The sequence below is a fragment of the Homalodisca vitripennis genome, chromosome 3 (assembly GCF_021130785.1).
Source record: "Homalodisca vitripennis isolate AUS2020 chromosome 3, UT_GWSS_2.1, whole genome shotgun sequence".
In the NCBI taxonomy this organism is placed as follows: Eukaryota; Metazoa; Arthropoda; class Insecta; order Hemiptera; family Cicadellidae; genus Homalodisca; species Homalodisca vitripennis.
Window position 1 is genome coordinate 167013098 of NC_060209.1, and position 72089 is coordinate 167085186.

Consider the following 72089-nt stretch of genomic DNA (forward strand, 5'->3'; position numbering starts at 1 on the left):
CCTTGAATTTTTTTATAGGACTTCATTACTATTCGGTAAAGTTGCATGCCACTCAGTGGGATTTGACTGAGCGTTGCCAAAAATGTTTTACATTGGAATTATATATACCATGTGACATTCATGGGACATTTTAACACGCGATATAGTGAAGCAATGTAGTATAACTATCCGACGATTCGCAAGATATTTTGAGAAAGATTTATTGTATGGACTTTAAAATTTACATAAAACTTCATTCCTAAATAGATTAGAATGAGTTCGAGAGTGCATGACCATGCATTTGGCTGATCATCATTGAAGTCTACAACTCAGAGGGCTGACACAGTTTCTGTTATCAGAACGAGATTAAAAAATTTCTTTTCTGTATGACTGTTTGTCTATCCGCAGCTATTTTCAAGAATAAATGAGTTATATACATCAAATTTTGGAAGGGCTCTAAAGGAGGTTTGTTAAATTGATACGTGGTGGGCGTACTGAAAGTAAAATAACAATTTAGATAAAGCTATTTAAAATTTAAGTGCTCTTTGATACATACAGATTTAGTCTGGTTAATTAAGTTTCCTAAAAGCGATTAGTTCATGTATATATTAAGTTTTCAGTTTTTGTAATGTGTATAGCACATTAAATTCACTTCGTATTGGATAGGAGGTATTTAGATACTTTGACTTTCAACGAAATTAAAAGCTCGTCGTTAAATTTTAACACAACGAAGCCACATCTGTTGTTCTCGCGGGAGTTGTTAATAACACTAACAAGTGAGGCTCCGATCACAGCGGCCCTAATTGGATCCACGCTGTAAGTACATCATTATGTGGTGTGTTTTACAAAGCTATATGACTAATTTATCAGCCTTGCGTAATAATTTGAATCAAAACTATATTCACTATATTCCATGTAGGCCTATAATGCGCTTACTATACAACTGTTTGTATACAGTACCCATTAAAACTAATTCAGAACAGGTAAGTAGCAGTAAAAGCTCCATTTCTCCCCATTCTGATGAGGTGGCACATTGTTAAATCAGTAGTAAAGGTTTTCAGTACAATGTTTTTAATTTTTAATGAATAATATGCCACAGCTCTTTAAAATAGAATTTTACAAGAACATTTGTGAGCCATTTTATAATCAGACCCAAAGACAACGTGTTGAATTTAATGATATTAACTATTTAAAGTAATTAAATTTCATCAAAGATAACTAGAGGAATGATGTTTTTTTTTATAAAAATATTTCCTGTAGAAAAAAATTATTTTCTTAAAACCTATACACAATTTATTTTTAAAGTGTATTATTTTCTTTTAATAAATCAATAAAACACGTCCGTCAATCCCTGAAGTAATTCTTAATAAATATATATAAATGGTTAAAATATTTTACTAATTTTTCGTCGTGTGTTTGTACTTATGATTGCAGTTAGATTGGGTAATAAAACCCTTTTTACCTTGAATGGCTGAGAAGACTATGAAGATAATTTGTTAAGAAGAATCTAATTAATATTAACAATACATTTAGATTTTACACTCCTTAATGATCTTATCTTTTTTGTTATCAAATCTGGTAGTCTATTATAGTACCTCAAAGACGCTGCCTTACGGTATTGATGTAAATGACTAACTAGTTGTTTAATTGTCCAGTGTAAAAATATAATTAATTGTCTATGTCATACATTTATTCCTATTCGAAAAAACGTACATTATATCATAAATTGTATTCTTATTCATTATACAGATTTTTAGACTAAATACAAAATTTAGTCTTGGTTTATGTGTATGAATGTAAATAAGTTAAATTAAGAATTGTCTAAACGTAACAAACTAATTAAAACTTTAATCAGACGTCAGTTTGTTATATATTGAAAAATGCATAACAAGTCTTGTTGTTTTAAAAAGCGTACTGATATTTTTGACGAAAACGGTTCAGTATTTCACCCGATAAACAAGTAAACACGCCTCGCCGCTCCGCGAGTGACAGCCTGAGTTGATACAGCAAGTTGACTTGGTGCGAGTTACACCGAACCTTTTATCCCGTTTGTTTACGCGACCTGACTGTACAACTGCGACATCAACCTAGTGAGACTTGTTTGTGGTAAACCCGTTTTCTGTGCTTGATATGCTTAACTTCTATGGTTAACATAATAACTAGTATTTTATCGTATTTTCTGTACCAGCGAAAATGTACCAGGTTTCATTACGTTTGGTGTAAACTTAATAGAGACACATTTTATTTTTAAACTATTTGGTTTACCCGCGGTGTTTCTTGTCCCAATATTGCATACTATTGTAAAAAGTTGTTTGCTTACCCCACCTTCTTCACGATGTGTTTGACGATAGGATCTCATTAATGTTACATAAGATATTGATTATTCTTCATAATTAAATATTTAATACACGTCTGGATTTTACAATTTGTTATAAAACACGGCAATCACAGCGAAATAACCGCCCGCCTCACTCGGTCTTCATACCTGTTACACGAATTAAAATACGGTAGTGTATTTGAAACTGTATGTTAATTTTTATTTACACGATAAAAATTAATTTCTAATAGGTGTAATAACGAACCTTAGTTCAAACTGAGATTCAAACTGACCATGTTTACGTGAATTAAGATATTAGATGGTTTGGCCAATGAGTAAACCTTTGACTTTTATAGGTAAAGGATATTTTTGTTTCATTCCATAATTTCTTCTGTGAATATATTTATTACAAATATTAAATTTATAATGACCGCCAATTAGAACAGTTAGAAACTATTGTTAACTAAGTATAAAACTATTAAAGTTTACAAATTGTAATCAGCGATAGCCTAATTAATTGAGGACTGGCTATTAAAGACAACTAATGTTTATTAGTAATGCAGATACTCGTAGAACAGACAAGTGTTGTTCTATCATCATACTGCTATGAGAATGTGGAATAGTATTCCAGATACACAGATCAACCTTGGATTCAGGGAAACGTGCCGAACCATCGACACCACTGACAATAATAAAAAGAGATACAGTAGACTCCCTCTCGTTCGGCCACCTCAGGACCGGACCCCCGGCCGAACTAAAGAATGGCCGAACTATCCGAAGTTAGCAAAAATAAGACCGTTTTAACTTCTAAAACGTACTTTCGATCGTCATACAGTCTGTAAATATTTGTGAAACATGTGCAAATAGTATTTTAAGAGTTTTATGTAGCAAATAAACTAAACTTGGCCTAGGGTAAGTGCTAACTTAATAACTTACCACTGGCAGTTGGAGTGTAAACACGTACTGTATTCGAAACTCAAAGTTTCTATTTATCACACACAAAATAACGAAAATAAAACCTCACAAAACTAAAGATTTACAAACACAATTTGACAGTATGTACATGTTATAAAAGTAAAATTTTCTACTGTATAAAAGGGTTTAAAAGAAATCAGTAATTTTTCGTTGCACTTTTTCTTCAATAGCCTTCTTCCTTGCATATCCATGCCACTTCCTCAAAAACATGACGTCGACTGTTGTAGAAGTCGTCTGTTGCTCAATATAGGTTGTAGCCAGTTGCAGGGCTGCCACCCCCCTCTGCGTGACTCATTTGACCCTCGTCGTCTACCTCACCGTCAACATCGTCTTCTTCTTCTACGTCTTGGGTATCTTGACGCTGTAAAACCGACTGAGCTATTTCTTCATCATTCAAAACTTCATTATCGAGCTCCTTTTCAGCGGTCAACCACTCCAAAACATCTTGTTCCACGATGTCTTCAGTGTGAGGCAGTCGCATTAAGTCACTTAGGATTTCTACCCGTTCCTCTGTTTCATGTTCAAGGTCGGTACACCAAGATATTTCCGTCCTTTTCAAAGGCTTTTTCAATGTCTGGCCAGACTTTTCTCCATGACTTTGTTATTGTCAAGGCTGTTACTTCATCATAGGCATTAGCCACCATGAAAATGACGTCCTTCCCACGTTGATTGTTTTTAACACTTGGATTAGGTCTGTTTGTTCATCGTTTTCTAGCTTGAATAGAACTTCTGAAAGGAGCTTTCTCCGGTATTTCCTTTTAACACATTCAATGACACCCTGATCCATTGGCTGTTGGAGACTTGTCACATTGGGGGGGCAGAAAATACAGTTTTATTCCAGTCTCACCCTCACATGTCCAGTTCATCCGGGTGGGTAGGCACATTGTCGAGAAGAAGAAGTGCGCTTACAGGAAGTTTCAAACTCAACAAATGACTTTTTACTTTAGGCACGAACTCACAAATAAACCACTCTTTGAATAAATGAGAATCCATCCAAGCCGATTTTCCGTGACCGGTAGTACACTGGTAGCTTTGAAATGTCCAAGTTTTTAAATGCCCTGGGTTTTTGCTGACTTACCGATGACAAACAGAGGTAGTTTGTGGGTGCCTGAAGCATTGGAACAAAGAGCCACTGTGATTCTTTCCTTGCTTACTTTAAAAGCCAGGAGCAGACTTTTCTTTCGCCGTAGCCAATGTTTTTCGAGGTAAAAGTTTGAAGTTTAACCCAGTTTCATCCATATTGTATACTTTGTTCTGGCTTAAGTTATTGTCGGCAATAACTTTTTCTAGTTTTTTTGTAAACTCACTTGCGGCTGCCGGGTCTGCTGATAGCTTTTCACCGTACAACTCCAAGAAAATGAACGCCGTGCCTATGTTTCCAGCGTGAAAGCCAACCATCGCTTGCCACAAATGTTCCTTTCTCTTGAAGTTTATTGTGTAGGATAACAGCTTTTTTCTTGTAAAATGGGGCCACTCATTGGCGTTCCTCTTTCTACGTTCTTCCAAAAACCACAACCAAAGAGCATCATCAACTAACTCATTGTTAGGTATCTTTAAAGTGCAACGAGATGCAAGAACTTTATCTGTTTCAATCTGGGTACAAAACGTCCTCAATTGATTTTTCTGTTTCGACGCCAATCGTTTACCGTGCTTTTACCTACTCCAAGTTCCCTACAAATATTTTTGAACCGATTCACCTTTGTCTAAACGCTCTAGTGCTTTCAACCGTTGTTCTATTGTCACAAAAGTACGCTTACGTTTAACACTCATCACGAAAATAAATCCAAAACAGCAGCACACACGCAACAATACACTACACACACAAACGTTCACTCAAGGAAAGAATACAACTCTACATGTACTATACATCTCAACTCGATTAAATACAGAAGACAACTGACCTATTTAAACAAAGGAATGAGCGAATGAGCTAGATAAACTTGTCACGACCTGTCGCTAGTCGCGGCGTCGGCGAACACAGCAGATGCGCACGTGAGTCATACTCAGGTGGCCGGCCAAACCATCCGGCGGCCGAACCAAACGAAGCCGAACGAGAGGGAGCTCTACTGTAATAGGTGAATACCACCCCAAGCTCAGGGGGTTGGGTCAGTTTCTTTGATCCGACCGTCTCCGCCCTTCCATACATGAGCGGTGGGTAACCTTTCTCTACTTCTTCAGTAGCTACTGAAGAAGTGTTCCATTTGAAGTGCTACACTTGAATGTTCTGGAAGCGCCAGTAGCCTTATGAGGAGCAGTAGCGACGCATCGATTTAAGTGAAGTTTCAGAAATGAACTTGTGAAGTGACAGAACTTGTGGTAATACCAGTGTTCGTGACAAATGGATTTGTGTTACTAATTATTGACTGTGTCAGTGATAAATAGACTTGTGTGTATCTAGATGGAATAATTTAGTAAATATTGGCTTGTGAAGGAATCAGTTATATACAGTTAGTGAGTTTTGTAAACAAGTAATTTATTTAAAGCCAACCTAGTTTTAAGTAGATAATATATTTAGGTTTACTTGTAAGATTAATGAATATTTAGTGAATTCAATATTTGCCGAGTGTTTAGTTCAAGCACACCCGCAATAATATACATATTACTGAATGTGATACAATAAATTTCACTTGAATACGACCCACTGTGATAATGATCACTAAAGACGCGTTGGTGTCAAAGCGTTGAACGATATTTGGATGTTAGAACTGAAGTAATAACTAATTACTTAGTGAAAATTTAACTTAAATATTAACCAACGCATGGCAGTAAAGTATAACTAACTCAAGCCTAACGTATGAAAGTTGTTATGAACACTTTTTCACCCCGCAACCGTCCTTCATTTGCGATAAATGTAATTATATAATGTTAAATCTTAAACTGATAGAATCACAACATTTGTATCATCAATATTTATGAAAATATATAAATAATATTATTTATCCATACATTTTTTATCAATAATATTTTGTGCGCATCTGTTCATCTTTCATAGCACTTAAGTAAACCATACAGATAACATAGCTATGGTTGATTCAATTTTAGTACAGACTTAAGTCTTATTTCACCTTCAACTTAATGCAGCGTCCGAAATCTGGCACTGTTACAAACTTGACTCACAGAATCTGGAGTCAATGTACAGTCCAAATAACGTTTTCCTTTATATCGGGGAACGAGCCACCTGTTGTGGCGATTACCTTGATTATATATAGCTCCATAAGACAAATTTTAGATATAAAACACTTTCACGCCCTTATTTTTGGTCTTAGAGTTATGGAAGGTGAATGATTTTAAATATTATATCCACACACACAATTTTATTATTATTATTACACATTTAAGCTCTTTTGAGGTGTTTATATTTTTATTTACTATTCAAAAACCGACCTCAGACTTTTTGTTATAATATTCAATAAATGATTAAAAAGTTTAAATTTTATGATAAATAGCTAAAAATGTTACTTTCATACGCATTGATTACATCTTAAAAATATGACTTATTATAATTCTACGACGAAAAATAAATTTCGTATTGTTCTTGTGGGATAAAACTGAAGGTTGTTTCACTACAACTGGCTCTTTATAATGATTATATCTTTAACCAGAGGAATTATATAATAATAACTACAGGTTTTAATTGACACTTCAATAAAGTTATAATGGCACCAACTCAAAAGAAGATTTCATTTAATCGGACGTTATAAATTCAAAAATACCGTTACATTTCTGGCACTCGTACAGGGATCAACATTCCTGTTGATATTGACGACTCAAGTCTTGAGATGGTTAATATACAATGAAACAGTTGTTTTGGAACGGTCCAAAGTTAGATTAAAAGATAAGGAAAGGAATAAAAGTCGAGTTATTTCAACATATGTGGTGGCTATATCGACCGTGATTAGAAAACAAAACGGACCCGACAAGAAAGAGCGCATATACATGAGCATGCATCAAGCTTATAAACTATATGTGTGAATACGCGATTTTTCAAAATTAGAGAAAGCAAATGAAAGCATCCAAAGAGAAAAAGGCCTGCTTACTCGGAAAGCAGAACTTCTGTCCACTACCTGGCCCATCACAGGCTCCAGTAGAAGAAACAGCCTATTTAAGTACTAGTACCAGCCCCTATCGGAGCCCTTATAATATGCATCCTCAGACACAAAAGCGTGAGAGAAAATTAAAGATCTTATTACACGCCATGGGATGCTTCCAGTGATTGCTTAAAAAAACTTGAACCGTATTGAACTAAAACTGTTATTTAACTAAAATCTTTCGTATTTTTTTGTCACAAGTTTTGCAACAGGCTTTGCTTCGGTTGCATTCGAAATTTAATGTCTGTATCTCATTTCATTAGGGTGCATGTATCATTACAGGTTTGTCATGTGGTTAAATTTTACTCAACTGCTCTTAGTTAAAAAATTTATTTATTCTGCAAGTAGCTGTCATATGAATAATATAAAAATTATCGCTAACGCTCAGCCAAATCCTATGGGGTGGCACGCACCATAAACTAAACCCAATGTCGATTATACACAAATGAGGCAGATAGACAGACAGAAATGAAATTTCCCCTCAAATCGACTCATAGGTTTTGATAACGGTTAGGCCTAAAGTTTAAATTGTTTATTAACAAGTACTTAACCATTTAAAGCCGAGTAAGGCATGAAGTATTGTATTCTTTAAAATTCTATAAATAAGTGTAATGATGCAATATCTTTTGCCTTTATAGAGAGTTACAATCTGAGTAATGGCACCACAACAGTATACTTTCACAGTTATTTGTTGATTCCCACACAACGAGATGCCATTTGGAGAGAGTCCAAACCATATATGTTACTGCCATTAAACGTTGGACATTAAACATATTTGCAGTTGAGTGGATTTGCTTTTTTCTCTGTCACAAAATTATTACACGTACAATGCGGTAAGTTATTGGTTGAGCGTTGGTGAAGCCTACCACTCAAGGGGCTGGAAAATTTCGGTAGCTACAGTGTTGACATTTTGCACGCAGTCTCAGTGAAGCCTGTTACGCCAAATGTGTTGTTGCGTAACATTCTAGTAAAAGTTACGACTAAAACATTTGAGACTCCGCATCTCCACAATAGAATTGAAATATCTCTTGAAAATGGAATATATATAACGTTAAATTATAATTTTATGGGGATTGAATGTGTAATGCATATATACCTGATATTTGAGTCGACCAATTCCAAAACTCACTAACTCCACTTTCCTAAATTTTACAGTGATGAGCAAAAAACTATAGTGGTTAAAGTATAACACTCAAAGTAAATTATTTTATTGTTATGAATAATAAATCCTACTACTAATTGGTTAAACAGTAAGAAATTAAATGTATTTCTTTTGTTGAACTAGAAAACAACTGTTAAATATTGGAGTTAGAGAGTTTTGGAAATGGAGATTTGGTATTAGACAGTTTTGTTGCAGTACGGTTTTGATTTAGGTAGTTTTGTTGCAACATTGTGTTTTAGGCAACAAGGTTGGGTAAATATTATAAAACTTGTAATAATGAAAAAATATGTATTTAAATTAAACAATTTTGTATGCAATTAAACTTAAATACATTTTGTTGTTTTAAATTCATTTTTTACAAATGCAAAGTTGCCCTCTAAGATTAAAACTTCATCCTCCATTGGATCTTCATGTTCATTAGGATCATCTTGATTAAGTTCCTGGTTTTCCCCATCATTGGTAGTAAATAGATCAGCGTAGTACCTAAGAAACTCCAGTTGATCCCATTGTTCCCCATAATGTTTTCGTAGTAGTGTTTTTACATCCTTAACTTTTGCAGGATTAACCTGAACAGAATTTGGTTTCATCTGGGGGTTTATGTTTCTCAGACTACAGCCTTTCTTGGCTATTCCTCTGGACGCTCCTATATCGTTTTTTTAGGCTACCTCACCCCTTACTAATCCATTTCCTTTTTTGCCTCTTGTTTAATATGAATCGTTTACAAGTGGGAAAACTTAAAGTGCCATTGACCTGGCTTCTTTACTGTTGATCTGCATACTTCCATCCAGTTTTCAACATCAAAGTCCAAAACCTAATCTATTGACCGTTCCACTTTCTCTAAAAATGTCAAAGTATGTGTTTGGATGGGTGATGCTTTCAACTTTTCTGACTTTTCTCTCTATTACCCCAAAAACTCTATCGGGTGGGATGTAAAGAATGTCCTGGAACCGGATAGTGAATTACAATTGTCTTAATGTGCTGAGGTGCTTTAGTCAATAACCAGTTTAGTAAAGCTGTAATAAGAATGGTATTTTTATTTTGTCCTCCAGCACCATCTGCAAACAATCTAATTGTATGTACATTTTCTGGATAGACTGTTTCTGATAATCGATGGCGAACACAAGAAGCTATTTCGCTTGAACCTTTCGCACCTTCCATTTCAGTCCAAGCATAAATGAAAGTGTTTTCAACTGTCTGCTTTGACAGAGAAGAACCGAGACACATTGTAAAATTATATACATAAAAAACTGTCGTAAGAAATAAGCAGCTTGATCAGTCAACTTAGGAAAAATTAGATTTTTTTGGCAGTCGAATGAAAACGTGATTGTCCCAGCCTCTTCAGATTGCAATAGCTCAAAAAACATCTTACCTCTTTTTTTGTGAACTTGTAATTCTATTTTCAGTTTCCCCTTTTCTTCAAAATCTACCACAGATAGAATCTTCTCTTTCAGCTTAAGACATTGAGAAACACTGGTCTGTTGCTGGTGAACCCAAACCCTACATTATAATTCTCTACAAAATATTTTCCTAAAGTACTCATACTTGACTTTAAACTCATTTTCAGTAGTGTTGTTGTACGATTTTCCACAGACTAGAGATACTTAAATGACTTGCTAGGTACTGCCGTCTGGATTTTCCCTCGGCAATAATGTGACTCTACAGGTTGTAGAGCCTCAATAAAGGTTTTTTACTTTGGATAGTTTTTTCCTCAGACTTTTTAGAACGATGTCTCCACCTCGAAGTTCTTTTGGCGATTCGCCAGTTTGAAACACAAGACGGCACAATCTTTGTACTCTAAATTTTGAAATATTTAAAATATCTAAAAAAGCCTTTTGGCAAACTTTTACCAATTCACTTCCTCCTTCATTGCGGTATGATGGTATGAAATATTCAATAGCCATACCTCTTTCAGAGAATGAGGACCTGAAGCCGATGTCTTTTTGGAACTTTTCCTTTGGCGTACCTCAGTATAAATTGATCTTGGTCAATTTTATTGCAAGATTTGTAGAACCCCTGATGAAAACGTCTTATGTCCTGCATATTAAGACGGGAACAGTCATAACAGTGCTTGGATCCGTTAGCTCTTTCACGATGTCCACAAGTTGGAATATTTGGGAATCCTTGAGCGGAGTGTCTGAAACAAATCATATTCCGTAAGCTAATTAAATAACCAGTATTTAAAACAGAAATAAAATACAAGCCGATATCATAAAAACAATCAATGCCTGTGAAAATGTTAGTGTACAGTTAAAGGGTTTTAGGTTATGTCATCATTGGATAAACATACAAATTTAATTATGTTGTCCTGTAATAAATATAGTTTAGCTACCTCTTCTTTTTGTCCTTGGTTTTTCTTCCAGTTAATCTACTCTTCTTTTTCTCTTTCTCGTGGAATTGTCCAGGCATTGGTACAACATTACCGCTTTGTAATAAGGTTACCTCCTGGATCAGCCATATTGTACAAAACAGAAATAACTAATGAAGTAAACAAACAATTTCCCAAGATGCACTGCTGTACAGTGTAGCCAATATATAAACACAAAATAATAACTATTTTGAAGGAACTGCCCACTTTCTGTTTGAAGAATATGTTGCCAATGACTATCATATGATTTAGGAATTAGTCAGTTTTGTTGCAGTACTGCCTTGAAGTGTGCTAGTTGAAGCCTGGAGTTTAGAGAGTTTTGAAACAGTAATGGAGGAAGATGAATTAGCGAGTTTTATTTCAGTAAAGGGATTGGATTTAGAGAGGTTTGTTGCAGTTGCAGTTTTTTACATTGATATTTCCATAAGAATTAGAGAGTTTTGGAACAAGATCTTTTGCTACCTTATAAAACTCCCCAAATACTGCCAAATACTATAAAAACCTCAATTTCAAAAATTTTGGAGTTAGTGAGTTTTGGAATTGGTCGACTCATTTGCACAAGATAGGAATGCAGAAAAGCATTAATATTAAACGCGCTTATATTTATTTATTTAACTTCCAACGGTCAAAAGACCAATTTAAAACGTGTTACAGTTTTACAAAGTTTCTCAGGATGACTAATACTTATACACACAAAGGGCCAAGCCAAACATGCAACGGAACTTAAAACTTAAAAAAAACTTAAGGTATGAGAAGGGACAAGCCAAACATGCAACTGGACTTTAAAACTAATTGGTGCTTAAGCCCTAGCTTAAGCACCAAGCCAAACATGCAGGGAACAATACAGCTAACACTATGCAACAATAACAATAAATAAAGCTATATAATTTACAATAAATATACCTATACTAGTAAAGGTAAATAAAATCTACATAATTGTAATAAATATTAACAGTATTAGAGTAACAAAATAGAATCTATAGAATTCATAATAAATTTTAACAATGAAAACAAATAAATAAAAAATAATAAATAGCAATAATTTATAATAAATATTGAGGATAATGAGGTAAATAGAATTAGGAAAAAACTAATGAACATGCACCATATGTTATACTAATAACTACAGATTTGATTGCCGAATACAGATTCAATGCAGTGCCTTCCAGTCCAACAACTTCTTTTTGAAGGCCTCCTCACTTCAAAAACCTTCCTTCTTATATTGAAACTGAAGAGTAAGAAAGCCTGTCGTAAGACATAAAGCACTCTCTCCATATTGACAAATAGCGTCTTACTGTTCTAAATTACATAGGAAATCGCTCTTTCCAATATCATACTTTTATATGTTCACTTATATGCTCACTAGTAATTTTCAGATTTTATGATAATGTTTAGAGATCTTTCAACTAGTCTAGTTGGACATGTAAAACACTTCTTTCGACTTAGTTGGAAGAAAAGTAGACGTGTGGTATTTTCTGTAAATATCAAATTAGAGATGTATTAATAGCATAATTAATTTGTACGACAACTTATGTTATGAAGACTATTTATGGGTTAGCATGTTATCGTAACAGTGTCACATATTTATAGACCTCTTCATCTTGAAACCTTACAAGACAAATACTAAGATCATATATATTTTTTCAATAAACGTGAGCTGGACTTAGTCGCATTTATCTAGAAATTTTGTTTGCAGAAATATTCACATAATCGCTATAATTGCACGGTCTGTACGACCGTTATCTTAAAATATTATACGATATCTAAAACTGTGTAAATAAAAACATTTTTGTACACGATTCTGATTCTTTTGTACCAATTCTAAAAAAAACACTGTGCTCAAGCAATTTATTGTGCTAAGCTTGTGTTTGTGAAGTTATTATTGATTTATCAACTTTATGTTGTTTTTGAGATTATTATTTATAAAATAATTTATATAGGTTTAATGTAGATTTTAATACATTGAAGTAAGAAGTAAATTATTTTAACAGGAAACATAAACAATATATATATATATATATATATATATATATATATATATATATATATAAGTAAGTACATCTTTTTTAATAGAACATTCTGATGTTAATAAAACATATTTTAAAGAGTCAATAGAATAAAAAAGAGTACCCAGACAGGAAAATCGAAAAAATTATATAACGACGACAAATGTCCGAAATTTGATTATTTTTTAAAACCATTCATCGTCAATAACAAAATTTAAATGAAGAAGTGTAAGTTTCATTTCAAGGTTAAAATTATAGCGTCATAAAAGTGAGAACTCAGTTTTAAGAATCATCAATAAACTTTGAATAATAAATCATGGATTTTAAGAACCTTGTCATCCATAATATTTGACAGGAATCTTACTGGTTTTATACTTTTTAACAGTTTTAGGCTTCAAAAATCTTAACTGGAAAAATGTGATCTTGATAAAGCTACAATGTTCTTTGATACAATGATGGTGTGCTACAAAAAATGTACGAGAAGAGTATTTCGGTAAGTTTAGCCCGAATCCTGACGTGAGTCTCAAAGTTCAAGATTGCAGAAGAGTTTATGAATCTGGAAAGGCAATGTAAGACAGCGAAAATAGTCGAAAAAGAAAAAGAAAATGTTAAAAGAAGAATCTTATGTTAAGCATTACAATTTGTGTTTAAAGTTACACCTTTCGCTTGAGAATATACAGTATAACTAAATCAGGATATTCGCACATTGTGTGAAAAGAAACACTCATGTAGAATTCCAAACTCGTACCCAAAACTCTTCTATTGATATTGCTTGGAAAGGAGAACAAACAAACAGAAGCTGAGTTATCTACCGACCAGTAGGAGAGTTGTCACTTACATCCGAACAAAAATAAATGGTATACTCGTATATTTAAATGTATGAATGTTTACTCAAAGATCAACGCTATCTATATATCTATATATATATATATATATATATATATATATATATATATATATATATATAGTAGAATATATAGCAAAATATGTTGTGTTGCTATAAGTAGTATTTTAATTTTTAAATCAATAATATTAGTTTATTTTAAAGTATTATTTTATTGTTTGCTTCACTCAACATTAAAAATATACTCATTAATCTTAAAATCCTTTCAGAAATATAATGTTTTGTACGGTATTGAGTTATTGAATTATAGAGATGGAAGGAAGAGCTTATCTTAGAATTTCTCAGGTATGCATAGTCGTTTCTGAGTAATTCGAATCAATGTGGAATTAAATTATTACGTGTAATCAGGTAAGCATAGCTGCGCCAGTTCTACTCATGAAACTATTTAAATTTGAATTTGAGATTTACTTATATGTTTTAAGCGATCTACGGTCTCAAACACTAAGAAATAGTTTTAAATTCTACTTGAATATTCAAGTAAATGTATATTACAAGATTAGTTATTAATATTTTGTGGTTAGGTATCTTAATAATCCCTAAGCAAGGATTATTTGCAGTGTTTTATGTCACTAAAAGGAAGTTATAAACCACAATGCCATTTTAATATAAAATCTAAATTTTTAGTTTACCCACAGCCACTAGGGCATAATATTGTATTCTTTTAATAACTTAATTAATTATTATATGTTTTATAACTTTAAACCATATTCAAAATTTTTGAAAATATTAATTTTAACAATTGTATACTGTTGCAATATCCCTTGTGGCTAATTTATAGATAACTATACAATTCTAAATTTTGTATAGTTGTACGTGTCTTAGCCGTTCTTCTTAAAATTTTTAAGGCAAATAATATAAATCTACTGATGTTATATTATTATAAATATTTCATTATGGTACACAATCCAATCCATCACTAGCATGTCAATTGCTAGAGATAATAGAATATAGTTTTTTAAAGGTTCTTATATGATTGATTGAGGTGTGTGTATATATTTCTTATATATATATATATATATATATATATATATATATATATATATTATAAGAAATAATAAAAAAATTAATAATAATAATAATGATTTATTCCAGCATTTTTTTACATATAAAAAAAGAACAAAAACTCTTTCTACGGAATAAGAACTGGCCACGTTTACAAGTATTGCGGCCAGATTGCCAAAAAAGAATAACAACAAAAAAGCTAGAGTCCAGATTTTCAATTGAATGACACAGAGCCGCTCACTGTGACGTCTGTTCTTTGTATCACACTACAAATACATTAAATTATACAGCCACCATTACACTGTTATATTTAATAAAGCGATACAATTAATAATTTAAAAAAAAATATCAAAACTATTTTAGCAATAATAAAGTTTTAAATTTTATTTTTCTAAATTACAATAATTAAAAATAATTACAAATTACTCAAAGAAAAACAACCATATTTTTACCTTAAAGCTAAAAGTTCTTAGTCCTACCGATTCTTTTATTGACAAGGGTAGCTTATTTTTCGTCGTAGGGCCACTATGACGAAATGAACATTTAAACGACGATTTATATACTTTTGGAGTTCTAAATATTCTACGATTCATATTACGCGTTAAGTATAAAAGATCAGTAGTTCCAGTATTGCCGCTTCTCTGGTAAAATAATCTAAGAACTTTATAGATATAAGTATGCTGAATGGGCAAAATGTTTAACTCTATAAACAAAGGAAAAGAACTGTCACGGATTTTTTTCCTTAATATAATTCGTAAAAAGTGATTTTGAACGACACGCAATTTTTGAATTAGATATTTATATGCACCACCCCAACAAACCACCCCATATTGTAGTCTGGAGTCAACTAAGGCAAAATACAACGTTCTTAATAAATGTGTAGAGCAGAAATTTCTTAGAAAGTAAAATTTTCTTACCGAAGATTTAAGTGTTTTATGCAAAGAATTTATATGTTTTTCCCAGTTAAGTTTTTCATCTAAAACTATCCCAAGATATTTGAATTCCTTCTCTTTATTAATGGTCTCACAATTACAGTTAATCTCACAAGAACGATTGATACGATACTTTAAACTAGAAAAAAAAATTGAAACCTTTAAAATCAAAATTTACATATTTTGTCTTGCTAACATTTATTTGCATTGAATTTAATTCACACCAATTTCTTAATTTATGCAGATCGTCATTTAGAATTTCAGAAAGTGTTTCAATATTTCTATGGCAGTAAAAAAGTGCAATGTCATCAGCAAAAGCATTTGGTTTTCCATTGAGGTTTAACTCCAGCAAATCGTTAATAAAAACCAAAAAAAGAGTCGCTGATATGACAGAACCCTGAGGAACACCTAGCTTAACCGGTAACGCTGAGCTGAGACATTCACCCACACGAACACGCTGCTCACGACCAAAAAGAAAACTACGAAACCATTTAAGCGCAATCCCTCTCACACCTGCGGCCTCCAACTTGCGAAGCAAAGTCTCGTGGTTTACTAGGTCAAATAATTAATCAAGTTAATAAGAACTTAAAAAAATTCCATGAAAATAAAAATATAACTATTTGGGTGATAGAATATAATTAATTAAGTATATAGTTAAAAGTAATAACAGATTTTCTAGAGATAATTGTTATTAGACTGTTGTGCCCCATTTCATGTGAAATAAAACTAATGGTTCACTGGCACTGTTGAAATTGCGCTTTACAAAAAAATCAACCTTTAGTAAGATTTGAAAAAAACTTGGTTTTTAGGTAGTACGTAGTTTAGTGTTGGCTGATTATAGTCACAAAATTGTAGCTGAAGGATAAATTAAGTTATTCGGATAAGGAAACAACAAAGCTCGTTGGCTCAATATTAACAATTAAATTTAAAAGTATTAGTATAAATAATCTAACTTTTGCGTAAGTGGATAGCAGATAAACTGCTCTAATGAGCCAGATACTTGTAAGTATTGATTACTTTTTCTTTCAGATGGAGTAATGGTTAATAGAGAAGAGAGGATTGAAAACTGTTCCACTGTAAGAAAATATAAAACTTATCTTATTCGATGGTTAAAAAGAGTTACAGTAGTTAAAAGTGTGTTTTCAGAGACAGAAACATTTAATGACTGGCAAGTGCTGTCAGTTTGTTACAATTCAGAAAGGAAACAGGAGGATATTTCTCGGAAACGACGTTCTCATTACGATCTGGTTTTAGTTCTAGTGAGTTTGTACACGTGGACGTCAAATGAACAACCAACTTCATGATATTGTTCACTTGCTCAACCTTCATTGGAATTAGCTCTTTCGTGCTTAAACTCAAAAGAAGGTAAGTAAAGTTGTTCGTTCATACTTTCGCTTGGAATCTCAGGTCGTTTGAATAAATCCTCTTAATAACACTCAATGTATACAAATTATTTTCAGAGAGCTGAAACATCTTTCTTGAAAATGTTCAGTTTACAAATGACTTTTTATAAACATCACTTCCGTCTAGTTTCGTTCTGAAGAAACTCACACAGTATGGACACCGAAGCTAAAATACGTTTGTCTAACGAGCTCCGGGAATTTAGGGGAAATATTTGAACTAAATAAAACACATTTTTAATGTGTTATATTTAGTGACAGCTAAAACTATTAAAATTATTTTAATTAAGTAAATTTAAAATTAGTGGCAAGAATCAAAACGATATTATTTATCTCCCCACTTCCTTGCTGTCATATCTGAAAGAGTGGAGGGTTTTCATGCAAGCGAGTTTCCGTTTTCTGAGAGGGTTTACTTTTTAAGTCCCTGGAATATAACAAGGTCTGTATGCTTTGAGACGAAAAGGTCCAAAGGAGTCATATCTGAGCGCCATGACGCCATCTTTTATCGAGTGTCCATCGCACACGCAAACTGAGTTTGTAGGGAGTTACTCCATCTTGCTGCAGTATAATAAGCGGCCGCCAAGACATTATTATCGAATCATCGATTTTTATGAGTAATGAATCCTCGGTATAACTACTGAACCCAAATTAAGTTATAGGCATTTCAAATTACAGAATAGTAGGCTTGTTTTTATTTCTTAAAAAGAAATAATTTAATGATGAATGAAAAACTATCTAGGAAATATAAATTTGTTTGTAAAGTATAGCAAATAAAACAGTACAACATTTATGTACTTTTTTGCTATTTCGAAGGATAAACGTGTCCGACACCTTATGCCATAAATAAAACATGTGCATCACTATTGTATTTGCGGTCAGTAGAGGTGGGCGGTGTATAATTTATTGTGTCAATATCAGAATAATTAAGTGGTAACCCATTACTGTGATAAAGTATACCAGCAACACCCTGTTATTTCAGTAACAGCCTGGCTAAATGATTTGGAGTCTTATAGCATGTATCTAGTATTACGTTACTCAGTAATCTGTAACAGCCGAGACGATTTTGTGCAAACAGCGAGTTATAAAATAGTCCACATTATTTTGATAATAGATTTTTGACAAATAACAATATTTACCATTTCTAGCAGCTATTACTCAAATACCATACACATGATTTTATTTTGTTTAAATTAATTTGCATTATTTCCTCTAAAGGTGCTTAGAATTTCTGATAAAGCAGATTATTGGGACGTGGGAAGAGCACAAGACGTTCAGAGAGAAGTTGAATGTAAAGTGGAGAGAGAGACGATTGTGCTTGTTCACTGAAGGCTTGATCATATTCTCAAGCGCACCGCAAAGTGGCTCTTTAGATTAAGAGTAAATAGGAAACTGGTGGTATTTATATTTCATTCTGGAAGATTCAATACAATCAAATAAAACACAATACTCTTATAATTAAATGTCAACAAAACAGTGATTTTGAAAAAGATTGTGATTATTTACTGACGATTTAATTATATAAATTCGAGTTTCAGAATTGGGATTGTTAAATGTCATATTATTTCAAATAATCTTTAGTTATTATTTCTTTTTAACTAGATCATAAGCTCAGAAATATATTGTTTAAATAAAAATATATTTAGATTAGTAAATACAATAAACATTACACTAAATGTATCAAAAGATAAGATACACTTTGGGAATAACATTTGATTTGATATGACAATCAGATCATTAATAACAATATCGTTATTTCAGTATGTGAAGCGTGGTCCTCCATGTCCCAAGTATTGTTACAGTATAATGGATAATGTGAGCGCGCAATTTCATACTTATATGACAAGTCTTTGTGTTTAAACGTGAATCTAATTTGTTTCAAAATACTTTTGTGAAGTTTTATGAAGTTTATAGCTCATTTAGTTTTCAAGATGGCCTGAATACAGTCAGACTGGCCGGAAATCCCTAGCAGAAGAAAAAATTTATCAGTCTATAGAGTAATAGCCTTCAGTAACCCTCAGCCAAATCCTATGGTTAGAAATGCGCCATTATTGAACTCACGTTATATTTAAAGTATATAGAGTAATCGCTTTTGGGATATGCAGCAGATAGTTCCGCTTCATAAACGCTCAATAAATCTCATAGAAGGACATACCCATCATCATACACGATTTTTCTTATGTAGAAATGAGGATACAGGCAATTTTCAAGTTCATCGCTCAATTATTCCAAAAGAAATGAGCAGGCAGTTAGGGAAAGTGAAATAACTCGTTGCCATCAAGGAAAGATATATGACTTTATTTCTTAATCATAATGTACAAAAGGTCGAATGTAGAGTCATAAGGCCCTGTATTATAATAAAACCTAATCCAATAATACTTTTTAAGTCAAGAAAAGCTACTACATTTGAAAAAAGGTATAAAGGTTTCTTTACAAATTTAATACGAATAACCCATTCAAACTTACATTCATTAGCACTCTATCCGTCCCCTAAGACCTACCACATCCATAGTTAACTTAACTTAACTAATCCATAGTTGACATATTTTACAGAAATTGAGTCTCATGTTTGAACTTGTAACTGACTTGAAATGGATAATGAAGGGAGTTCCATGCTCGGCAAACAGTAACGACAAATGATTTGTAAGTTCAGGTCCGGTGGTGAGAAATATGAAGCATTGATGAGGCAAAGATCAATTTGAATTTTTCAGCCAGATATATGAGCTCTCCAGAGTGAATACTAGACTATACCGATTTCAGAATTTTAATAATCTTATATCGTACATTTTAGAATAGAATTTCAAATATACATATGCGTAATATGATTCTCACGTCTTAGATCAAATAAAAAACATTAAAAAGTAATATGGCATCGCTTCAATTTGAAAGCCAGATCCACAGTCATATCACTGATTACAGAGTGAAAATATGAAAAATGAGAAAAATCTGTATTTTTATCATTAAAAGTTTCACACGTTCTGGCAAGAAGTTCTGCATCCTCTTGAGTGAGCGTACTGAAGCAAACACCTTATTACATATTCCCAGAAGAGTAGACCACGCCATCCAAAATGTGAGTTCATAGTTAGGCAAAAACTGTTCACTTTTTCGCAGTATTACACGTTGTTTACAGTAATTTTGGGCACATTGTTTGTGTTTATAAAGTTCTGCAGTCATGAGTGAGAGATGATAGTCGTTTGCGTTTTGTTTTAGTTAAGCTTCAGTTCGTGTTTCTTAACCATGTCAAAGTTTATGTTGCTTATTGTTGTGTGTATATCACGGCATAATGCAGCCTTTACTCATAGCTTAGCTATTGCGGAATGGTTTATTCAATGCGAATGTTGAGTTCAGTTCCAATTCACATTCATCTTACCGCAGCATCTGATATCCCAGGTTTAACTTCTGAAATCTGATTAATTATTTTCTCAAGTGATCCAAAAAACAAATTCGGTGACGAAGAAGGTCAAAACGAATTCTTTACGTTGATATCTTGTCTTCGCATAGAGCTTTAGCTTGAGACATAGTAAAATATGTATTTCTCATAGCTACCTAACTTTTGACTTCGGCCCAAATTAACTCAATGAGATTGAGGTTTGGGTGGTAGGGCAGAAGTCGTAAGATGTCATGACCCTCTAGTTGAACAGTTTTCGTCCAAGGCGTACCTTGAACATGCCTTGGTTTATATAGCTACACAAGTTTGTAGAGTTCAGGTAAAAGCATATCGTCGCAGAATGGTATTCCGTTTTTTGAAAACCACACCTTAATATCTTGCTTCCTAATTCTTGAAGTATGAGCTTTATCAATTTGTATGTTATGTAGGGTGCGTTATCGACTACCAGTACTGAATTTGGTTCCAAATTTGGTAACACTCTTTCCTTTATCCACTTCATAAATATGTCCCCATTAACGTTGTCGTGGTAGTCTCCACTATGGTTGCTTGCTGTATGTGACAGCGCTCGGTTTCATATGCTGCGCTAAGAGGAGGTTGAACTGGAGCAGAAAATTTGTTGGACACTTTAAAAATCTATTTAAGGGAATCATTTTCCAAGATCCTTCAATAATACTCCTTCAAGAGCTCTGTATGTTGCAAGAGTAAAGAATACTTCCTATTTCATATACATTGGTATCCTGTCCTACTCATAATGTAAAGTGATTTGTAAAATATAAAAGTCAATGTGAATGATGCAAGAATGCACAAAAAGTACAATCAACAGTCCTAGTGATAAACATAAAATAACATTTATACTATGATCCAATTTATATGTAATAATTTATATCCAGAATTTGTTAACTTAATTGTGCGATAAAATAAAGGAAACAAATGTTTACGGTATCGTTCATGTTTCTAAGAAGTTAATTAAAGCTATAGTACAATTACAATATACAGAGCCATAAAAATTTATGTACAGAAAGAATTTCTCATTTCAATAAAACTTAACAATACCATTGGGAGAATTGTTGTTTACTTCATTTTGCTTCTTGGGTTTTTATTGAAACTCTTGCCCACTTAAAGTACAATAGCATTATTTTTATTATTGGAAGAAATTTTAATTAGAGGATAACTTGTACGTTTAATTAATGCCTAACAAAAACTTGCCTGCCACTCTTTAAATACTAATATTTCTTTACCTATCTTGAAATGTACTTTAGTTTGTGAATCCAAAATTATATTGCGATGAATTTAATTTAGGTTTTATTATTTACCATTACTCTAAATGAGAGGTTGCAAAGTGGTATTGTGTATTAAATCATATAAACTGCAATCTGGGATTTTTTTCACTTTGAGTACGTTGTCTAAAACTGCGTATCAGTAAACATGTTTGCTTGTTCCAGTATATAAAAATAAATTCGATACAGTAAAATTTAGATAATCTAAATTATACAGTGTATCCCTTAACTCCCTACGAATCGTGAATCTACGCACTGGCTATAAAATAATTGTAAATGTGATGTAAACATGTAAATGTGCTTCAAACTTGACTGCTGGAGCAGTATGTGACATGTGACAGCAGGTCTGACAACGAGGTTGTCACCTCGACGGTATCCGTACCTCACACGTGAGTTACCACTATTTAAATCACTACTGTGTTTCTTTTTAATAATCTTTTTAACTACATGAACAATAATGAAAAATTGTGATGATATTGTACTAATGAACTCATTGTTAAACATCATACTTCATTTTTATTAAAATTGAAATTGAAACAGAATAAGAAATACATACTCAGTGAGGATTCCTTTTTTCTCAATCAGGCAATTAAATAGTGAGAACAAATACTTTCAATAAAAGTAAAAACCTTAGTAAGATAACTCAGAGAAATATTTTCGTGTCCGTATTCACCAATGGAATTTGGGTTGTATCCAAATGTTTGGGTTTCCAGCAAAATGTCAAGTCAATACTTGACATTTTGCTGGAAACCTCAGCGAAGCATATTACACGGCACCTGATGTGCGGTATATTCATTATAAGAAAATAATGAAAGAATAGAAATAACAATGAATTAATTAATACGAAGAAAGATTAACATAATATAAGAAATATTATAAATAAAATATTCTTATTTGCAGTAGTAAAGCTTTTAAACTGGCGTTTCTCAGGTGCTTTGTACATCGACAATTGTCATGCTTGTAAATGATTTACAAAAATTTAAACATACTTGCAAGCTTAGCATTTTCGTCGAAATGAAATTTGATTATTTCTTTGTTTAAAATTGCGATAAAAACTATATGAAATATATAGTGCCATTTTACGTTAAACTCCATATGATTAAGTATTGATTAATACCACGTAGTTTTCTTTCACAAAATAAACCCTGAGTCATTTTGGTTTGAAATATCATAATTTTTTTAGTATCTAGCCGCTTAATGTGGCAATATCAATGCCATATAGTATGTTGGGTGGGCGATGGGCATGGGCACAGAGACCATGGCACAAATATCAAAGGTTTTTAATATGACCACAATAGTTTGTGTGACACGGACACAACGTCTCGTATTACATGTCATGTGTGCGATGAGCATAAATCAGTGACCGGGACACAAATATCCAGGTATTTAATGTGACCACACGCAATGTGGTGTCTCATATTACAAAATGCAATATATCTCATGTTTACGATGAGCCTAGAATCAGAGACAGTGGCAGAAATATCAATGTTCTTAATATGACCACAATAGTTCTGTGATACAAGGACACATCGCATCGTATTAGTACATATCATGTTTACGATGAGCCTAGAATCAGAGACAGTGGCAGAAATATCAATGTTCTTAATATGACCACAATAGTTCTGTGATACAAGGACACATCGCATCGTATTAGTACATATCATGTTTACGATGAGCCTGAATCAGTGACCGGGATACTAATATACAGGAAGTTAATGTGACCACACAAAATGTAATGTCTCATATTACAAAATGCAATATATCTCATGTTTACGATGAGCCTAGAATCAGAGACAGTGGCAGAAATATCAATGTTCTTAATATGACCACAATAGTTCTGTGATACAAGGACACATCGCATCGTATTAGTACATATCATGTTTACGATGAGCCTGAATCAGTGACCGGGATACTAATATACAGGAAGTTAATGTGACCACACAAAATGTGATGTCTCATATTACAAAATGCAATATATCTCATGTTTACGATGGGTGTAGCATCAGTGACCATGACAAAGTTATCGAAGTACTTTATCTAGAAACAATATTTATATTGAAAGTTTGTGACAACACAACCTAGACTGTTCCGCTGAGCGCCATATTGTCACAATACCCGCTGTTAACAATATATTGAATCCCTAGCTACTTTCAAATTTTTTTATCGAGTAAATATATTGTACGTCAAAGGATACTTATAAATAAGTATATCGTATTTGTTGATTTGAGATTGGTAAGTTTCAAGGGTAATCTTAAATAATTAAATAATACCCTCAGTTATTATATTTACTTTCTTATCAAAATGTATGTTTGGTTACATCAGGTTTATTATTTTAATAATAATAGATTACATATGTTAAAAAGGTATTCTTCTTTTAAATGATTTCTATCCTAATTTTAAATTTCTATGTAATTTTAAAACCCACTAAATTAATACGTACAACACAATTACATACTACTTAGTTGTTTTACATAATAAATTTACTTGTAACAGTTAATAATCTTCAATATTAAATATATTTTATTTGTAAATAGTACAGTACAAATCTTTAAAACACTAATTTCATCTTTATCCCTGGCAATAGACGTTTATTTAAAAGATAATTGTAGTATACGACCTTATGAGAAATAAATTAATAATAGCTCAGACTATTATTCATATTTATTAAATCTTCTACAAGCCTAGTACTTGAAGTGAGAAGAAAAACTGATATGTACATATGTTTTTATACACACATTTATCAGTTATGCAAAGTAGGTACGTCATAGGAAAGCCCTTTTCAAATGATTAATAAACTATGACTAAGTAACTATGACTCTTTATTTGGTCATTGGAAACCATTATAGATTATTAAATATAAACACTTTATTTTCATAAAGCATTATCTTGGTTATGGTTTCAAACCATTAAAAAACCCATTCCTAACTACAATACAATGTGGACTGCGCCATACATGGTATCTGCAAAACATCAAGTTAGAACTCGAATAAATGTTACCTCGGATATATGTAATGCTCGGATTATAATTAGATAGAGTAAGGTGAATTATGCTTAGTAAGGTCTGTAAGTGGATGGTTGAAGTGAACGGAGTTTGCTCAGTGCTAAGGGTTTCTACATATTATATTTTAAACGTAGTACGAAAACGATATACGAAGCTCCTGCTTCGATTGAGAAAGGCTTGATTGATCAACGTTAATCTCCCATTTTCTCCATTTTAACCAAAGAGAATTTTGGGGTTTTAAATATACTTTACAACCGATGTGTTTCGACTCGTTTTAAAACACAAAACAAAAAATAGTTCAGTGATCCACTATTTAGAGTTTCCTCAACCTTTTCCAAGCTTGTTCTATCATATTCTATTTTCATTCATTGGTCACGAATAAATTCTAAAAATGGATAAGCAGTATCATTTATATTGGTTAATTTATATGATTTAAACATCTTCATTTAAACTATATACAGTTGTGCTATAAAAGAGCCTATTTGAGCCTTCCCTATTGGATATCACGCCCTGTGTAGTTAGTTGATGGAAAACAAAAGAGTCTAAATGTTCTGTGTAAATTCACGCCACACCGACTTGTCTCGAGCTGTCACTGGTGGCGTGTTCACTCGTTTGTTGAATGAAATACTGGATCGTTTCACTGTGACGTTTAGTGTAAGCCCTTTTCCTGTGTTTTGATGTAGAGCAACATGATTCGTAAATAAATATCAAGCAGCGATTTATAGTAAAAAGATTTATTCCTTTTTTACGTTAAAGACAAAACGATAAAATCCCATTGCCTTATAAAAACTTGGATGATTCTTATATCTTTTTCTTATATAAAGAAAGGCTTTACCAAAATAATAAAATTATTACCAAATTTGGGAGGATGGCCAGTAAGCATAGGCTTCTACTATAAATAATATGATGATAGTATAAGATGTTAAATGATTTATTTATTGATAATTAATTATACAACTTTATTTATTCTTCAAAAAGATTCCGAATGACTGTGCTCTGTTTATTTAAAACATTGCTTATTCTATAATTTCCCTTTGCCATCGTGGTTATCTATAAGACCAAGGCAAAACTGTTCAGATTAACATTGAGTGACATAAATCATCAGTAAACTTGATGTGGCTATATAAATAAATGAAATTTCAGAGATATCTTGCGGATAATCCCTTATTGTCTATACAGAAAGAAAAAAACCGTTTCCTGGCACTTGAGTAGTAAGCTTCTTTAACGCTCAACCAATGATAGTAAAATGAATGACTATACATTAAAATATTAGAAGCTTTTATATTTTAAATTTTATTATAAAATATTTAGATTTACTTATCTGAAATCAAGCGTCCTCCAACAAAAGCAAATGACGTACTAAGTACTAAATATGAAGTAATTAGTTAGTAGTTAACATATTTCGTAGGTTATCAAACAACATTATACACAATTATAACTTATCTAAAAGTTTCAAACTTGTCTCATAAAACTAACATCATGAAAACTTTAAATTCAATTGACGGTGTTAAGAATTTTTTCAAGTATTTTCGAATGCACCTATTCAAAATTTGAAGATTGGATTAAACGTTTTTTGGAATAGCGTGAATTATATTAATAGTATAAAAATATTTATTGTTATCTTGTAGAAGTGCAAATAATTACAACAAAGTTGGAATACGAGAGGTATTATACTATACAGTATTTTTGTTTTAATCGTAGACATGTGCAATGAGCTTTTAGCACTGGATGAATGCTCAAAAAGATGAATTGTCGAACAAAACGTATTGTGTCACAGATGCCAAACTGCCATGGAAACATTTATCATAACATAAGTGATTGCAAACAGATAAATCATCTAACTGAAGAGTAGACGGGAATGGATTATCGCATCAGCATAAAGAGAGCAAGAATCTACAAATTTATCTTCAGTTTCAAGATTTAAAGTTTTCTTTATGTGAAGTATTAAAATACGAAATTGTTATAATTTATATCACATTGATTCACATTCAATTCATCATTTGTGTTTCAGAGTTTGCACAATTAAGTTACAAATACAGCAAAACAAAACAAATTATAAGCAAATGCAAACACAATATAAAATAAACACAAACAGAGTGTGGGTTTCATTGTATTTCTATTAATGTAATACTTGACTACTTACTTAATATTGTATTTTTATGAGTTTATGAAACTGAATCTATGGTGAAAACAAAAAGAAACTTACACAATATAGTCAAAGTGGTATAGTGCGTTTTCTTTGAGTTAATTATTACTTTTAACACATTTCCATGTTGTGTGGTGAAAACGCATTTAATCAATAATTAATACAGATCTTATTAAAAAACTTCAATACATTATATGAAGTAATTATTATTAACGTGTAAAAAAACAACTACATTCAACAAAAATTAAAACAAATTGATATTTACAAGGTGTACATTTGAGACATTATGATTCCTTTAAGTTGTTTTAAATTAAAACCTATTAGTTTGTAAGCAACAAATTAGGAACTGTTTAGATTATTCTTTCCAAACATGGACCGGAAACGAAGTTGTTAGCTCGAGCAACGACAGCTGATCATCATATAAGGAAACAATATTTAACTCCAGTAAACACGTGTTCCCAATGTGCTTTGGTTAAAGCTATTAATATGTCATGAAAGGAAGAGTTAGTATATTTAATTTAATAATATATTCACAAAAGCTTTTTAAATAGTTAGAAATAAAAAAAAAAATTCTAGAGTGCAAATTTTACAAAATTCAAACTTCCATACACTGTATAATTGTAAAAATTACAGTTCATGAATTGGTTTTTTATATACCAGGTAAATAGGAAAGGATTTACTGTGTCAGTTATTTGGTCTTTACAATGATGCATTTACAACATCGAGTCTATTAAGGCTGCCTTGTTGGGATCTTTGCTTGTTAGTTTTATTAAAAACTCTGACAACTCCTGCTAGAACAATAACAGTTATTAGTATCCTTATAATTAAACGTAGTTTAAAAATACTTTAAACATATTTGTTAAATTATAATACCTTAAATATATAATTAAGAGGGAAATACATCTTATTTATAGATTTGTACAGATTTATTTCTAACAAGGATTGAATTTGGTACTTATTCACTTTTATTTGCTCTATTGATAAAATTATGGATTCAAAGTGTGGCCTTTTGTAAAAAAATACTAGTATATGCGACCGTTAAGGGCAGCATTGGTCAACAAGAAAACATGAGAGAAAGAAATGGTTTAGAAACAAAAACGATAAAGACGAGGCTTAGTGAATTCAATCTATTACAGTAGTTGGTTTCTCTTTCGTTACAGGCAACTATTTATATATAGCTTAGTATTTTGAATTTATACTACGAAGAGTACTTTAGTTACAAAACTCATAATTAGAACTTAATTTCACAATTAAGTTGTCCTCAATAAATAGTAATTATTGAACTACGCGTTTCAGTTCAACACTTGAGTTTTACCTCTGCCAGTAAACGTCCTTGATCCTGGTGTCATTGAGCGTATCAAATTTAGTCCTGTAGTAATCCTTCATTAATCAATCGCGGATTTTCTATGCGAATCTAATGATTTGTTACTGTTAGCATTGGCCCAGAGCATTATTTTATTGATTTAGCAAAAAAAATAAGAAATGACTTGCTATATGTTCGCAAAGATATAATAATTTTCCCTAAAACACATATTTTACTCTAATTATTGCATGATTATTATAATTCTTCAATCTTGTACATTATTATTATTATTAGGCTATCCATCAACGTACTGTTCTATACTAAAAGCGATTTTAATCAGTAAAAGTAAATGATTTTATATCACAAACGCATATAACATATAAATAACATAATATCACAAAGAAAATACAATGTAATAGTAAGTTTTTTAAACGCCAAACTAACAAAATTTGTATTAAATTTGATCGATTACATTAACAGTGATGTAGAACAAGGCTGCAATACTTTTTCACATTATAGCATAAAAGTAAACCGTAAAATAAGTACATGGTAACACAAATGGAAACCAAAGCACTAAAATTATATGACAGCGTAAAACCTGCATACTCATCCATTAAATGCCTCGCCCTTTAGCGTATCGACAAATAAATATTTACAACCCCTAAATTATTTCTATGCCGGTATTTCTGTTTTAAGTTCACCTGGTACAAAAATCATATGTGATATTACTTCATTGAATTATCAAAATTGATCAAATGCTTTGTAATTGTTATTGTATTTCAACCACCCTTTTATATTTAGTATTTCGTTTTACATTTAAATCTGTGGATGGGATACGTGAAACTAATGCAGTTTGTAGAAACGAGTTAAAATAACGATAATAACCTCGGGATTATAATAAAAAATAAACCTAATTAAGGAAACCAGAATAATTACATATATAGTGGAATGTGCAAATTAAAACGCAACGAATGTCAAAATCACAGAATCCTTCACCGTTCAATCCTTTAAAATTATATTTAATGTAAATTTATCTTTGAATATAACAAAAAATCAAAATATGCTGATAATTTAAATAAGACCTGGCTATAAAAAAGAAGAATATTAAATTTGATTCGATTTTTAATTACTATTACCTTAACCTGCATACATCTTGATGAATTCTCCGAGTTCGAAATCTAGAACGTATAAAGAATAAAAACGGAAAAGTGTTGTATGTAGTTAATATTTCTTAACTTAAATGTTATATTGCACAAGTTACGCCCTTTGTATACTAATGCAAATAACATTGAATACTTCGTATAAGCAGATAATATAGAAATGACAATATATAAAACTCATCCAATATTGAACTTAACAATATTATATTTTTACATGTAATATATTAACTGCACGGAGAAATGGTTTTAAACTGTCATAATACAAATAATTTTTAATAATAAATATCTTTAAAAAACTGTAGTCTGTACTGTACGCATACTTACTGTATGTTCTAAAAGAATAAAATCCATCGTCATTAATGGCCTTCTTTTATAAACATGTTTAGTGTATTATGTTTGGGGTATTTATATAAAAACAGTCATCAAGTTTAAGTAACTTTGTAAGATAAAAAATTATCTCCTTCGGACTATCATTATACCAGTTTTGCTGGTCACTTTTTGAAAAAGTATATAACACATACTTAGCAGTCTATTCATTGTTTGTTAAAAACCCTTTGGAATACACCAATGAAAGTGTTTTTCCACAAAATAACTCAGCTTAGTTTTGTCAAGATTTATGATTATAATAAATTTAAATTATAACAGTTTAAATTAAACATAGTTGTATTAATAATACAATAATTTGTTGTAGGTACAGGGCAAATAATGAACAGAAAGCAAGAAACACCTTTTTCACATATAAAAATAAATATCGATTAATATCTTTTTTACAAATATGGGAAGTTGTAAATTAAAAAATACGCAGGTTTTTAACTATTCTCAATACACACAGAGAAAGAACATCGATAGTAATGGTGTGTGAGGCTTGTACCCTTTGAACATATTTGTTTTATTGAGAAGCATTGACCGGTAATTCTTAATTGCATGGGATTGAAGATTTTACGAAAATATCTACACTGGGTTTGAATTGCTTAATGCACAATTAATGGAAAAGCTTTTTGAGTGGTGCTATTCATTTGTCGGGTTTACAAACCATTTTTTAAATACGACAATGTGGGTTTTATATGTTCAATAACAAAAGTTTTGAGAATTTCCTATACAAATTTAAGGCCTTATTAACACATTGATAAAATAAATTCCAGGTATCTCAGACTAGTGTATATTGTATAGATAGTAATTTTTCTTTTAAGAGTAAACTTTAAAATATTTGTCGCCAATTTTGGTAACTCTACTGAATTTGAGAAAACCAGGAGAGAATTCAGCTATAAATTTGAGGTTATTTTTGAGTAGTGTGCATTTTTTACTGTACGATTAAAACTGGTGCAATTCTTAGTAGGCTGTCCCTATATTTTTATTGTTACTTGTTAAATCAAATAAGTTTGTACTCTAGGATTTAGCTGTAATCATTATACCTTTCGGTATGCAATTTGTCCGTTCATTTTGGATGGCAGATACTGAAGTGTAAGTAATTAATTTGTTTAGTAACTAAAAAATGTAAGTCTTCAAAATTGAAACGTGTACATCTAAAAGAATACTGGCTGTGCTAAGTATTCAAATTAAAGTTTAGTTCTAGTTTACAGCTCATTTTCATGGTGAAGCGAGCATCAATCATTGCAGATGAAAGTGAACTAAATCATGGGCCCAAATATATAAAAGCTTATCACTTGAAACATCATTTTACCACAACGGTCAAAACGCGTTTCCACTCCATGGCAAACATTTACACTGCCAAGCGTTAAATGGCAGTAACGTAAATGGTTTGGACGCTTTCCAAATGAAATCTCGTTGTGTCACAATCAACAAATAGTTGTGAAAATAAGCCGTTGTAGTGACATAACAGCAATTGTAACTGTTTACAAAACGTAAAAGTGTTATGCCAATACACCATATTATTTCCTTAATATAGAGACATGATAATTTGTGTTCTAGTATATAACATCGAATTCTAACAATTTCATCTCTTTTTAGAGATGTATGTAATAAAAAAATCTACATGTGAAAAAGGTGCAGTAGAACCTAAGATGTGTGTTGAATAAATCATCAAGTACGCCATAAAATATTTACTTATGTTTGCACAACGCCAACATCAGAGATATGTCGCGCATCCAACATTCAAATCAATAGTCCAGTATATCTTCAGTGGTCTCTGGAACTTTCGGGAGACAATAGTCTCTTACGCTAAATATGTCTTTCCGTGCTTCTCTACACTGCTACCTATCTATCAAAAACTGGTTTCTTCATAGGCAAAAACAGAATGAAAATAAGTGTGTCACCAATGTTATTTAGAACCGGCTACAAAAATGTACTTTTTGTGCAAAAAAAAATAAATGTATATATTGTAGCTTGTAACTGTAAATAGGAAAATGCTTGCATCATATATGTAATTAAATTTAAATAAAGTTCGTGTTTCAAATAAAAATATCAACATGTGTCGACCGGATATAAACATATCGGTGTGATGCGACAGCAGCAACGTGTTAGGTTGACATCACGCGCCGGAGATTGTTCCAATTGATATACAAAGCCTGGGTTCTATAGAAATATCTGAACACATGCTGAAATGATAGAGACATGCCGGTGTGAAGTGATGCCGTGGGGAAAACTGCACTTAATCAGTTTGTAAAATGAGTACCTATCTATGACTTTCTCTTTTAATTGTTTAACATACAAGTATCTCATATATTTCTGTTATTCATAAACATGATACATTGTCATTAATTAATTTAGTACTTTATATAACTAATACTTTTACCAACAGCTGTTGTTTAAAACCTGTTGTAATTCACGGTAATTTCTATAGTAGAACGAAGGTAATTGTCAAATAATTGCTATTTTCTTATGATTTCAATAATTTTAATTGTTTATGTCTGGTAAATAATATTAAAATAGATATGATTATAATACATATAAACTATGAACATGCTATAAGATCACAACCCTAAATCTTATATTCAACACAATTATTTAAATATTTCTCAGTAGATATTCTATACACAATGCGACACAAAAGTGCGCCTGCTAAACCATGCCAATGAATAAAAATTTCATTATCCAATGAGAAACGTCTATTGATTTTCAGTGGCAATAGATATTTCTACCGTTTTATGGCCACTATCCTAAGTATACAAAAACACTCATACAAGTACCTTGAATGTTTACTTTGAATGTTTACCCTGAGTGTCACAACAAGTAGTTTGAATGTGGTTCTATGTAAAGCATGAAACTGCATACTACTGTATACTTTTATGAGCTATGTTTCATATTTCAATATTCACAAAGGTGATTTAAAATCGATATGATATTTTAACTAAACTGACAAATTAAATCTACTTTATAAAAGATCCATGCTTCGGCAGTACTTTAACCGATAATTCCATTCAACATAACACAGTAAAAAAGGCACTATAAATTTAGCAGATAACATTTCAGGTTAAATTATATTGTGTGAGTTTGGTATGCAAATAACCAATCCATCAAATTTAATTTATCCCATGTGTTGATAATTTACTGTGAAAATTTCGTATGATAAACCTTTATCATATATCCTATTTATTATTTTGTCTGCTCTGTCTTCTCATTGCCAATTTGGTTACCCACAAGATCAATGTATCGAAAATCACTGACTTAAAGAAATCAAAACTCCAGGAAATAGACTGACTAGAGTTTACCAGAAACACGTGCAAGAGGCTTCGCTAAACGCTCAGTGAATAAGCATTAAAAAAAATAACACATCTCTATTTTAATTTTAATACTATCTTAACGGTTTAAGTTAATGACGGGTGCAGTTTGATTTGCATTGTAACAAAAAAAACTAGTCTTACACAGACCTTCACTCAAAAAGATAATGTTTATGTACACTATGATTTCAAAAATTCGAAATAATCATAACTTGAATTACTTCTTAAAAGGTTACAACTTCGAGACTTTTCAAATGCATCAGTACTCTGCAATAATAACCAGAAAATATTATATTCTAACTAGTTTTTGCCCACTTAGGATATACGAGTAAACCTTTTGTTTTTACTTTGAGACTTTTTAGTTTAGATTAAGAACATTTGTGCCAGAAAAAGAAAGTGGCTTAAAAAATCTTTCTACACTATTTCACATGTCATTAATCTAATTGTTTTTCTAAAATATTTACGATTGACTATAACACATTCAGCTTTTTATACACTTGGTATTTTTATATTATAATCATAAATAGTGTGTTGGATGTAATTAAATTCCAAATTGTGCTTATTCACTAATATTATTAAATCTTTAGGATACACAAGTGTTACGTATAGTTCGAAGAGAAGTTCCCAAGTGTTCCCAATGCGTTTATACGAGACTCTTGCGCAAGACAAGAGTATAGTACAGCTCAGTAAATATTAAATATGCCAATATTAAAGCACTGAAAGGCAACAGACCATGTCACAAGACGTAAAGCAGTCTGTCCATCTCGACAGACAACGTAATACAGTTCCATATTACATGGGAATAAATTGTCCAGTCTATTTAAGATGCGGTAGCTTTGTATATTTTTAGATGTTTGGCATGGTTTTTATCCTCTTTAATACTACTATTATGTTTGTGCGCTAACGTTTCGATATCTGTCAAGTTGTCAAATTTAAAATTATCAATTTTAAAGTAATAATTTTAATGCGATGAATGTATAGAATTTATTTTTATGAAATCACAATACCAAACATAAAAGAATTATGAACCTAGACTAAACTATTAATTAAAATTAATTTCCTCGATAAAGAATGATTTAATAAAATTTTTAATCATACTCGTGTCCTAAATCATTTAAACTTTATAATTTGGGGTTTACCCGTTTACTTTACCTGATGGCTATAACTGCTCATCATACTAAAGTATAGCTACTTATTTCGGAGAAACTTATTCTATATAACAATCTAGGCATATATAAACTTAAAATCCTCTCTTTAAGACGAATAAATGAAGTTTACGAGAAAATGATGTTAAGAGGCTTATCAATATATTTATGAGTCGGAGTAACAAGCCTCCCGACACAAAAAGGAGACTATATATATATATATATATATATATATATATAATATATATATATATATGTCTATATGTCACATATTTGGACATATAGACCTATGAGAATGAGCATTCAACTAACATCTATCACAGCCCGCATACCGGATTCGTCGGAAACACTGAGGTTTGTGATCTGTTACAATTCACGACAATAAATTAAGTACGTTATGTGATACAATATTGTGTGTTATTTTATATTCAGGTCTGATGTATGCAATGAGCGATTATATTAAATTTAAATTTTCAATCTAATTTATTTTTAACACAAAATGTCAAATATATCTTGAAACTTCAAATAATTTTCAAACTAATATAAAAGCCAAGGATATACATATCAATAGTATATTATTGATACGAGTATTATATAGTTACTCTATGTCATTAGTTTGAAATATAAGTTCGAGATAACTAACATCATGTAAGAAGTTTCCTATTGAATTAAGAAGCCTTTTATATGAGGGCATGTGAAATATACTTATATTTAAATAAAAAACACATTTATACTTTATTTCTAAAAGATCACCTACTATATCCAGTAAAATGTGTATTGTTATTTTAACAATATATTTAAGGTTCATCTCTTTTGGCATGGTACGGATTAAGTCACTTATAAATAATTCTAGACCAAAGGTTCCTACAGTTATATTTACTTAAGAAGGGCAATTTGTCAAATTTATTTCAGCTATATCCTATACAGTTTTGAATATTTAAAATAATTTTGTTTGGCTATGATTTTGAACATCTAATTGTACTAAGTTACGTTCAATCATAACTTATTATTGTTAAAGAGAACCAGTGAAAAAGATAAATTAGTCAGAAATAAATGTAGAAACATAAGTTTAAGGTTAATATTCGAAAATTTAAGATTAATATTCTCATGATCTCAAAGAATGTAAATATGTTTCCATCCCTCTTTTTTTGCCTTTTGCGAACGATGAGCATTGCTCATTTCCTGGAATAATAGTATTTACTATAAGTAGATGTTGAAGACTTATACACTGGCTCTCGTATACAAAGAAAGGAAGGAAATGGAAAAATCGGATTAAATGAAGGGATGGAGTTGTCAAAGGCCAACACGCTTTCTCCGTGGCTAAGACATATTTTATTCATTATTCTCTTCCTTTGATAAATACAAAATACTGAAATAAATTACTGTACAGTTAACTGACCTATAAATAGTACTCATTAGTGACTTCTCTAGCACTGTTACGATACTCACTAACTAGAGGGTGATCCTCACTATTAAGGATTATAAATTAGGTAAAAACCTAATTTAGAATGAGCTAATTTAGTAAGGGTGCTTAAAGGGGCTGGTCGATGATTTAACAGATTAACCCTTACTAAAACCTTATTCTCACTAAATTATTCAATTTGAATCGTTTTTAATTTACATTGTTACAGATAAAGAGTAATATAGTGGGCAATAACTATCATGATGTTTTTTAGTTCGTAAGTTTGCTTAAAATTATTTAAAAAAATAATGTAATGCTATTATAATAAACTTAATGTGTAATGATAAAATTGTTTTATAATTTAAGAGCATATAAATGTTTTAAAGATTTGTGCGTTATCATTTACATTTAGAAAAATATTATATTAACACTGATATTGGGTTATTATAGAAAATATTGATTCTTAAACATTTTATAAATATACTTATGTATGAGGACACTTGATAATAATAAAACCTTAATTAAGACAGGCAAGGTCTGCCTAAGACCTGTGTCTGTGTCCGGCAATTCCAGCCAACCTAACGTCGGAGGATTTTTACTGGTAAGCACACTACTTAATGGCTAACTTTTTAAGGGTGGGCGTTGGCTGTAGACTTAAAATTTTACATGAAGCTTCATTTCTATGTAGGGAACACTGAGTTAAATAATGGTGTATGTAACTATGAAGGCAATAAGAAAACAGTAGAATAAATAAATTTGCAGAAATGTGTAGAATAAGCTGAGAAAAACCTAAAAATGAGATTTTAACACATGCTATAACAAATGGAGCCTAAAAATATGTAGGGAAATAGAGTGGAAAGCACTACGAAAAGTTAAAGATGCACATTTATATATCACTCAAAGTAGACTTAAGAACTTTTTGGCATTTGACATGTAGAAAAGACAACTAAATTAGATTATCTTGTATCCAAACAGCATACAATAGCTCATACATAAATTAAACAGTAAGGGGAAAGAACCCCAAAAGGGTTAATAAAATAAATAGTCAATAATGATAAAGGTAAACTCACTCTGAAAATCCCACAAGTACAGTCAATGATACCGCTTTTTAACAAATCAGTCAGTCATTCTAATGCAGGCAGTAAATAAAAGTTAAAATAATGGTTAGTAAAGTTAAAGTAATGACAATCACTTCAATATAATAAAAATAGCATTACATTTTATTTCGGGGTTAAACAAAGTTTAAAAATGTGTTCAAATTGAGATGATAAAACATTGGTATTCAGAAACACAAACATATATTCCCTGGCAAGTGCTGTCAGTTTATTACAATTCAGAAAGGAAACAGGAGAATATTTCTCGGAAACGACGTTCTCATTACGCTACGCTTCAGTTTCAGTTTTAGTGAGTTGGTACACTTGGACGTTAGTTGAGAAACCAGCCGTATTATATTGTTTACTTTCTCAAGCTTAATTGGAATTAAATCATTTTTGCTCAAACTAAAAACGAGGTTGGTTTAAAAACGTTAATATCTATTTTCCGATGAATTCTACTCCTGTGCTTTGAATGAAACGTGTTATTAACACTTCATTTATTCAAATAAATTTAAGCTCTGTCCTTTCTTAAATATACATCCATTTTATTTCAAGAAACTAAAATGTTTACAATAAGACAACTTTTCATAAAATCTCTTTTAATACACATGTATAAAAATTTAGATGATTTATTTGTAAGAACTCAACACACCCATAACACACGTTATTCTAGATCAACAGGAATTCTACCATTGCAATTAACTAAATCTTATTCTAACACCAACTCATACTATCTTGCTCACGTGCTTTTTATAAATATGAGTAAACAGTTTCCAAATTTTAGTTTTTTCAGTGAAATTTCTACAATTATTTTTAAAAGGAAGGTTAACCAGTGGTTATTATCATTGTCTATTGAGGAGGCCGAGGCAGTGCTGTCTACGAACTACAGACGGACAGTTTGACATGTAAACAGCCACCACTCCTATCCCATCATCATTCATTATCAATAACCTATTATAATCTGCGGTGACCCTGCTTAATTACCATTGTTGCTAATATGTATATGTTTTAGAATTAATAATATTTAATGCTTTAAAACAGGTACAAAGCAAAATTACGCGGTTTTTTTCCTTTTAATATATTCATTGCATATTCGCATGTGTATGTGCATGCATATATATGTATATATGTATGTGTGTGTGTGTATGTATGTGTGTGGTGTGTAATGGTGTATTATTTTGTACTATATTTATATTCATTTTTTTTTATTAATCCAGTCCGTTATTTCTTCAGGCGTGAACAACTCGAGACTGCGCACAGGCATCATAGCCCATGCAGGCTCATTTCCCGAGGACAATGTTTTTATACATGATGCTATTTTTTATGATGTTTATTTTATGTTGTTTATTCTATGATGATTATTTCTTATTCTTTCTTCACATTTCAAAATTGTTCGGTATTGTAACAATCTAGAAATTAACTGTACAGATTGCATTATAATATTGTACATATTTTTGGGAAATAAAAAAAAATCAATTCATTCATTCATTCACTTTGTTTGTAAATTACTTTATGCAAACGCCACGTCTACCTCTTTGTACCTTGGTCTTGTATTTACAAGGTGAGGACGTTATAACTAAAATATATATTTAATATCAACTTTAGATTTCGTAATATTAACTTTGTGATTAATATTTAGCATACGCCTCAATATCGCTCTTTTTTAATGCCGGTTAAAAACATATCAATTAATTCCGATTAACATTAAATAATATGGATTAAAATTCCATACTTAACACAGCTGCAAAATTGTGTGATAAGGCACTGTCCTTTTCCAGAGAGACAAAGGTGTACTTTAGACCTACACATTATAACCGTGTCAATGACAGCTTTCTTTGGCAGTACGTTAAGGGGGAAAAATATCTTAAAATTTAATATACTTAACTTTTTACTGCTATTGAACATTGATTTTAAAACGTTAAATTGAATTATAATCAAAACTGATGTGAACGAGAGTCGAGGCTGGTAGATTGCACGCATGCAGCTAGCGTGAGTGCGGGTACAGAATTGTTGATTACAAATACACCAACCGACTAACGTAGTATGTTTTTAATTAAAACGATTAATTAGTTGTCCTGTTACAAATTTGTAATCATGCGATAACCAACAATATATCCATGGCGTTAAAATAGTAAAATGACCTCTCCACTATGGCTACTTTAATAAACATTTTGTGAAACTCTCACATAAAATATTGGAAAATGTCATTTGGCTGGCTATCAAAAAGTTTATGCAAAGTAAAATTTTTGTTTTTGGAAAAAATAATGAGATTTTAAGGAAAAGTCTCTGTCAGTATAACGAACTACAATTAGGGCGCTTTCTTACGCGTATTTGTTACTGTAGAATGCAGGTCCTCGTAACTTCTACTTACTCACATATATCTCACACTGGGAGAAAGCGTTGTTCAATGTCTCAATGTCAGGTGACAGAATTAGTCACGTCATCAGTGAGAAAATCATCCTTCGTCCATATTATAGCTGAACAACCCACCACCAAATAGAGTTAATTTGTCATGTAAGCACTTCCCCTTAGGAATGAAAACTTCATTTATACAAAAACAAGAAAGAGTTCTATGATTTTGAATGTATAACCATTAAATTTGGCTGAGCGTTATTCAAGCCTACCAATGATTAAGAATCAATATTACAAATTAATAACTACAATTTCAGCACAACTTTGCGTTGTACAACCCTCCCTGACTCACTGAAACTTTTATTTTCTGAACGCTGCGTTGAAACCTAACTAAATGAACAAAACTGTGCATGTGTCATGTAGCAAGACGATATCTCGAGAAAGACGTCTGCAAACTTTTAATTTTCTTGAAACTTCATTTTTATATAAACAAGAAAAGTTTTATGATGTTCAATGTCTAACTATTACATTTGGCTTAGCATTACTGAAGGCTATCACTCAAGAGGCTGACACAGTTTCCCACTTGTATATCCGCAGGACCTCTCTAGAAATTAGATGTAGATATGAAATTGACAAACATCCTCAGTGAAACATGTTACGCAACACGTACTGTGGCGTACTCCTATCTAAGTATTTAGTATTGTATAGAAATTAAAAAATAATTTTAAACCTTATCTTACTCCTCAAAAAATTGTAAGGGTTGAATTTCCAACATATAAAGTTAATCCACATCTTCAACATGTCGGGACTAGCATACAAATGGAATATAAAAAAACGCAATATGAAACTGGTTTGCAAAGTTTATAAAATAAATTTGTGTTTTAACAATATTTTGCATAAATATATAAAGTAGTAGTATAAAATATATAAAGTAGTTGTATAAGATAATAAATACAAATTACTCTTGAAATATTACAAGGAAATGAGAATTCATCTAATAAATTAAAAAGCATTGGGTTTTAGTTCTATAGTAGAATAGTGGGGTTGCTTGAAATAACATGAATGGCTATGAAAATGTGAAGGTTTAATTAAGTATTTCCATAGATGTCAGTAGTTATTTTAATATAAAAAGCTAGTTAACAGACATACTCATAGTAGCCGTTTTGAGTGTCTGTAGATTTTGATACTTCTCAATAGTCTCTTTATTTATACACTAAACAGAGTAATATTTAAATCTGAGACTGAAATCGTTTCTAAGTTACCACTATGATATAAAATACCAGATAACTCAATCTATTAATGTCCAATACTGAACTAATTTATTTTGGGACCGACGATTTAATGAACTTTTAAAAGATATTTTAAATAGCTTGGCTTATTTGGAATATATGTTATACAATTTGATAAATATAATACTATATTATATAATTAAATATAAATAATAATATATCAAGGAAAATTCAGATTTCAACATTCATGACATGTAAATTTTCTACTAAAATATTTTTTTATAAATTATTGTCAACAGACCAATTTCCGATGTTATTTTTTCCAAATATATTTCCAAAACAATATTACAAATAATTTCTCCTGTTACTTTGATTAAAGATAAAGCCAATAATAATAATTAGGAAGTTTAGTAGTATCCTTGTTATTTTATTCTAATTTAAAAAATGTGCTTTCACTTTTAAGGGTTTCTCAAACGAAAAAGGCTTCGAAAAATGTAGTGTTATTAGTAATAAATCTCATAAATGTCCTGTAATCAAACGTTGGTAACGAACGAAACCAATAAAATTGAAACGAATTTGTCTAACGTGTGGAATAAATTGGTAAAAAAATCTTAACTTGATGAATTACCACTTAACTCCAATTAAGAACTCATAAAAGGGCAATTTTAAATAGGCTGCTAAATATCGGGTAACAGAAATAGAAATCAAAATAGAGAATAAGGTTCCTAGAAATAATGTTATGCATCATATTTAATGTTCTATGTGCCTTGATGTTCCTCTGACTGTATTTTTGTACACTACAGAATTATTCTATGCAGCTTATATACGTACATTTCTAAATTTTAACTTACGCTATACTTATTGGGTTCCCTGACGTATCAGTGACAGTGAACAAGACAAAAATAGTAGACTGTAAAGTATTTCAATGAATAATTCCAAAAACACGCTATCATATAAAAATAATAATAACCTGGTTAATGAAAGAATTATGAATCTCACAAAAAGATTTATTTTTAATATTTAAATGGCACAATAAAACACTTGTATGACATAAAATTTGCATAACACCTATTTATTGTTAAAATAGTTGCTTTTACAACTGCTGATTGCTAAAAACAATTAGCTATGACGTTTTTGAGGAGATTTTATTTTTGTACTGCCGATTTGTTATAGGAGTTTGCATGTTTGTTTTTAAGTAAGACACAAATATAAAATACAAAGATCTGTTTAATACTAGCATAATTACAGTTTTTAGCAATCCTTTGTTTTTCTTATACTTTAAATAAGACTGAATGAATGACAAAGTATAACAATTACCAAATTATATATATTATTGTTGGTTGTGGTAATTGGGTAGCTTTGTAAAGCCAGTGTAGTGATATGTTCTAGAAGGGCTGTATAATTCATTGTTTGATTTATTCAAACAGTTTTATTTAAACCGTAATTCAATCTTCTAACTGCTATTGAACTTTATATAAATGGTACAATACTAAGAGTACGGCATTCTAGCAAAAATCATTCATATTTTAGGAGAGTGCCATACAGGTGTAATAATTTGTGTTAGAAAATCCTTAGAAAATACTTATTAATTTTAAGGTGAAATTGGGAGTGAGCACAAAGCCCAATATTTACAATATGATTAAGGTGGAGTACAATGAGAAAATTAAAGAGGAAAATTAACCTGGAGTTCTAATTAGTGGTTTACTGCTTACTTCCAAGAAAGAAACATTTGTGTACGGGAATCCTTATTAATTTCTAGAAACATTAACAACACCAGTGGGAGATTGTTGTTTACTTCATTTTGCTACTCGGCATTGTATTAGAGTTCTTGCTTACTTAGAAGAAACAATAACATTTCTTTAATAAAAAAGAGGGCTATTTTTTCATTTAATTCATAATACGGTAATAGCTTCTTACAACGTCTTCAACGTTGGAGTTTTTATAATTTGTGTAATACTGTTCGTTCTTAGATTTACTCGTAGTTTTATACAATGTTCCTTTTTTATTTCATCCCAATGGCAAAACTATTAAATATAAAAACAATAAATATCAAATAACAAATGATAAACTACAAGTTTATAAGCAACAATCGATATAATAGTAATAAAAAAAGAATATAATAATTTATAGACGGGAAAGTACAATTATAAGGGCACCCGAAGTCCAAAAATTTTATTTTTTATGGTTTTTTGGGTTATGATTGAAAATTATTTCTCTGAAATCTTCTCTTTCCAACGATATATAACACTTTATAGTAGAAAATATCCATGGTTACAAAAATAAATGTTTTTCAAACGTCTGCACTCAACTTTTAACAGTTTTGGTGATGGATTCTGCTCACGCGCATAAAATGATTTGATATAGTACTACTACTTATGTTTCTTTATGATTTTTTCATTTTGTTACGTTGGCTACACTTCAGCTGTCTGTACTAACAACTGAGTTTTCTGTATTAGTCTCTGTGATTAGCCTATAAACAAAACATTGTGAAGTTTTGTAGTACGTAATATGCTAATTGTTGTGATCTAGTGAGTTTTCAGTTTGAAATAGTTATTTATTTCGCGTTAGTGAGATATATATATATATATATATATATATATATATATATATAAAGTGTTGAAATGGGAAATAAGAAGAAAATAGGTACTAGGTATAAGACTTACAACACAAAGAAAAACAAACTGCGTGCTGTAGGGTTATCTGTATCAAGCCCTAGTCCTAGGCCTAATCTTCTAACACCAAGTAGGCCTAGTCCTACTCAGCCCTCTGGTTCTAAGGTAAAACTGCAAAGTAATTTATCTTACTACGAACTTACAAAAGACAATTGGCATTATGATATTTTTAGAATTGACAGATTTGAAAAGTTATTAGATGAAGTAGCAGTATGTAAGTTTTGTCACTGCAAATTGAACCTAAGTAAAAAGTCCATAGTGGGGTTAGTCAGTGAATTCAAACTCTCTTGTACAAATTGCAAAGCTGAAACATTTTCTGCAAATTGTGAAGTAGCTAGGCCTAATTCTGAAAGTGAATCCACTAATAAAATATATGACTTGAATGTCAGACTGGTATATGGTATGAGGATGTTAGGCAAAGGTCCTGTAGCGGCTCGAACTCTCTGCGGTGCTATGAACTTACCGCCTCCTCCATCTGTGTTTTCTAGCTACGTAAAACCTATAGCAAAGGCATGTCGAAATGTTTGTGAATCTTCAATGATAGATTCAACTGAAGAGGCAGTGCGCACAAATGACAATCCCCAGAAAAGAGACCTTTTTGTAGCATTAGACGGTTCGTGGCAGAAACGAGGACACTTTTCGCTCAACGGGATAGTTTCTATGACTTACGTCGACACTGAGAAAGTTCTCGATATTTATCCTATGAGTAAACACTGCTTGTGCAAGTATAGGGATAAGAATATTCACAGTGAAGATTGCACAGGAAACTATATTGGCACAAGTGGGGGTATGGAGGTGGAGGGCGCTTTGAAAATTTTCGACCGCTCAGTAGCTCGATGCAATGTTCGATATACTCGGTACTTGGGAGATGGTGACTCCAATGTTTACGGGGCTGTTGTTCAAGCTAAACCATATGGAGATGATGTAAAGATTGATAAGTTAGAGTGTATCGGGCATGTGCAAAAGCGTATGGGCACACGGTTGCGTAAGCTAAAAGAAAAGTCAAAGAAAGAAAAGTTAGCCGACGGAAAGCCGCTAAGTGGTAAAAACCGACTAACTAATGCTGGTGTCCAAAAAGTTCAGACCTTCTATGGGCTAGCAATTAGGAGGAACTGTCATAGTTTATCTGAAATGAAAAAAGCGGTGTGGGCCACATATTTTCATGTTTCATCTGACAACAATGACCCTATGCACCAATTGTGTCCCAACGATGAAGCGACATGGTGCAAATTCAACAAATCAATACTAGAAAATAAAGTGTATGACCATACAAAACACTTCCACCTCCCTTCAGAAGTAATGTTAAACATTAAACCAATATTTAAAAGCCTTGCTGATCCTGCACTGTCAGGAAAATGCCTGAAGGGAAAATCACAGAACCCCAATGAGAGCCTCAATAACCTTATTTGGTGTTGGAAAAAAAATCAGACAGAAGAGAACCCTAAGCAAGAGGAAGCTGGAAGACCTTTATGAGGAAATTGAAGATCCAGACAAGCCATCATATGGTGCTGGAGAACACTAAATGTAAGTAGCTCTCTGTACCATATAGTTTTAAGGTTTTTTGCGATTTCCCGAATATTATGCGTTTTAACTTTTGATGTCAAATATCTCAGAACCCTTATATGCTAAAGAACCCAATTTTTACAGTATTTGTAGATAAGTAATATCAAGTTCTTGGTAAAGTTTTATTAAAATATGTTAAAAAAAAAAACAAATAAAAAAATAAATTAAAAACCATTTTTTAAAATTTTTTTCTGTAACACATTAAAAAAAAATTCAAAACAAATGTTTCTTTTACTCTACCTTCACAAAAATCTATGCGGAACTAAAAAATGCACCTAGCTTTAAAATAAAAAAATTAGGTTTCTAAGTGCTCTGGTTACAGAGATATGTGACATAAAGTTAACATTGTCGTTAAATGGGACTTCGGGTGCCCTACTATTCTGTACATGGTCACTACTCATAAAAAAATATGGCAGCAATTGTAGAGAAGCAATTCCAACAGAAGTGAGATTAACAATACCTTTGCGGTTTTTGACAACTGGTGACAGCTATTAATCTTTATTGTATCTTTTCAGAGTGCCTAAACAGTCTGTGTCGGAAAATGTAGCAGTGATTTTGAATGCAATTATTGGATATCTTCAAGATATTTTCTTTGTACAATTGTAGTAGAATCACATTTTTAAATTAGATTTAAAACAGTCATTAAATACAATTATAAAATGATAATTATAATTCTTTCGTCATTATAATTCCAGCTATTTCATTGTTGTTTCCTGGAATCTGGAGTCATGTCAATATGAAGAGACCCAATCTATGTTATGTGCAGAAGATTCCTCCTGATGGTACAATGAGTATACCCTTTTCACTATCTGATGTTGAAAAGATACAAAGAGTTCATTTTGGGCTTGTTGGTTACCAAATTCTTTGGATCTCTATAGGCAAGACTCCGCCTATTGTTATAGTGTAGTGGACACGGTGGTGCTGCTGCTTGGATGGGTGGCCGCTGAGCGGAAGTTCTGCAGTCACTTTTAAGTCCTTGATCCTCAGGTAAGATGTTAGAGAGAGCTTCTTGCCTTAACTTCGCCTGGTAGAATAAGATATTCTTTATTTAATTTACTTTTAACAGGATAAAACTCCGCTAGTTTTCAGCTAGCTATTCTGTATTACTTGTTCTAACATAAACTAATGGCTCCTGCTATGAAAAGTCCGTTTAAAAATACATTTATAGATCGGAAACCTTAAAATATATTTTTGAAATATAATGAAGTGACACGAAATAAAGCATGTACGGATGGTAAATAGTTTCCAATGTCATACATATATTCTAAAGTTTACGGCCGTTTGGTCTGTAGCCAATTTTACGATTAAAAAGCTGTAAAATTAGATTATAAAGTTGTCAAGTCTTCCTATACTGTCAAACAAATTTACGGTCTTCCCTCTTATTATTTGATTGTCGCATAATATATTTCTACTGTTGTTGCAATAATTGCAATAAAATACAAATTATACAACATGTAGACACTTTGTAAGGAAGACAGAATGTGTAAAATAAATTCTGTATATATTGAATTCTTTATAAAAAGCCCAGTGATAGAAAAGTTTGTTATAGATAACAAAATAAACTTTTGTAGTATTGTAAAAGAAACTTTATACTTATCACTATGGACACTTATATTACACTCTCGGGAAACCAATAAACTATTTAACTGTTATCGTGGTTGTCTGTTCCTCTCAAATATGAGTGTTTTAACCAATAAACAGGTATTTGTACTATTTATGAGCATAAATTTTGTTTATCTTACAGTACGTACCAAGTAACATAAAAATACAATAACACGTATTGTAGCGTTTTATTAAGCTTATTATTTTGTAAGCTACATTGATCTATTTTTTTAAATTAAAACTTAAATTAAATGAAAATTTTGGGATCGAAATATTGGGATTTAATTTTAGATTAGATTGTGAAAAGTCAGGGTAAAACGAACATGTAATCCTTTGGCAAGTTAGTACTGGTAGTTTTAAATTGTTAGGAAGGCAGGTTGACTGCCTTAAATTGATTAGAACTTATCTTGTTGCGAGTATTGTTCTCCTGGTTTGATACAGCTGGACCAATGAGAGAACACCGCGGATGTCCTGCAAAGTTGATTGGAAAGGGAAGTATTTAAGCGCCCGCTCATAATTTTCGCCCTTCTTTTGGTTATTTTCGTTTGTAAGTTGATTACAGTGCGTCGTGTTTCTTAAATTTTTTTTCCGCGAGGGATTTTGAGGTAAGCACCAAATTTATTGTACGTTTCATTAAAATAGTCTACCATATCTGATATTAAATTAATTTTGTTATATTTTTTATAGGAAAAAATTAAATTCATAGAAACTACAGAGCAATCTGAATAACTGATTCTCGATGAACAATAGAGCACAATAGAATCATACGAGTTACATTTGGTTCATGCTTGCAAGAAAATGATTTAAAATTGAACTTTGTTAATAACTTTAATTAAAGTTATTAAAGAGATTTGGAAAAGTAGTAATTTATTAATATTTAATTGGATCTGTTTTATTGTGAATTATTAATTGGATATTAATTGAACATTAATAATTGTTTGAGAGAGTTGTAATCTGAATTGCAGAGACTTGAAAGTTAATTAAGGGTCAACTAGTGGACAGAGAAGTTTAAATTTTTATTTTGAATTTTGAGTGAACTTAGAAGTGAACATTTTTATTTTACTTATTTCCAAGTGGTATTTGATTTTTATTTTAAAACCTTATTATTTTATTTTAGAATAGAGCTCTGATTTATAGTTTGATATATTTGATTAATATTTTTATTTCTTGCCAAAGGAATTTTTAAATTTACTAAACGATTTGTCAATTCTTTGTGGAAAATAGAGTGACAAAAATTCTGAAACGTTGAACATATTAATCTGCCAGTTTAAAATAAATCCATTATTTTTATTTAGAACTGTGATTTTTATTTTAGGCAAACCAGATAATATTTAATAGTTAGCAAATTTAGTAATAAATTGTACTGAATATTCACTAGGAGCTTACTAATAAAAAAATATTTTATATCGTCTTGGATGTCCCATTGATAATTTAAATATCAATACTCTGGAATATTAATATCAACAATACAAGTCGTTTATACGTATACTTTATACTCATGTGTACATGATATGATCATGTGACCATTAGTAGAGGACAATTTACTTTTGGTTTTCTGTATCCAGTAGATATTCTATTAGCAGCTAACATAATAAGTTCTACCCACCCAGAACTGAATCTCTTAATGCTTTCAGGATGGTTACTTATCTTCCAATTTTGCGAAGATATATTATATTACTTTGTATATAATTAGCAGTTACCCGCGATTTCGTAGGCATTGCGCGTGTATGAACACTCGTAGTACGGGTGAATTAAATTTCCGACGCTAATGTTGAGTTTATTTGTTGCCAAAATCACGAAAAAAAATCATCTGTCAAAGGTTTATATTTATTGCCATTGTAATTTATTGTAATCTTATTATTTTTGTGGCATAGTTGGTTTTGCCTTGTTGGTATGATAGGCCTGATAAGTCTATTTCTGTCAAAAGACAACCAAGATGGGTTTTACAACAGTCTTTAAATTTATAGTAAATGTTAGATAGTAACTTCATCTATGACATACGCATTACAGTCAACCAAGCATTATATTTGCTAAAAGGTATAGTTAAAAGTATAGCTGTACTGAAACATTTTATTTTATTATCTGTATATTTTAAAATTCTGTGGTGTGGTTACAGAAAACGTTGAAATAAAAAATTTTATTACTATTAGTATTAGCTTTAAAGACTATAAATGTAAACATATTTAAAATAGTGGTTATATTGATTGAACATATCGCTGTACTGCGATAAAACAATGTTTACACAGCTCAGTTAATTACATTCAACAGGTCCTTTTATACACACTATTATATAAAAATCTTTACCTATTTACCAGATTTTTCTATTAAATATACGATATTTAAATACTATTATCCTTTGTGAGGCGGAGGAAAACCCATAAAATTAGAGAATATTATAATCAGTACATTCATTATTGAGTTGTAAATTATGTAAATAACTCTAATTTGTTTTTGATATATATGTAAAATATTGTGAATCTATAGAAATGATTTTTAGTAATATTTTTAATACCTTTGTGAAATGTCAGACAGTCAAAACCATAAAGATTTTAATACACCATACATGAAATTTACTTCATATCCGAATGCATGTTAAAGTATATATTTTTTAAAGGTAAGTTGTACCGTATAGCAATACTTTTTAAAGACTACTACTACTTGTCAAAACAAATACTATTGCTGCATTTCGTGGTATACGGGACTACGCTACTCAGGAATGTAGAGATTAGAATAGTTTGCGACATTAATTCCTGAAGTAGACGCTCAGATGTGAGTTAATACAACCACCGACATGTTACAACTGGGTGCTTCCATAATAAATAGTGAAGTGCCTTATACATTTTTTAAGTTTCTTGATTCAACAAACTTTAATAAACTTATTATGTAAATATTATTTCAAGTCAACAACGGTTTGTTCAAGTATTATTTGATTATAAGTTTCAATTAATACATAAAATTGAACGTTTTACAACTCCGATACAATCAAATTTAGACAAAATTTAGTTCAATTGTGTAAAACTTGTTGTAAAAAATCGATTTAAGTAATGAAAGTATGAATATAAATACAATTAAAAAATACTTATCTTCAAATACCTACAAAAATATTGATACTTTGAACTACATAATTTAATATAATTTTTAATATGAGAAAAATATTTTATCCAAAATCGCTATCACATACATTATTTAGATTTCCATCAATGTTTTAGATAGTATGTCGTAGAACATTAATCTAAAAATTATCATTACACATTTTTCCGTTTTTGCTGTAATTACATTTATAATGTATGGTGTTCCTACCCCGTCAGTGCAAGTATGAATTAATAAATAGAGGTTTTGTGATATATTAAATTAAACAATGTATTTTCTTGCAATCAAAGACATTCAGTATTAGTATTGAATAAACTATACGTGATGTAAGTAAAATATTTTAAACTTAATTATAAAATATGCGTTCTATTTTATAAACATTTATTGACTGTTTCTTTTTTGGTGTTGACACTCCTTGTATTTTTTTATTTAAATTTTGGAGCCGCCTTCCAAAAGTGAGTGAATAAATAAGTGTTTAACTGATTTCTCAGATTTAAAAATAAATATAGTCTAACATTTTTTTTAATTTTTGATGTAACTAACATTATTTGTTTGAAATAGTTCTAATTTTACTTTAAAATGTATATTATTTATTAACTTTAACTTTTTTGTACCTTATACCGTGATTAGAGATCCAGATGTAGATATCCCTACACTTATACCTGACGCTTAATGGCGTTCAGTAGACGTTTTTTGATGTAAAGCGTGTCAGTTTTTCATTTAATCTCGCCAGTAACCTTAAGTTAAATTGTCACGTTAATCAAGCTCTCTAGTAGACTGTCATCTAAAAACCTGTGAAAGTAATAATATTCGTAACTTATTCTATAGAACTTTTAATTGGAAGCGATATCTGAAACTGAAATAACGGTGAAACATCACCTAGCAAGATTGAGGACAATAAAGTTAGATTTATACATTTCCATCGCCGCACACTATCCTTCCGTGCTGCTCCTGGATTGTCCCCATCAGGGATGGTGCTAGAAATGCTAACGTGTCCTTAGCATGGTATTAAGAGACGGTAACTGAAAGAGAACTACGTTTATTTCACCTCATAATGAACCGTACATACCTCATTCACGCAGCACCCATAGGCTTAAGTGCCTGAACATTTTGGTTGATTGAAAATTCTACGTAGGCTACACTATTCTTTCTAAATGCTCCAAGACAGATTTCACTATACCTCATTCAGCCACGTCACTCTGTACACTAGCAAGAAGAAATAAATGTCCTCCAGCATCTTAAAGGAAATTAACAGTAATGTTGCATACTACGCCTCGGAAATTGATTGCGTCTCAATGATCCATTTTTTGTCTAAACATGATTAGAAGAGCTCGCCAGCTGCAAGCGTGACGTAAATTGACTAATATCTCACATCACATCTGAGGTAAATTAACAATTACCCCAAGTATCGGCTTTTTCTGGTTACTTGGGAAACTCCTATTCTTTTTTATTTTGATTTAACACGAGAATGGATTCTACGTTATTTCTAACAAGTGTTGCTTAATCTATAACCCAAACGCGATTATGAAAAGCATTCCTAGCAATAATGAGGTAATTTGTAGAAAGTGGTTTGGGAAATGCGCATTTTTTTATATACTTCGTCTGCTTTTTCCATAATAAATTAAAATTATCACGTGGTTGCACTATCTCAATTAGAAGTACTGTTAAAATAGGTCCTGAAGTTCCTAAAACAAAACACCTTAAAAATATTCACAGAAACGAGTCGAACTGCACACCCTCATTTTTTTAAAATCGGTAAATAGTTGGTTTATTTGTTACGCAATGCAACACAATCTATTGATATATTCCTTTAAGTGAATTCCTGCATTCCTCTATATAGTTAGCAACAATTTCCCTTTTCAGTTTATAAAATTCTATAACAGCTCAGCCAAGAGTTCAAACCCTTTAAATAATTTGATCTAACTGAGACTAGGAATAAGTAGTATTATACAATATATGTTGTGTTTCTTAATATATTACATTAATATATATATATATATATATATATATTAAGATATATATATATATATATATATATATATATAATATATATTACCGCTCCGGTGAGTAATGGCTAGCGAAAGATTTTGGTTTTTTTTTACAGTTCACCTGGTGAAATTAAGTGATTCTGAAATGTTTTTTTCTTACTTTTTAACTCAAATAAGGCGGCTTTATAAGGAAAATCACCTGAAAAATCAAATAAAACCACTCTAGAGGTTGTACTGTGAACAGCTTTTGAGAAAAAGTATGAAATTTTACCAAAAAATTTAATAACAAAAATATCGTCTTAAATGTATGATGTCCAGTAACATTGTTAAATGACCAATAAACAAATTGTTTTTCCTAATACAGGTTGTAGAGAATTTAATTCTAAAAACAAAAAAGTTAACTAAATGTGTACAAAAAATTATGAAATTAGCTCCTCACGTATTACACTACACAGCAAACTTTTGCTGTTGTATAACAAGGAATCAGTATCTGATTGGTAATAGCTGGTGAAAAACAAACATATTTTTAGTTCAAAATTTTATTTTTAAGTACAATAAAAATATCTGCAATCGCTTTAAGTCTCACCGGATGATTAAAGATGATGTTCAAAATGACCTCTGTTGTTCAAAATGCTGTTGGCCATGAAATTGGTCCACCACGACCTATCTATTGGTTTGTGAAACTCTCATTTAGGTGTCCACGAACAGCCAAAGAGCAGTGCGCAGGTGCCCCGTCATGCATAAACCACATACTTTGGCGCAAATGCAGAGGTACATCATCAAGCAGGTTAGGTAGCTCTTCTCTTAAAAAGTTCAAGTACACTACGCCATTAAACCTGGGAGGAAGCAGGAATACGACTAAATGATCTGCTAAGATTCCCCAGCCCAAACATTTACTGAAAACTGATGTTGTGGGCGATTAGGTTTGATAGCATGAGGATTTCTGTCTGCCCAAATGTGGTTGTTATGGAGGTTAATGATAGCTGTTCTTGTAAAGTGAGCCTCATCGGTAAACAAAATTGTATTTAAACAGTTTGGATCAGCAGATTTCCCAAAAGCCATGGACAAAAAACAACACGAGGAGCGTAGTCTTGTGGCAAAAGAGTTTGGACATGCTGGAAGTGGTATGGGTGTAACTGTACTCGTGTATTATTCTCCGAATACTAGATTGGCTGACATTGCATTGTAGTGACAATTCTCTAGTGCTCTTTTCAGGATAATCAGAAATTTCATTAAGAACCAACTCTACTAATTCAACAGTCCTACATGATCGGGCGATGCCTGCACTACTATCCTCCGAAGTCTTCAAAGAACCTGTTTCAGATAGGCGTTGATGAATAGTGGAAAAAAATCTTGCGCTTGGATTAGTTCCTGCGGTTAGGAAAGTTCATTTAATACAGCCGTCTTGCTGCAGTACTATTGCAGCGTCCCAAACCATACATTAAATGCATGTCTGCTAATTCAGAGTTTGAATACAAATGAATATTACCTTCCATTTTTAATAAATGAACACACACAACACCAAATCACTAATAAAATGGATGAAAATAACTGGTTAATATACTTAACACAAACACACAGTATCTTTATAGTTTGTTGTTTAGGTTAACAATGAGGTGACATATGTCATCTAATAATAAATGCCCAGCTGATTATTTATTATTAAAAAATGTTTAAACAGCTGTTGTTTAAATGATTAATTATTAGCAGCTGTTACCAATCAGATACTCATTCCTTATTATAAAACAGCAAAGGGTTGCTTTGTAGTGTAATACGTGAAGAGTCAATTTCATAACTTTTTGACACATTTAGTTAACTTTGCTTATTATGGTTGTTTTCAGAAATAAATTGTCTACAATTTGTATTAGGAAAACAATATGTTTATTGGTAATTTAACAATGTTATTGGACATCAAACATTTAAGACATCTAATAACAAGGTATTTTTGTTATTAGATTTTTGGTAAATTTCATACTTTTTCTCAAAAACTGTTCACAGTACAACCTCTAGAGTGGTGTCATCTAAGTTTTCAGGCGATTTACCTTATAAAGCCGCCTTATTTGAGTTAAAAAGTAAGAACAAAACATTTCAGAATCACTTAATTTCACCAGGTGAACTGAAAACAAAGCAAAATCTTTCGCTAGCCATTACTCACTAATGGAGTGTTTCCGGACCTACCTTTATATAACATTTTTTTCTTATTTTTGGCTCTACAATCACGTCTTAAAATATTTTACCATATTTCTGACTCACCCTGGACACACACACACACACACACACACACACACACACACACACACACACACACACACACACACACACACACATATGTATATATATATACTTATCATTGATGGAAACGTCCATGCTTATAAATAAATGTGTTACTGTCATTGTTCCATGCCTTTCTACTGTGGAAACAGTCCCTGACAATATAGATCTATCACTTTACCATGTATAAGTTAGGGTTTTAAAACTGTGGAAGTGTAGTAGAATGAACTTTTGGTAAATCTGTACTTTTAACTCCTTAATAGTTTATACAATATTAGTATTATGCTGAATAATAAATTAAAGCAAAATACAGAAATGAATCATACATATTTCTAAAATCTATATTAATTCACTCATTTATATGGAACTTTTTTTTAAATATGAGTATTTGCCGTACATTTTCCACTATCTTACAACCAGTTCGCAAGTCTGAAGTCTTCAAACATGCAACATCATGAACTTATGCAAACTGCGATCACTGCTCTTTTTTATCAGGCTCTTTTATCAGTATTGTTAAAGTCAGTTATGTTATATTGGTATATTTCATATTGCAACCCAAGCAGCTATTCCCGTCAGTACCGGAAGCTTGTTGAGTTTCAAGAGACACTGTTATAAAACAGGTAGAATTCCCAAAGCGTCTATACCTCTGACCGGTTAGTAAACGTTCGACTCCGGTATATGCGAATGACCAACAATAAGGTTCTAAATACAGCCTGAGCTACGTGCTGAAGATCAATGATTTTCATTGTGATGAATTCTATCACTATATATAGTTTTAGTATAGCAAGAGCTCAGATGTTGTAAAGTATGCAATCGAAAGGTAGTTAGGTTTAAAATGTGCGTATAGTTAATGAGTGTTATGGGGAGACATCTTCCCAGGACCTCGTTTATATGAATTTTATATCTTGTGTAGAGTTGTAGCAAATCCCAGAAACATATCTGTCAAAGCATTCCTGACATACGTAATTATAGTAATAAGAACTATTCTCCATCGCCTCCGTTCCTCTGTAAAAAGCCAACAAATCTGAAACCTATATCCATGATTAAATGACAACAGGTCCTTTTATAGAAGATTCTCAAACATGGTCAAAATAACTTTATTTCTTTGTTTAAAGTCTGATAATGACGATAGGTAATTTGAAAGAATAGGATTTCGAACATTTAAATCGTTAAATGTACACAAAGTATAACCCTGCGTTTCGAGGATTTAAATCTAAACTCTTCTTGAGGTGACAAAACCTGTATTCCATAAACATGAAAAATATGAAAAATGAACTTAACTGTCACTAAATAATTCACGCAGTATCTGAATGGAGCAGCAACAAAATGAAGTCCAAACTGGGGAAAATGAACCCAAGTGATATCAATACACATAGGAAAGAGCACAAACAACACAGTGAAGGTAGAAGACTGAAACCTGTACAAGAGGGTAGATTTCACCCTTATAAACGTAGTTTTAAACTTGTATTAACATATAACGCTGGCAAATGTTCAAAATCCAATTATTTTAGTGGAAGTTACGATATGTATTTAACACACTGCACAGTTATGGACAGTAAAAATACAATTCCAGACATTTCACCGATGTTAATAAATAAGATAAATAAGATGTTCAACAGCATTCGCAAGCGATGCGCAATGTCACGCTAACAGCAATCCCTAGGTAAAGTCGTCGTATCATGCTTTGGGACAGTATTTTATCTTTCAGCTACCTTTTTTTTGGTTCTGGAAATTAAAGAGGTAATAATAAGAGGTAGGTGTAATAGGGCATAATTGCCTCGAAATCAAGGTAGTTCCATGATTACCGAAATCATTTATAGTTGCCGAGACTTATGTACTATTTATGCTAGGACTTATCTACTTATCGTTCTTACTCAGTCTCTTGTGCTTTCCAACTGGAGAGTCATCAAGTATCCAAGAGTTATTTTGAAAGAGATCTAAGGGTCATCAGGGAAATCATTATTTCTACAATCCATTGTGTCTTATTTATGAATTATTTATTCCTTTCTTTAACACTTATATTGACGATTTTATTTGAAAGGATATTTTTATTTTTTAATGTTACAAATATAGAACACAAGGTTTTCAGATTTGTAATCTATCCTCTTCCTTAGGTGTTTAAAAATCTTGAAGCAAGGTTAAGTATCTACAAAATGTTAATAATTAATGTGTGGTGATGAACTCCCCAGAGTCTATCTTGACCATAGAACAATTATTTCAAGAAAATTAAGCGTATACTTGTAATTCCAGACTAGTGAAATGTAACCCAAACAATGTCACTTCACACGATCAAGCAATCTTCGAAACGTAGTTTTAGACGTGGATGTAATTTTTTTACTAAGCTTACATATTTATAATATATTTATCTCTACATACTAATCAATACATGAATGCGATGTGGTTTTCATGAAGACCAACAAAAGAATAAAAAAAGGAATTATTTTAAGGTTAATAAAATTTAAATTTAAATTCCGGTGGTTTTTACCTGTTTAATACAGTTAATAAAATCTGCAGACCAAATTGGAGGAAAACAGTAAATATTTATTAGAGGTAGTTTCTCAGAAAAGATTGAAATTATACCGAGAAAAGTTTTCTCTCTGAGAATAAATGATTAGAGCTAAACTCTCCCTTAACCTAAGACCCAAGGTATTATTTAGGCTTTAGTGCGTTAATAATGATGACACTTTTAAACCGAGGTACTTTTAGATAACATTTCTGATGTGAGTTACGTAAGTCTTATAATTTTACTAACTTAACCAGAAAACTTGTGACAGAGTAAAAATTTAAATATTATGTGTCTTGTATTCAAAGGGTACACATTATTATCTTTTTAATAGAAAAGTTTTCTCCCTTAATATAAAGAAGGTTAAAACACTTCTGCGACAGTAATACATTTTTGTTGTCTTACGACAAGAAGCCGAGGGACCGCCTGCTTTCGAGATTCGAGAGAACTGGCACTATATCTCAGTCATGTCACTTTAAAGAATTGCATCTGCCTTAAAAACACTTACATAGTCCCGGCAATACCAACAGTGATCTTCCGTAGTATAATAGACCAATCTACTCTTGTACCCCAATATCTCGAGATTTACGGTTAGTGATGTGCAACGCCAGGATATCCATAGGTAGGCCAGAATTAAGGGATATATCGTCAACCCAGTGAGCTGTACCCAGTGCGGTTTCCACTGGAAGGTATAAACCTGCCAAAAATTAACCCTTTATTAACATAATAACATAATTTTATAATTAATCCACGTATAAATACAGGCTTTTAAGTAGAATACTTAGACAGTTTCTGTTCCAAATAAAAAAATAATTATTAAAAATTAAAATGTGATAGTCTTATATAACATTCAAAAATTTAAAGCCTCAGGGCGTACTCCATTCATTCATGACTTTCTTACCTAAATATTACCGAAAATGAATTATTCAAATTTGGTTTTACTTAACGAAATAACATGTATTGTAAATAGGAAATATTTTAATTCTTAAAAGTTTTTTTATGTATTGGGTTGTGTGTATAAGTCAGTTTCTATAAATAACAATATGTTGCGATTTCAAATTGAGTATAATAAACAAATTGGAACCGGTGGTTTTACAGTATCCTAATTATTTATTTAGTAGAGAAAAACTGTAAGTTGGTTCCTGCAGCGCAGTAAAACTAATAAAATAAATGTTAACAAATAATCATTTATTTTTAATGTTTCTATTCTGCTATAAAAATTAGAAAAACTTTCTATTCTCCAGACCGCATATGTCAACAAATGTTGTTTTAAATAACATTAAAGATTCCAAATTGTAAGAATAAATAATAAAAGCCAAAAATTTAATGATTTGTGATGACATATCTTAAAATTTGACATTGTTGAATTCTGGAACAAATAAATATATTATATTAAATGAGAATAATAATCATTAGTATATATTACACTTCCTATCCAAAATATTAATAATCAACCATAATAAAACGCGTCTAAAGCATAAAAGTAACCAAACTTTTGTATTAACTTATTATTAATTAAATCAAATTAAGGAGATTAATGATTAAATGATTTTAATGTCTGAGGAAAAACTTCTGAATTTTAAGATAATAATCAAAAAGGTAGGACCTATGACAACTTATTAAGTTAATTTAGAGTTCATCAACACGTTTTGAAGTTAATTAAAACTGCCGCCTTACATATTTCTTTGAGCTGGTTCTATTGGAATATTCATGAAAAATTAACTTTCCTCATCTAAATAACAGGACAAGTTTTCTCCTGAGATACTGCTTGCTTTGTAGAAGTTTAAGAAATCATAATTAGCCCAAGAGCTTACTAATATTTACGAAACAAAAGATAATGGAAAAGATTGTTTCGCAGCTTGTAAGAGATGGCGTGTTGGAGAGAAACCATAGACAAGTCTCTTTGTCTTGTGGATTTGCACTAATTTTTGATCAGAGTCTATACTTAAATAATGCCTTATATTTTTGTAAATGAAAATTTGAGTGTTCAGTTATTTCCGTTATTACTTGTTCAGAGACAAATAAGTTACAGTATGGTTGTGAAACGTTTTGTCTCAGCTTTTACACCATGTACACAAATACGTTACATTTCTTTGTGCACGGCATATTTGTTGAGAGGGCAGATATATGTTCCACGTCGTAGGCTGGTCATGACCAGTGTAATGCGGAGAAGTAGTTACATTGCCTGATTGTTCACTTCCGCTTTATAATCACTTTTGTGCTCAACGTCCACTTCGGAATCATCACTAGAAGTACCACTGCCACTCAAAACGTTGTCTTCAAAATCAGATTCCTCTTGGAACCATTGCACTATTAGATAATAGTAGTTGATAAAATCTAATGCAATGAAAATATCAATTTGAAAAAAAAAACTAGAAAAAGGTTATTTCAGGATGCAACAATGGTCGATGGGTGAGCGCGACGCTCACTGACGCGTAGTATCGTCTGTTTTGACGTCTCTGACACTACTGAAAGTCACGTACGACTCATACGTTTCCTCCCTCACTTCCTAAGTTCCGGACTGTAACTACTGAAGGGTATGTTCAGCATTGACAAACTAACTATATTTTGAACACCCCTCGACCAACGTAGGGTTGGTAAATTTCAGAAAAGTTTGTCCCTGACTTTCAATATATTCTATAAAAAACAGAACCACTATACTTTATGAAACGTTTCAAACGTAACTTCTCCGTATATTATATAATATATATATATATATATATATATATATATATTCTTTAAATTTGTATAACTGATAATAGTCTAATTTAATTTCAATAAACAATGAATCACAAAAGGTACTTGCTCCGCCGGGACTCGAACCCGAATCTCTCCTTTGCCGGGTGAATGTGCTACCATTACACCACAAAGCCCTTACTTTTTACGATTCAATATATATATTCGGAGAAGTTTACGAAGAAGAACGAGTGCATCTATATGATTTACATTTAACAGTTGAAATTGCCATTTAGTTTCAATGAATCCAGAGATTCATATCTAAGAGAAGTCAGATAAATTAGAGAGAATAAGAAGATATCAAGAGAAGAACACTTGCAAACAAATTTCAACAGCTCTTGGAGTTTGATTGCAGATCTTGGACTTGCTTTCATTTATTTCATATAAATGGTAAGTAATACAAATCCACTGAATTTTCTCCCAAACAATTGCAATAAGTATTTTAACATACACGTATACCAAGCAACAATTTTACTATAAATATGGCCACATAGTTTTGAAACAAATTAAAATACATTGTTTGTATCCCATAAAATATACTTATGTATGTATATATATATATATATATATATAATTGCAAAGATCCCAATTGCAATTCATCCCGGGTGTAGTAACTTTCTTCTTCCAGGTTTCCACGAGCTCTGTTAAGTAAGTAACAGATTCTTATTTATAAAATCATTTTTGGCATATATCCTGATTCGTCTGCGTGGTGTCTGTTTGGTCCAGTGATTTTCTAAACGGTATATTTTTATGGCTACATAGTCGTAATATTACTAGCTTAAGTAATAGATAATAGTATAGTGAGGGCTCTTCGTTTTTCTCATGCGCCTAACCTCCAATATATATCTCAATTTTCGCTATTCTCATTTTAGTTTGTTCAGAGATCTCTATACGGTAGACAAAAGAGCAGAACCAATAAACTTTCGGTATTTATCAAATAACTAATATAAAACATAACTTCTAAGTTACTATTTGTTTAGTATCAACAAAAAATACACATATAGCCTAAAACAAAATATTTCGTTGTGTATAATTGGTTTCTATAAGTTATTAATATTATGAGTGAATAAATGGATAACATTTAATACAAAGTAAAATATACCAAAAAAAGTAATCTGCAATAGATCGTGTTTATTTACAATAAAATACTCCTGAAATAATATATATCTCTTACTTCTCTTTCCTGCATATTATCTAACATTATGTACTCTTTATATTAATAAAATAATGATTTCTTATATAACAAAACTACACTTTCTTTAAATACATCTTGTTACTTCTTTCATTATACTGCTATATTTTAAATTATAGAATGAATATATCATACGTGGGTTTTCCTTTTCTAAACTTGTATTGAGCATTTAATTTGGAAACAAAATTAATCTATTTGAAAGTAATTGAGCAGATGACCAGATAATGTCCTATTCCAGTCACACAAACCGGTGAGACAATGAGGTTCTCACCAGGCAGCACTGAATGCATTCCAATTAGTCTGAAATGTCACGGCTATGTAAATTGATGTATGTAAATCAATAATTTTGATTGTAAGTTTTTATGTTAAAAATTTTACTTTGTTATCATTCGCTCAAAATTATTGCATTGTAATCAATCGTAAAAACACGAAAAGTTTTCCAAAAATAAACTTCCCCAAATGGAATATTCTGCTATTTATTTATCACGTACAGTTATTAGCAATTTTGGTGAAAAAAAAATCAAAACATGAACATTTCAAGTTAATTTTTTTATTTAATCTTATTACGAAAATATCATTGTATAGCTAGCTACAAAAACTTGGTATTATTCTATCAAAATTATTTGGATTTAAAAAAATGGCATCAAAATTATTGCATTGTAATCAATCGTAAAACACGAAAAGTTTTCCAAAAATAAACTTCCCTAAATGGAATATTCTGCTATTTATTTATCACGTACAGTCATTAGCAATTTTGGTGAAAAAAATCAAAAACATGAACATTTCAAGTTTATTTTTTTTATTTAATCTTATTACGAAAATATGATAACCATAATATGAAATATGATTGTTTTTAAGGGCTACAAAAACTTGGTATTATTTTATCAAAATTATTTGGATTTAAAAAAATGGCATATTATTCTATGTAAGATTAAATAAGTTAGCTCTTGCCACAACATTACACGCTTCATCTCGCAGTGTAACAGGAATATCGTAGGCAAAATCCTTTACAATGCCTTCCTAAAAATTCCTCAATTAAGTGAATATCTTTGAAAATATTGCCATTCATCAGTCATTAGAGTTTAAATGATAAAAGTCTGAAAACCGATATGACAGGTGTAAAAATTGGGGGTTTTTTATTTCCAAGGTTTCCAAAATTTTAAAGTTGAATAAAATAATAATACTATTTTAAGGGCATTTAAAGTACATGTTTCATTCGAAAAACGCGGTTATTTCCAAATTTATTTTAATTTGAAAATGATGTTATTTTAAGCCCCATGGTGGCTCTTATCAAGCCTCAGATAACACCTTAACCTTCTATTAGTGTGCCCGTTCACAAATTTTGCCGTGCCTAAATGGTTTTTGAATACGTAAAAAGAAATTTACAAGAAATCTAACGTAATCGTTTTTGTATTTAGAACCACCCTTAAAAGTACTTTTATAATATTTATACTTTCATAAATAAATCACACTATTCAAATACTTTTAACTTTCGGCAAATTTAAGTGTTTTGATGATAGGTCAGAATTTTGTCAAATACGTAATTAGTTAATCACAATACGATTAACCAAGTAAAACATCAATCATTTTTGAGAGGGCATCCATGTACATTAACAATTATCATTATTTTTAGGTATCTAAAATATCATTGAGCATGTATGGTAGAAAAAAACGTTATTATTAATTATTATATATTTAAGGTTAGAAGTGTTAACACAAATTTAATCGCTAACTCAGCCATTATCTGATAAAGATCAATTTTATTTGCTAGAGGAAAGATTAAGCTTAAAATGAGTGAGTGTGTATCCTTTCGGATTGAACGCACAACAATATTATGCCCTGAAGATAAGCTTTCAGCGAACATTCGCTTTAGAAAATAAGAATGGAAAAAATATAAGAAAGTTTCAATGAGATATATTTTTTATCCTTTTATTTCAAAAATGAACATGAATACATTTCTTTGAAAATACATTAAGTCTATTTCATTTATACCATTATTTCTTTTACGAAAAACGTATTTTTAGTGCATTTCAAATTTGTCTACTTTGCACTGGACGACACTGTCAACTATTAGCAATGAAATTAAGCAATTTAATTGATCAAATCCTCTAAACTCGTCATTAACTCTTTCTCCGCTATAAAAAATTTGGAGTGATATGCGAACCTTAATTATTAATTAACAGAAACACCTTTAGAAAGTTAGTTCGTAATATACACTAAACGGGTCCAATAAACCAAGATAACTTATCTAATAAAAATATGTGAAAGTAACATATTTTCTTTGAGCTCTAGCCTAGTTAGTTACCACAATAATTGAAACGTGTAACCCATTTATATCCTCAGTGACGCCAAGCTTGAATGGAGCTATTAACAGACAGTGTTTAGTCTTGCGGATTTCAAGACTTTTAAAGTTTAACTAATCATTTACTTCATCTCTTCGGTTGATTCCTTTTTGGGCTAATATATCATTTAGTGGTTCCTGAGGCCCTTTCAGATCATACTGGATAAAAATACTGGAGCAGTTCACAGCCAGTGTTCTGGATCAAAGGATAAATTAGTTAATTCTCCTTATAGCTATAAGATCTTCAAATATTATCAAGAGAATCGGTTTGAATGTCCATTCCCATCCCTCAAGTTAAACAATAATGTTATTTCGTATGAATATTATTTTATTTATATAACTAATTAGCTGTAACTTACGATGCATGTGATTGACGCTATTTCATTTCTTGAAGTTATGCCAACAAAGAATTTGAATCAATGAATCATTTGCTTCCCGTAATGATATTTGAGTTCGGATTTTAATTGAATCTTGACAGATCAGGAATAACAGCCTAGGGAATAGTATGTGTTGTTCACTAACCAGTGTCTTCAATTTGGTCTCCACTTTAATGAGTCTTTTTATCTTGGATTGCATTTTTAAAATAAGGTATTTAAGATTCGAGAATCTTATCAATTTTTATCCGATAATCTACCGAATATCTGTAAGAAGCTTGAATACTGTGATTTATAAAATTATTTTAAGAGTAGCCTCGAAAACCTGAACAAGCCGCTACATTTTATTCTAGCCAGACTAAAAATTGGTTTAGTCTCACCAGTGTCTCATCATTTCTGTACTTTCAATGGTTAAATATTGAGAATTGTAACATTTTGTTGTGTTTTGTAAATTTTGGCTTTAAAGTACTCATACACACAGTTGTTCAAAGACATTTCCGATGCTCAAGATCAATGCAGGATATCAGGGTATTAGGCTACGTAGTAGAGTATAGAATCTCCCACAGATCCTACTCCCTCTTTTATACATATAGCGCTATAAAAATTATGATTTGGGTTCCCATACGTCCTGTTAAATACTTGAATATGAAATCATCAACCAATGGTAGCACAATAATCGCTTTAGCCGCGATCTTCACGGTTGTTTCCCAGCCCAAACTACAAGAAACTTAAGCGTATTGTTTATGAGATGGAAACCTATACTCAGAAGACCTAGAAAATCCAGTAAACAATCGGGACGATATCCGTGATGCGTTGAATCATAGGCTATCTACAGATATTTCCTCAATACAATAAATAGTCCAATAAAATATTCGGATTCGTTTTTGAAGTGTATGAATAAACAATCAACGATTAGAGAGGATTTACAAATTAGTTTCTGAATATAGTAATAATACACAATGTTTAATCTTGAAATCTTAATGTCACAAATTTAAGGTCCCAGAGTAAAAAGTAGCATTGACAAGGTAAAATCTCTTTACACGTTCATTATACGCGTATATAGTCGTTCTAAATAGTCCCTAACTTTGTTTTATATTTTCTTATGAAGGTTTGTGGCCATAAGATGGGATAAAATAATAGAGTAAAGACTATACCTTCCTTAGCTCTTTTTATTGAATATAAAATTTTAAGTTTCCAATAAAACGTTTAGTTAAAATAAATAGACGATCGCAAGTAATCGTTTTGTGAGTAAAAATTAATTTAAACTTATATTTTAAAAACTCGTGATTATTCTGTAAAATAAAGATGCCAAAAACAGTAGTTGTTCTAGCGGGAGTTGTTAATAACACTAACAAGCGAGGATCCGATCACAGCGGCCCTAATTGGCTCCACGCTGTAACCAAAACATTATTTGGTGTTTTTTTACACAACTATATAATAATTTGTTAGTTTTTATGACAAAAACTCAACAAAATCTATAAAATAGTACCTGCACAAGACGATTTTACAAAACGCAGATTCTCTCACGTAATATTATGCAAATTACAATATTCTTAAGTAACAAATTAACGCCAGTTAAAATGTAATTCTTTGACATTATCTGATAAAAATTGACCTGCTTTTCCTGATGTTTCAAGCTTAAATATTCACTGAAATTTATCTATAAAGCTCGTTATTACTTATTTTGACTAAATTTGCACTGAAGTGTGGGAGAATAACTTTCTTTTCTGTTTTCGATAAAACAGTGGGTAATAAAAAGATATAATAATAATAATATTAATAAATTATATTTATTTCTTTAACAGAATATACAACAAACACATATGATAAAGATAATTTAACATGTATGATACATATTATATCTAACAAAGAATATGTAAAACAGTTTTATGGTATTATATATTACAAGCGACAAACAAAGTAGAATTCCCCTAACGCAACCCTGGTTCAGAGTGAATAATTATTACTAATGGTTAGGTAACCATTAGTAATTGATTGTTATTGTCTTGTAATCAAGAGATATAACATTTTCTTACTAAAGAAGGTCTTAATGGGATGCAAAACGTAACAATCTGAATGAACAGAAGATAAGTGGTTCGTGTCTTTATTGGAAAATCCCATCTTTTTTGGCATTAAAAACTTTTCTCTAAACTTTTGTTTTTCCTATATATATTTTCCTCAGTTACTCTTTGATGAGTAATACACAATTCTGCATTTGTTTTCTCAGAAAAATGTTTGAATACATTGTTTTTTTGTTTTGTTTAAGCGTTCAGTTTTTTTTTTAATTACGGAAAAGATCAATATTTTCTAGTAGCTTGAAAAACGAATTTATTTCTTATAAAACTTATTAGTTAATAAATTTAGATATAAATATAATATATGTATAGTATTTATATCGCAAAAATTCAAATCTCGTAAAACCCTTCCTTTATAGATAACACCACTTTGAGTACGTTTTATAGATTCTTTTGTGTTGGAATCGTTTGATCTGAAAATATTAAATTCAATCACTTCTCAGTCAAATGTCCACAGTCGATATGAGCCAATTGCAATTAGAAGTCTAGTTTTATTGCCAAAATGTAGGAGGCCAGCCGCTACGACTACAATTAGTATGAAAACAATGTCGAATATCATTAATGATTGTGTGGACTATAGCAATGCAAAATTATTTATGATCAAAATTAAAGACATGACGTTAAATTATTTTCTGTGTTACACATGTACAATAACAATTAATACTAAGTTGCCTTGTTTATTAGGATTGGTGATCCACGAGATTACAGCAGTGTATGCAAAAAGATAGCACATGTATAAAACGTTACCTGGTGGTCCAAGCTGCCACAACATTAAACAATAACGTTATCACTGCTACCAACTCAACTGTAATTATCTTCTACGGGTGCAAATACACCGTAAATGTATTTTTTTTAAATACACTGGTGAATCATGAAACACACAAATAGTTTAGAAGTATTGGATCACAGTAAAAAAATCAATGTATTCTGTTGACACATATTAAATAACACATTATTAAATTTCACGCTAAACAAGAGCCTAATATTAAAATAGTTATTAAAAATATTAATCATAGTAATAAATTACCAAACAAGTACTATTCAAAAGACATACTCGCAGATATATGGCTTTGGTTTCATTTCAATTTTTTTAGTCACTCTTTCAGTGATTGCAAACAAAAGCTAGCCCCATAATTCTCTTAAACGCATCTAAAACACTGCCGTAACTGCTAACTTCCTTCTTTTATCGTGAAAGTAAAAACACATATAAAAAGATAGCATCATTGTCGTCAGGACTATAAAAATCTGCAAAGATATTTGTTCTTTGTGTGATAAGATTTTTATATATTTGGTGTTGTGATGCCAATTAACTTTTTGTTTTTTTCCAACAGTTTCTTTCTATTTTTAATTATAGTTTTCGTGATAGACCCCTTTCCCATAGGGATTTCCTGATCCTTACCTTCATAAAATTGAGGGAATTTAAGGAATTTATTAAATAACATCATACTTATGGGTTCTATTTGGTATTTATGTGTCAGTTTCTACTGCTAACCTTAGTAAATAATATATTATCCTTCCGGTGTCACTGATATTTGATCTGGTCGTTTTCACCTGCTTCGATGTAACCACTGTCGCCTGGTTGGGAATCGGACACTGGTATTGATAGACTACTTGAAGAAGCCTGTAACCGTGGATGGGGTCTTTTAAATTTAAGTATTTTATTTAGAGGGATCAGTGCAGTCTTTGAAGCCATTAATAGAATTATATATTGTTGAACTACCTATTGTACGCAATATCATCCGGATGCCCAACTCTTCCGTTTCATGTCCCAGGATTTCAGTGCAACCAATCATCACTTGTGGACACAATGGTTGTTAGATTACACAAAGGTTACAATCAAATTAGAGCAATTTTTTGGCTTCAATGTGGTTGGGAGGCTCACTATCGCTATAGATTAAACGCAACTATCTAAATATGCCCTAGCACAACATGCTTTGGTTGCAAATAAAATAATATAAATCTACTTATTATTCTTGAAGCATCGTGACTTAGAGCAATTATATTGAAATTCAGTTAAAGATTTCGAGGTATTTCCATTGCTAAGTTTGATTGTAATTTTTTATATCCATCGGTGCGGATATTATTATGAAATTCGACGTGGAGAATCCTTTCAACTATCCATTACCTTCACATTGTTTCCGTAATAAAAAAGGATACTTCATACAACTTAGTTACAACTAGTTAGTTAAAACCTTAGTGAAAATGATGCTAGAACGACGGAATAGTCCTGCCTATTGTGAAACACTATGTCATATTGATGTAATCATATTTGGCGCAATCGCGCTGACACAAAGATGCACTGTCTTTTTAGCTTACTATTCAGTTCAGTTTAGGGTATAAAATAAACCGGCATGTCTGCGCTGCATGTCATTATCTAACTTTCTTAAACTAAGTGTTATTAAAGGAGTCTTACTCTAGAAAGAAAAACAGCATTCTTGCAGTAGAGTACAAAAATCACTAAGCTGAAAATTTACAATGGAAGTTGATACACTTTTCTATGCTAACTTTTAAAAACTTATTTGTAGCGAGCACCTGGGAGGTAAGACAAACGTGTATACGGTTCCATGTAAATTTGGCTTTTATGTGTACATTTACCTTATATGAGTAAAACCTTAGTTTTAGCGTTCCATCTGTAGTATTCTAAGCACTTTGACAAGTCTGAATAATAGAATAATCTAAGACAGTAAATTTAGTCTGTCTCACATGAATTCCATCCAATTATTACTTGTTGTATTTTAAGTAAAGTTATAATGAAACAACAAGATTGTCGATTCCTTATAAGAAATTATAATTTAAGTATCACTATAAATCTGCCTTGCAGTAATAACATAATACTTTTAAATTATTTTTATTACGTCATTTATTTAGGAAAAATTAATAGATGTGTACTTATACAAGAATTTTATTAAACTCCAAAAACAGTAGTTAACATAAAACAGCAAGCTAAAACAGAATAATTGTCTAAAACCATAATATGACAAAATCGATCAGAACAAAAGTCACAAAGGAACAGTTTGTGTGGAAGTAAGTTAGGGGTGGAAATACAAGAAGGTTAGAGAATTACACTGCGTCACGAATGCAATTTGTTATTTCTCTTACTTAACCCTTCAGTCTTTCAATAAGCTGCTTCTGCAGCAAAATAATTGACAAGTAAATCCAAGTTCAATCCAATATAAAAATGTTATGTTAGTGTATAATATCATCATAAAACTTTGAAACTTCCTCTCTATTATACAAATATTTTAGTCTCATATAATGCTTATGTCCTTTTTTATATCCACTACGAATTTTGCTTTTATTACAAGTGCATGCCAAAAATTATTGTAAATATACCTCTTGAATCAATAATTTATTATTTGGTTGCGTTAAAAACTTATATTCGTAATGTCAACCGGCAGCAAATTAAATAATTTAGTTACTGTATAATTTGGCAATCTCTGTCCTTAAATTGTGTTTGAAATAGGGGTAAAATATTTCGTATTATAGCATCATATATTAGTATTTTGCGTATTAAACATTCGTTTATACTTTTCTTTAAATTCCCCCTTGTCAAAATATTATATTAAAATGTAAAAAATGTACAACCCGTTAGCTGTCAGCTGTCCTGCATAGCTATAAGATATTCCCGTTCATCTGTATTCGGTTCTAAATAAAATTCGTACTCTGCCCTTAAACAATTTTTTATTACCGTCTATTACCTTTGAATGACTGGTCACTGCCGTTCTCCACATCGACATCACATAAATTATATTTGTGTCTATAAGTGATTTGTAAATTCTTAGTTAACGTTTTGCAGAGAATATTACGTAGTTTGTATATAGCTGCAGTGCAGAAACATATTTTTTTAGCCTTCCAACTTTTTCATCCCAATTTGTTGTCCACTATTAAGCCTAAATATGTTCTAGTCTGAACTAAAGCTACACAAACATTCAAGCCGTGACATTACCACGTGAACATTTATACTAAAATGCATGTTCATGATTTTTAGCGCATATACACAGTCTTCTGTTCATTAATTTTAAAACCGTTATCATGACTCCGTTTAGTAAATGTTATAATTTATTTCTGCAATATTTCATGGGCTATTCGTAAGTCTTTGTTCTGTGATACTAGGACTACATTGTCAGTATATGAAAAAACTTCGCAAATACTACCGTTATTTATAATTTCGTTAAGTAAATATTAAATAGATTCAGCTCAATCTGGCTTCCCTAAGGGACGCCAGATTTGGTATTTTGCTCTTCGCTCAGTCTGGCCACTGCTTTCACCACAGATTTCCTATTCTCAAAATAGCTTCTAAGCGATTCAAGATAAGGATCTCTCACTTCTATTTTGTGTAGAGAGCCATATGTCCTCCCGTTTATCATCTATAGGTATACCTGTAGTCAAATCTTAGCGTAATACTGGACGATAACTGTTGGAGGCTTTCCATCTCTCCTCTGTTGAAGACGGTGTGCCTGATGAATGTCTTCTGGCTTGTAGTTCACAACGACGTCCTTAGCTACATTTTGGAGTACGGTAAAGAAATTTCCCTCCATTAGATCACAAAACTATCTTCAACCCGTTAAGTTTTCCGTGATCCATACTGGTATAGATCAGCCAAATTACCAGAAAGGATAATAATAATTTCTTTAGTTAACCTTTCGGCAGAACGTCCACTTTAGCCTTTAGATTAAGTTGGCCTTTTCTTCAACTTGGTATGTTGAGCCTGTCTTCTGCTTGCTGATGTTCACCTAAATCAATACAGCCTGGGTGGACCCTAAAGTATTTTTTCAAGCTTTCCTCTTAATGCTACAAGAATCGAAATAAAGACCTTAAAACACATTCTGAGCACAAGGCATAGTCACCAGTCTTTGGTATTTTTCAGCTAAAATGCCACAAATTTTCAGTACATAAGACTACATTATGAATATACATTTTTTATATTTGCGGTATATTACAAAAAACGTTACTTGAAAGTCTTAAAATAGTGAAGATTCAATTTTATACAGGAGCTATACTACTCGTCTATGACGAATAACTGAGCTTACAATTAATTACAATTTCGTGTGTTTTCTATGGATTAAAACACTAGGCTGTTTCATCACAACTCGCTCTTAATAATTTTTACTATATAGAGAAATTCTACAAACGACAACAATTGATAGTTGGCTCTAACATTACTATTAGCTGAAAAAGAATTACATGCGTTATATGAATCTAATTATATGCCAGACTTATAATAAGAAATTATTCTTATTTAAGAAATTAATGTTTTAAAACTAAAAAGAATTATCATATGTTAGCAGACAAAAACAAAACAAAAACCTATTCAAATTACTGATATTAGTAATTCAATAAATTTTAAATCAATTACAGTCACAAGTCAGAGTACATAAAATCCGAAAGAAGTTGTCGGTCTGTTCGTTATTACGAGACGACGGGACCACTTTTACGTTTTTGAAGGGATTGGTAACTTTGTCACACTGGATGTTACTCTAGGGTTATAGGAACAATATTTTATAGCATAATACCCGATCAGGATCCTCGCCACAGCGTTTCAGGATTACTGGGCAGAGACAAGGAAAAATTTGTAGACTAGGACCAACATAATTTATAACTGAAAGATATCCTGTTTCATGGGCTTAGCTAAGTCTGTCATTGCCTAGATCTTGGATCCTGTAAGCTCTGGACGAGCTGGAAGTCCTCCCTTGAGAGGAAGCGAGGGAAGAACAAAGATCAACATCGGTCAGTTGGCATCTATCCTCAAGTGCACCCTTTATACCTCATGTCTCACCCGTCCTTCCATCTCCGGATATACTTGTTTTCTTTTTCTCTCATCGTAACTTTTTTGTCCTCCGAGTAGGATGTCTAGTTTTTTAATTTTATTTGTATCTCTCTGTGAACTTAACACTTGGAAAACATTTATTATGTGCAACTTTTTTTATTGTAGCTGTTGAGATGTGCTGTTGTTAGTTCTGTTATTATAATGATATTTATATACGTTTATTAGGTTATATATATATTAAATTAAACAAGGATCTACAATGAAATTGTTGTTAATAACGTATTAATTATTATAGTACTGCAAATAATCAACGCCTTTCTTAATTATTTGTTATTTTTAAATCTCATAAGAATTATTATACGATTCTAGTAAGTAATTACATTCATATCTGTAATTAATGTCACACTTATGATATTTAAATTATATATTCATATGGTTACATATTGATAATAATACTCTAAATACAGTTTTGAATGTACGCTATTAAGATAGCAGTTATTAGAGTCAGTTATTCCCCTCAAATAGCTACTAGCTCGAGATGATAGTAATAAAACTGGTGGTATTTCCTTTTATTTATTTTAAAGTAAAGAATTAAATTCAATTATTATAATTGTCATTATTAACTCATGCGTATTAAATCTGGTACTGGATAAAGATCCTCCAGGCGAAACTCTCATAAACATGGTCAGCTTGTTCCTGCATGCCGGAAGGGTCGGCATCAACTTTAAACACTCTAAGAGTGAGCGTTGTCATGGATTTATATCGTGAGATCATCAACAGTCCTCGAGCTAATTATCATGTGAACATAAAGATGTCTACGCCAGTACGATTTTAGCTTTGATGATAAAACAAAACAATGCAAAGAGGAACTATGACATTGATACATATTCATAATTTCACATATTCCTTCTTAGTAACAGCATCTATATCTACAATTCCTAAATGGTATGTTTAATAAAATAGAATAACTTTAAATTTTCCAAAGTGTGTTATAATAAAAAATATTATATAATGTTTTTAGTGTATTTACATGAAATACACTACATATAACTGCAGAAGACATGATGATTGAATGATTACTTTATGATAATAAAAGTTTAGCTGTACACATTTAAGCAATGTTTCGCCTGTGGAATTATAGTATGGGTAGGGGTATGCATATTAAAACGTTCAGAAGGATATCACAAAAGAGAGGGACTACATATATTATACAGAAAGGCTATAAAGATGTCTGATGTCGGTATCATGAATCCACTCCCGCTTGAAATGTGCGACTGTTTGCCAGCTGAGTGTGTATATATTGTTCGTGTTCGCTGCCTCTGTTTATATCCATATCTGCGTTGTTTGATATATGTTTATTTGGTTGGAGCCGTAACTCATAAATGCGATACAGCAGATATTTCATGTCATGTTATAAACAGAAAGGTATATCACGCACTACAGCGATCTGGATTTCAATCTTTGCTTAGGAAATATTTGAAATATCATTTGCAAATTTAGAGTTGTTTGATAAATAAATTTTTCTTAAGATGACAAGTAGCGAGGATAAAATTTAACTGCGGGTGTTCGCATAGTCTTTGGAATGGAGGATTAGTTTCACGTTGATCTTTCACG